Consider the following 72,089-nt stretch of genomic DNA (forward strand, 5'->3'; position numbering starts at 1 on the left):
TAAATGGATGTGAATGTGAATCAGGAATGATTTTGATCGAAATAAAGAATTGCTTGCAATAAATATATTTATTTGTTGTCTCTTTGCAAAACTCTTATTCAGGCAGTGAAGATAACAGGAAAGGAGGAAATCTGTACCAGGCAGTATACAGTGAAGCACTAATAAACAGTTCTGTAGAAAGAAAGAAAGAACATATAACCATTTGCAACCCAGTCCAGCTGGTGTTCTTTGACTTGACTTCAATGATTTTCTGTTAGACAACCATTTTTATTTTGGATAGTCTATGACATGAATTTTCTTCCTTCTTGATTTGATTATTTTGAAAGGTACACATCCCAAATAATGCATTGTCTTCTTTTTTTTAGTCAGACTTGTCAATTTTTGTTCTAATTTCAGCTCTACGACAAGGAATAGTTGAAGAGAAACTAGCAAGAATCATTTAGTAGGAAGTTAGATAAGAGAGGAAGGAATAGAAGGTTAGGCTAATACATTCAATTGAAATAAAACAGTAAGAGGGGTATGTGACAAATACAGGGATGGAATAGTCACAAACAAACATCCAACGTAAGAGCAGGAGTAACCCATTTTGGCCCAGCCTTTAACCCCCCCCCCGTTTATTGAACATTTATCCATCTCTTCCTGAAATATATTCAAGGAGTCTGCTTCCGGTATCTTTTGAGGAAAAGAGTTTCAAAGTTTCACTGTGAGATTAAAACAAAACAACTCCTATCAAGACCCCTCTGACATGTTTCAATCAAATTGCCTCTTATTCTTCTAAACTCTAAGATACAAGCCTGGTCTGACACAAACACCCTCAGAAGACAAGCCACCCATTCTAGGCATTAATTTGCTCAAATTTCCCTAAACTGTTTCCAATACATTTTACATTTTTCTTTAAATAAAGAGACCAGTGCTGTACACATTACTCCAAGTGTCTTCACATTACTGTCCTGCATAACAGAAGAAGTCACATGACATTGGATTATTGTCCAACAGGTTTATTTAAAATCTCAAGTTTTCGGAGTGTGCTCCTTCATCAGACAGAATCTTACCTAATGAAGGAGCTACCCTCCAAAAGCTTGTGATTTTAACTAAACCTGTTGGATTATAACCTGGGGTCTTGTGACATGCGCCTTTGTCCATCCTAGTCCAACATCAACATGTCCCCATCATGCCCGATATAACTGTGGCTAAAATGGCAGGAACAAAGCACAGGGAGGGAAGTCAGACATGTTCCCACCTCCACAGGATATTACCAAAAATGTGTGAATAGCAGCTCCTCAGCCTCCTTTTGGCCAGAGATAGGCAGCTAATTAGAGTGGTGGTAGAAAAGCACAGCAGGTCAGGCAGCATCCGAAGAGCAGGAAAATCGACATTTCGGGCAAAAGTCCTTCATCAGGAATCTAATTCTGCCCGAAACGTCGATTTTCCTGCTCCTTGGATGCTGCCAGACCTGCTGTACTTTTCCAGAACCGATCTAATCTTGACTCTAATCTCCAGCATTTGCAGTTCCCACTTCCATCTAAGGTCATTAATTAGCCCATTCATGGTGATTTTATGACCCTAACCAACAGTGTCAGAATGCCCCACCTGCTTGGCACGAGGAGCACATCAGCCTTCCCAGAGGCTTCTTGGTTTTTTTAAAAAAACATTTTGCATGGATTTTGGGCATTGCTGTCAAAGTCCAGTATTTGTTGCTTGTCATTAACTGATTGGCTTCTGAGGCCACTTATGATGCAGTTAAAAGGTGATCAATATCCTATATACCTGGAGTCCTCTATATGTCCCCAGTCCATGTGGGAGAACAGCAAGCCCCTGGCAGTAGTTTCATTGGCAGCAGCCAACACTAAGGCTGTTGTCAAATTAAGGAGCTCTGAATTGCTGGCCCAATCAGATGGCTGACAGCTATGTAGCTGTCATGAAGTTGAAGGCATGTATTGTACTTTTAAGAGAGAGAGAATGCTGTTCTGAACTGAGAGATTACAAGCATCTGAGTAATGACTAGATAGCAGTCTCAGAGGGTACTGGAAAATTGAAAATATATAACATTTGGCTGTGAAATGGATACCTGAGTTTTGGTTGCTGTTTTAACAATAATTTGAATTTAACCAGTTTAAATTTTGCCCCAGGACACTAAAACCCAATCGATTTTGAATTTATTGTTTAGCCAACATGAAACCAACGAGACAATCCAATGTTGGGGATATAAAAATGCAGGCACTTTGAAAATTGCAGAGAGAGCAACTGCTATCAAGACTCATGCAAGAAATTCAGAAACCCTCTCTATCAAAGGTACTTTTTCATATGAAAATTATTTGCAGTAAGAAAGAAAGATGACAACTCTGGGAGATCTACAGCCAGAAGAAGAAAGATACCAAAGACGACATCCATTGTGTGGTTTTAAAATTATGTTGATGCAATTTTAATAAGTGTCTTATTGGAACAGCATATTGTTATCGAGTTGGAGGCAGATAATAAGGAGTTAGGAGAAAGGGAGACTTAGAGTTGTAAATAGTTGCTGTTTAACGTTCACTTTTAGAGTTAAAAATTAAATTGGTATTACTTTTTTTAAATAGTGGAACTTGGGAGTTCTCTGTCACTCATATTTTAACAGATTACGAGGTGAGGTGAGCTTTTCCAGGTTTTAATTAACAGAAGGGTCCACCTCCCTGTTGTAACACAGCCTGAGCAGGGCCATTGATAGAAATGGCTGCTGCTGAAGTTACAAAGGCAGATGAGAGAATCTCCATGATTGCAGTGCTCTTTGAAGGGCTGGCAGATATACCATAGTCAAGTAGGCCCACATGAGTGGAGAGAGAGAAAAGAAGTGCCAACCCCACCTGGTTCATCAATGTGCTTTAGTGAAGGAAATTTGCCATCCTTATCTGGCTTACATACATCTTTGTTTTTTTATTCATGGGACATGGGCATCACTGACTAGGCCAACATTTAGTGACCATTTGGCATTGTTATTAAGACTCAACCATGTGGCTGGTAAAAGTGGCACATTTCTTTCCCTTTAGTGAACCTGCTGAGTATTTACAACAATTTAATCCAATCTTTAAGTCCAGACTTTTCATTGATTTGCATTGTCATTCCAAGGTACACCATGCCTGAAGGATTATTCAACAGTTAGAGATGGTTCTGAAATTTCATGGCCCTTGTCCTGGGCTGAATATCTTACTCCTGCTCCAAAAGTGACTTCTGTTATGCAGTCTTCCACTCTTTATTAACTGTTCATTATTCCATTTACCTCTGTGGTGCATGTCTTCACTGCTGCTGGGACTTTGCAAGATTTTGCCCTTGACACATGTTTAAACCTAAGCTCCAAATGCTATAGACAATGCAAGGCAGAATGGCCCCTTCCAGTGTAATCTTGTAGCATTATTCTGAAAGAAATGGCTGTCAAATGCAAGTTCTCTTTTCAGTTTGCTGGCAGGGACCAGGAGGTACTGGTGATGGAAAGGAAAGGGAGTGCTGTATCCTGCTGACAAACCAAGAGGGCCATCCAGCTTTGCACCAAGACAATAGGCCAGGTCAATGTCTGCCCCAGATGAAACCCATATACAGCAAGCAGGCAGAATGGTAAGTATCTTCTGAACTCCAGAAGGTTAATTCCTTCATCTTCTCTCCTCACACTCATAGGGCCACCACTCAGTCTAATTCTGCCACAGCAGCACACATCTCTTACCAGTGCTTGTTCACTACAGCGCTCATCATTGCATGTCCATTCAGCAGTTCCTGCCCACCTTAACCTGCCAAACTTTTACCCTTCCTGCTATCTGTACTTCCAACTCACACTGGAGACACCTCACCACGAACTAGTCTTCCATCCACTTCCATCCACTTCCATCATATTCAGTCCCTCCCTTTAACTCACTATAGGAACGATTGGCTCACGGAAGCCTGAAATCTTGACAGTACCGTGATTGGTTGACCTGTAATCTCAGGGTCGCATACATATGACCTAGAGGACAGACCATGTTCCAATCCCCCAACAAGGCCATGGAACCCTGGACTCTGGTAGGCTCAAGTGCTTGCCTGAGTGACCATGGGAAACCCTCCCTCTGGAATGAAATTAGGCATGCCTGTTGACTGATTAATCAAAGTCTTGAACTCACTAAGGACTGGTCTCTTTTCACATTTGGATATGCCCCTACGATTGAAGTACTTACAATGTTTAAGCCATGTAAATGGCTGACCTTTGTAAATGCAACCTGGGCATAGCATGGAGCTGCACAGTGAGGTGCCCAACTCTTTAACCATTCAGTGTCAACCTCGTCAAGCTGCCTGACTCTCCCTCTATACTGAAAAGCAACGTGGGCCACTGAGGCTAACAGCCTCCAAGCGAACAGTAAGAAAAGAAGCCAAGAGCCATACAATGCAAACTGCATGAATGAGATGCCCGTGTGTCCTCGCACACAAAGTGACCTGGCAAAAGCCTGGAAGTTGTGGGTGTCTCTGAGCTCCAAGGTGAAGTCCTGAAGGACTGAAATGGTTTGTGGGTTGATCCAAAAGCAAATATGATGAGCTGCTGAGGCTGGTGTTTTAGCAATATTGATATGTAGCGATAAAGGAAAGAGCTGGTGTTGGGATCTTATAGTAAAGACAGAGCTGGATAATTACCTGGAGAAACAAGCAATGAATTGCTGTCACTGGTTAACTTCTCCACCTTTCATGTTGGGGACTGGCACTGTCTACTTTTCCATGGAAGGAGAGGAGAATTGGAAGCCACAAAGTAATGAGGTGAGTTGGGCGAATAATGAGATGCAAATACTTAGAAATAACATAGTTTGTGGTTATTAGTGAGAGTCTGAACTCACCTCGTAACCTCAATGGGAAAATGAGAAATCATTTTCTCCAAAATTCTGATATTTTTCATTTCCTTCAAGTTTTCTCACATTTCTCACCATTGCCCCCACAACTCAGTGGAATCAAAATTCTACTCATGATGTTCTTTTGGATTTATAAGTCTTTTATTGCAACTTTTAGACTAATATGGCTTGGATATTTCACCAGCTAGCTTGTGAATATATTACACAGTATGAGTGCTTAACTAGACACACTGGGCATGGACCCAGGTTCTATGTTGATTTGGAGATGGGAGCAGGGAAATCTACTAACTTCAGAGGCCCTAAGTTAGACAGGAGAAATTTTACCTTGACTTTTCCTCCAACCACTACCATATAATATGAGCAGCGTCATTTGGGGTGGCATGGTGGCTCAGTGGTTAGCACTGCTGCCTCATAGCACTAGGGACCTGCGTTCAATTTCAGTCTCAGGTGACTCTCTGTGTGGAGTTTACATATTCTCCCTGTGTCTGTGTGGGTTTGCTCTGGTTTCCTCTCACAGTCCAAAAGTGTCATGTTTAGGTGAATTGAACATGCTAAATTGCCTGTAGTATTCAGGGATGTGTAGGATAGGTGCATTAGACAGGGATAAATATAGGACAATAAGGTAGGGAAATGGATCTGGGTGGGTTACTCTTAAGAGGGTCGATGTGGACTTGTTGGATTGAAAGGCCTGTTTCTACACAGTAGGGATTCTTTTCTATCAAAAATGAGAAAAAGAGATTAATTGACATGCTTCCTAAATTCAAATATCTCACTAAATTTATAAGCTAGCCTTAACACACAAACAATGGCTGCTTGAACAAGATAATGGTGCAGTAAAACCAGTATGAACCTGTGCCTACAGCCAAACATTTCCATTATTCAACTTTTTACTATTTGTTATTTTACTGGGACAAATTGACCAACTGACCATTAGCAACACTGTGATAAGTCATCAAAATAAATGACTTGGACTGCAGTCAGAATATCCTGATATTATCTGAGCCTGTCACAATAAGAGAGGTACGTGAGTGACAATTACATGTCAAAACTGAATACTTCACTTATCATTAAAAGTGGTTTCTACAGTTCCATTTGGACAAAACAGAGGGATTTACAGTGAGAATATCCTGTGTTCACCAGTGATTTATAGGAGCATAATGCAGTGTCATCTAAACACATAAAAACTGAAGAAGCAGAGCAGGATCAGAGCATACTTTAGGGAGGTCATTGATGTAAGCTTAAAATAACAGAATCTTACTATAGAGCCTTAGGGAATCACCAAAGATCCACAGCTACTAACAAAGACATCAATAACATTCAGAGCTGCATATTGAATCAGAAAATAGTCCTAGAGGTCTCCTTCTCCCTGGCAAGAGTTTCCTCCTTATCTAGTCATATATTGTAGGTATTAGGAACAGCATATCAGTAGCAGTTGGATTAAATTACCTGTTGCAGTGTTGCAAATATTTTATATTTTTATTAATGCAATGTTTTAAAAAATAGGAAGCATGGCTTGTAAAAATGTAAATGCAATTTCCTTCCAATAGCCAGGCTCAATGTTTTTTGAACCATCTAATGTGGCAATTAGAGTCTCTCATGTTGAAACTTGTCATTGCTTGGCACTTGTGTGGTGTGAATGTCACTTGATAATTATCAACCCAAGCATCAATGCTGTCTGGGTGTGGCTGCATGTATGGAAACACTTTGTACATTCACGGGATGAGGGCATTGCTGACTAGGCCATGATTTGCTAAGGGCCATCCCTGATTTCCCAGAAGGCAACCACATTGCTGTGGGTCTGGAGTCACATGTAGGCCAGACCAGGTAAGGATGGCAGTTTCCCTCCCAAAAGGACACTAGTGGACAAGATGGATTTTTTCAACAATCAACAATGGATTCATAGACATTGTTAGACTCTTAATTTCAGTTATTCTTTTCATGAATTCAAATTTCACCATCTGCCAAGGCAGGATTGGAACCCCGGTCCCCAGAAACTTATCTGGGCTTTTGGATGAACAGTCCAGCAATAATGCCACTAAGCCATTGCTTCCCCCTAAGAGACTGCTTCAGTGTCAGAGAACTCTATATGATGCTATACTGCATTGTATCACTGAATTAGTGCTATAACCCCACTTCTGAGATGATGGTCATAGCGAGGTCATTGATGAAGAAGCTGAAGATGGCACAGCTGAGGAGCCTGCCCTGAAGAACTGTTACATCCAGGATCTGGGGCTGGATTGTTTGGTCTCCAACAATCACAAACATTTTCTTTTGCACTCAGCAAGTCACAAGCCAGCAGGAGATTTTAATCCTGATCTCCATTGACTTGAATAGTGTCACCCTCAGTTTAACACCGTCTTTATGCAATCTGGGGCCCTCCCTGAACAAGGTTGCCACTTTACTGCAAGTCAAAAATGATTCGGCCTCTAATTCCATGTCTATGAACAGCTAAGTCGTGAATGTATAAACTCATTTCAAAATAACATGCTTGCAGCATTGAACTGTCAAGTGACATTCACACCAGAATCTAACCACCACACTACAGGGTGAAAGCAGGCTATTTGGTCTATCAAGTCCACACTGACCCTTTGAAGAGCATTCCATCCATACCAGCCCCTGCCCTATCACACCCTGCATTTTCCAAAGTTAATCTACCCAGCCACCCTGCACGTCCCTGGACACAATGGGCAATTTGGTCTGGCCAATTCACCTAACCTGCACATCTTTGGACTGTGGGAAGAAACCGGAGCACCCAGAGGAAACCCACACAGACAGGGAAAGAATGTGCAAACTCTGCATTGATAGTCATTCAAAGCTAGAATCAAGGCCAGGTCCCTGGCACTGTGGGGGAGCTGTGCTAACCATTGAGCACCATGTCACTCTGACCTTTATTTTCAAAGGAACCTTTAGGCAATTGGATTTCCTCTCTGGGGTAGGGCAGGTTTTCCTTCATGATTTCCTTCTCAGCTCATTACTCATGTGCAGGTAAAGTACCAAATTCTATGGGCAGGCAGGTACAAAAAGTATCTGGATGACCTTCACTCTTTTCAATCTAAGCGTATCACTCAATCTCCACTCATCATCCCTCACTCATCCCTTTTGGTATCAGAGACTTGCCAAAATTCAGCTATGTTCTTCACTGATGCATCCTTAGAGATTGTCCTCCAAGTCATCTGAGAAAGAAGAGATGTATTATTTCCAAGGGATCGCAACAAGAGATGGCCCTGAGTGACCAAGGTGCCTGAGACCAGCATCTGTGGTGGACCCATCAGACAGACTGAGCACAGTACCACAAATGGATGAATGATCTGCTGCCCAACAACATGTTAAGTGCCACTGCCTGCTCAATGCTTCATAGCCCAAAGTGTAGAAGTTAACATTGCGTATTTGCTAACGCACAAGACTTCTGCACACAACATTAGGATGACAGGGATATCTGTGAAATGCTTCATGTGTAATAAATGTCTGTAACTTTGATGCAGCTTATCAAACAGTGCTACTGTCTTTCACACACTTGCCAAATGGAACATGAGTGACAACGCTCTGCAGGTGATGCACCACAACTCACTGTCTTCTCATAACTGAGAGAACTGACCCAGTACTTCACCAAAGGCTTGCCTGGGACAAGGACAAATCCACAAGGTAAATCCAGAGTACTACACATACCAGAGTTTGGAAATAAAACCAGAGACTGCTGGAGAAACTCAGCAGGTCTGGCAGCAACTGTGGAGAGAGAAACAAATCTGGTGGCCCATATTTTTCGAAGTTCACTTATTTTCCTCATGGTCTGGGAGCCATGCACATGGATACTGCAGAATCCTCATTGCAGCAGACTCCAAAGGAATAGCCTGGGAAACTGAATTTTCCGCTGGGCTTCAAACCCCATGAAAGTCTCCATTTAAGTCAGAGATGTCAGAGGCTTCTACTGAAATGAAGTGAAATAGTTACTCAGGAAAAGTTAAACCATTAAATACACAGTTTAACTCCTGTGTAAGTGTTTAACAGACTCCACAGCCACCTCACACACTCACAATGATATGTCCCCCAGACCATTTACACCCTCCAGACCCATCAATGTGGCCAGGGAGCTGACACCCTCACCCACCACTGGACCAGAACCCTAACAGCATTCCGTCAGAATTGCTGGATCCAGCTTCTGATCTCTGCCGGTCCTGTTGTCCCAGCCAAACCTGCCTACTCTGACTGACCCAAACACTGCATTACTGAGGATGGATGGCAGGTCATTGCTGAAGCAGCTGAAGATGCTTGGGTCGAACTCACTACTCTGAGAAACTCCTGCAGAGATGTCCTGGAGCTGAGTTGACTGACCTCCAAAAAACACCACCTTCCTCTATGAATCAGGTATAACTCCAACCAGCAGAGAGTTTGCCCTCGATACCCATTGATTCCAGTATTATCCTGGCTCCTTGATGCTAGACTCGATCAAATGCAACCTTGATCTCTAGGGCTGTCACTCTCACCTCACCTCTGGAACTCAGCTCTTTTGACCAGGTTTCTCCCACTGCACCCCCCACCCTGATTCATCCTAAACACTGCATATCTGCTACTCAGCTGCACTCTATCCTCTTTCTCTCAGTTATCATAGCCCCTGGCAACCTATCACTACCCAGTTGTCAAGCTACTTACTTGGCTTTCTACCACCTGGCACCATACTTTACTTGGCACCATACCACATATCGATAAGACCATAAGATTTAGGAGCAGAGTAGGCCATTTGGCCCATCAAGTCTGCTTGACCATTTAATGAGATCATGGCTGTTGGCATAATCCTCAACTCCACTTTTCTGTCTTTGTCCTCAAACCCTTGCTTTGTTTATGATTTATTTTGATGCACGACCTCACATGTTCCCACATTGCATTCCATCTGCTTTTTTTGGGCCACTTACTTAATCTGCCTACATCATTTCTATTCACTCACTTGTGGGACATGGCTGTCACTTACTCACCAGCATTAATGTTCGGCCCTGGCTGTTCTTGAGAAGGCGGCGGTGGTGAATGCCTTGTTGAACTGTTCCAGTCCCTGTACTGTAGCTTGACCAACAATGCCCTTAGTGAAGGAATCCAGAATTTTTACTCAAAGAAAATGGAGGAGCAGCAATATATTTCCAAGTCAGGATGGTGAGTGGCTTGGAGGGAAAATTGCAGGTGGTGGGGTACCCATGTATCTGCTGCCCTTGTCCTTCTAGATGGACGTGGGTGTGGGCTTGGAAGGTACTGTTTAAGGATCTTTGGTGAATTTCTGCAATGTATCTTGTAGACAGTACACATTGCTGCTACTGGGCGCTGGTTACTGGGCGCAAAGAAGCGGGCTGCTTTGTCCTGGATGGTGTCAAACTTCTTGAGTGTTGCTGGATCTGCACCCATCTAGGCAAGTGGAAAGTATTTCATCACACTCCTGACGTTGGCCTTGTAGATGATGGATAGGCATTGGGGAGTCAGAAAATGAGTTACTCGCTGCAGGACTCCTCGCCTCTGACCTATTCTTATTGCCATGAATTTATATGGTGAGTCCAGTTAGTTTTCTGATCAATGGTAATCCTCCTGAATGTTGATAGTCAGGTATTCAGTGATGGTAACACCACCGAAAGTCAAGGAGCAGTGGTTAGATTCTCTCTTATTGGAGATGGCTATTGCCTGGCATTTGTATGAGACATGAATGCTACTTGCCACTTGTCAGCCAAGCTTGGACATTATCCAGGTTTAGTTGCATTTGAATATGAACTTCTTCAGTATCTGAGGAGTCATAAATGACGCTGAACATTGTGCAATCATTGGCAAACATCCCCACTTCTGACTCATGCTGGAGAGGGGGTCATTGATGAAGCAGTTGAAGATGGTTGGGCCTAGGACACTACCCTGAGGAAGTCCTGCAGAGGTGTCCTGGAGTTGAGTTGACTGACCTCCAACAATCACAACCATCTTCCTGTGTGCCAGGTCTGACTTCAACTAGCAGAGAGTTTGCCCTGGATACCCATTAATTCCAGTTTTGCGAGGGGTCCTTGATGCCACACTTTGTCAAATGCAACCTTGATGTCAAGGGCTGTTCACCAGAGTATTGAAGATGCTGTCTTTACTGCCAGGTGCCCACACATATGTAAAATGGATATTATATGCATGTGTGTGTATGTGTATGTGTGTGTATATAATATATATAATATCATTCATTATATATATAAAATCCTCACATAAACACGTGCTTCCAAATTTGGCAAACAGTTTGGTGCCTGTGAAATAATTCCAGTTAGCTAGGATGTACTGTCATGACATCTTACTGAACGCAGAATCTGACCTGGCATCTCTACAGTGTGGAAAGAGGCCATTTAGCTCACGAAGTCTACAGTAACCCTTCAAAGAGCATCCTACAAGACTCAGCTCACTACCCTATCGCCATAACCCCACATTTACTTTGACTAATCCATTCAGCCTACACAACCCTGAACACTACAGGAAATATAGCATATACAATCCACCCGAACTGCACATCTTTGGACTGTGGGAGGAAACGGAGCACCCAGTGGAAACCCACGCAGACACGGGGCGAATGTGTAAACTCCACACAGACAGTCACCAAATGCTGGAATCGAACCTAGGTCTCTGACTGTGAAGGAGCAGTGCTAACCACCAAGCCACCATGTCCCCTGTCCTGCCTGAACTTACTGGCGAAAGTTTAAACCATCATCAGCAAGTTGAGCTTTTTCCTTTCCACCAAACCGAGTTCTCCCATTGTCCCAACCATTTTTCTAAAAGCTCCGAGTGGGCCCAGAAAATTCTGCCCTTTGACTGTACAGAGTGATGTGTGGCAGTCAAGTCAGCACTTTTCCATTGTGTCATGGTTTCATTGAAGGGAAAATGCACTCTTTTCCAGTCACGCAGAGTGGTCTTACTCTCAGTTGGGAAGCATCATTTTAACAAAGGCAAAAACCTCCTCTTGTTCTAGATGACATTTCATATACTTTTAAGATGCAGTTTTAATCCAAACGTTTGGACCGATGACACTGCAGGCTCTTGTTGGCTACACACTGGGTTATACAGGAAAAGACAGACTCAGTGATCGAGGCAACAAATGAAAAACAAACAGGAAAGAAATGCAGCAATGTTGGGAAAAGCTGAGGGCAGGATAAGCCATTGGGGACACAGCTTATATTTCCAAGTTTCAAACCAGAAGGAAAAAACTCAACTAACATAGTTTTGGCAAATTAATTCCACACTTAAAGCTTGGAATTACTTTTTAAAAATTATTTTGTAATACTGAGCCAATATCAGGAACAATCAAAGTGCGGCAGCAATGTGCAGCTAGGAAATCGTGGTAAACCAAATTATTGTCTTATACACTTTCATATACAGATCTAATGTTTCAGTTTCTTTCTTTATTCCATTTTGTGAAAAGCATTTCACTTCCTTCCTAATCTGTCATCTTTTATTAATCAGTGTATCTACTACTCAAAGTTACCAAGTGTGGAAAAAAAAAATGCTTGCAGTGGATAAAGGTCCATTTCTAAAGTTTCATGCAAAGACAGTGAGTCATATTTAAATAGAAAAACAGCTCCTTAAAGGATCTATGAAAAGCATGATTAATTTTCTACAAATCTGTATAAAAAGGCAGACATGTTACTGATATAAAAGAAACCATTTCTTTTTAATTGCCCTATTTAGGCTGTATTTCAAAACTAACAAAAATCAAACCTGCTTAACATCCTTTCCTTTAATATACTTTGGCACAAAATTCATCGGAACTCCTTTAAAAGTCCCGTTTTAAAGATGGAAAGGAATTTTCATGGACCTGTAAATGAAGGTAATTGCCAGTGTTGGCTGTGCAGTCCCACTTCTGTTAAGTGTATGGTTTTCCGTTAACTTTTTAATGCACTAATCCATGGGTATAGAATTAATAAGAGTCTGCATAAGATATGCAACAGTGCAAGGTTCTAAAAGACTCCATTGTTGGGGGTTTCAATCTGATTTTTGGGAAGGGTACAGAATGTAACATTTGTGCTGTCTGATATTTAGTAGGCTGTCGAACTGATGTAATTTTTAGGCAAACAAGAAAAGAATTTGAGTTTGCAGATATGAAAATAAAAGGTTGTTAATTGACTGACAAAGTGTGCCCTGTGTGTTTGGAAGTTGGCTGCTCTATAAATGCAAATCATTCCTACGAAACATTTACAATGTTATTGTGTCAGGTTGAAGCTGCAATGGCAATTTTCATTAATTGTGGAGAAACGGGATGAAGAGTCAGTTCTGTGGTGCAGGATATCATTAAGTCAGATGAAAACTTGGACTGATGGCAAGGTAAATTAGAGAATACCAGTTTATGGTTCCAGGCTTTGGAACAGAACCATTTCATTTTCAAGGTGACAGTTGATCTGCCATCACTTCTTTCTTGGTGCAATCAATCCATTATTGCAGAATTTAAACATTGTTAGATTGCTATCTGACAGTGGTAAGTTGAGCATTCTATTGATTTTTTTCCAGTACTGTCATGCTTTCTGCTGAATGCAGTCTGTGCAAACAAGTTCAATGTCCAAATTACATTCCTTAGTCTAATGAAAAGTATTCACCTGTACCACCAAACTTTGCTCCTCCATGTCCCCTACAAATACCATCACAATCCATGCACTGCTAATGTTGAAGCATAATCAGGGAAAGGACAGGATCAAAATATTGGTTATAACATCTTCAGGAAGTTAGACATTTATAGTTACAGTTTTAACTAGCATACAGGCTTAATACAAACTCACAAAGTAGATTGTCCAATGATATCCTCTTTCATTTTCCAATTAGAATGAGTGGAATGAGTGGAACAATAATTAAATCTTTTAAAGGTAATTTAGTTGTAGTATATACTTTGTGGGCATTTCAACTTTGTATGACAATGTAATATTGATGAGATTGGATCAGTTGTCCTGACTTGCTTCCCTCAAATTTCATTCTTCTAGCCATTCACATGAAAGTTGGGATTCTCATGCAAGGGCGAAATATGCTTTTTCTTTGAGGAGTTTGTAAAGCACTCCTGCTCCTCTGGTTCAATAAGGAAACAGTGACTAAATACTGTACTACTAAATACTCCTGTTGCTGTATTCTTAAAACCAGTAACTTTTTTGATGTCTTCTGGAGCTGAACATCTTTGAACAAATTAATTAAAGTTGAAGTTAGGCCTTGATTTTATTATTGAGCATTAATTTCTCTAATTAATATTAGAGAAAGACTGGTCAGTTTAGTATAGTGTCTTTACTGTCTGCCCAGGATGGTCATGAATAACTAGGATGTGAGGAAGTAAGCAATTTGGAACATTTTAATTTCCTACTATCTTCCATCTGTGAAGTTAATATCAACACCATAATTTCATACAGATATTGATGGTGTACCAACATAGCTGTTTGGAATGTTGACAGCAATGAATCTCAGAAATGATAAGTTATACAATTACCTCAGTCTGCAATTCTGATCTTTGATGGTATTCTGCAATTGGATTGATTTCTCTTTGTTTTCTTTCATTTCTTGGGTATGATGACTTACTTAATTATGCTTAATTAACCTCTCGAGTCCATGTAGATGATAACTTTTGTAGTTTTGATGAGGTGGTAGATCATTTCAGAGGTCAATTTTGTGGGTCTAGAATCACATGTCATCCACACCACATAACAATGGCACATTTCCTTCTGTAAAGGCCTTAATGAATGAGTTGGAGTTATCTTTTAGTGACCATTACTAATATGAGCTTTTTGCTTGATATACCTCAGTGGGGCAGCATGCTTCCTGGAGTTATCACAAAAGTTAAAGATTCCATAAAAGTACACAGAATTCTCCAATTCACCTGTCTTTTAGATCCAGGTTGAAAGAGGCATGGACCAAGTTTCTGTACTTGACAAGAATCACTATGTCTCCTGAAGAATTTGATTCTAGCTATAGATAAACAATAATGAACCATTGACAAATAACTCAACTGGTTAAAACTTTAACCTCCTTATGAAACTCACCCAATACTTGCATTTGGAAGACACAAAAAAATGTGGGAGTTATGGGCAGAGGGAAAGTCTGTGAAGTTAGTTCAATTGTCCCTGCACAGTGTTTACCAAGCTAGTCCTTGTCACTTGTCAGGACTTGTAGTTCCTTGATCATCCTTCTCCAGGTATTTTCATTTGCTTTCAGGAGGCACAGGACAACTGGTTCACACTCAGAACATTTCTGACTTACTGGTTCAATGCCACAGTTTACAGCAACTGATGAGGGGAAATAAATTGTCTTTCTTCAGGCTTGAGATGATTTTTAAACATAGTGAAAAGATAGTTCCTTCCTTTTCAGAGGTTCTGTCCAAACATTTGCACCCACATGTTATTCAGCTACCTGACAGCAAATCACATTGTTGTTGGCAAGCAGAAAATCTTTCTCATTGACAACTGATCACTAGTCCACAGACCAATCATTTACTTGTTGCTGGTTGAATCTCCCTTCATAGAAACCCCGTGGCTCCAGCTTGACTGTAGTACTTTCCCCTGCTGCTTAACTAAACAGCAGTGTAAACAGTACTTGCAATGAGTGTCAGTTAAATTGTTTTTTAAAAGTGCAGTGATCTTTTCTACAATTCTTGTTTTTTTCATAGAATCCCTTGTGTGACAGCAGGCCATTTGGCTCATCAAGTCCACATTGACCCTCCAAAGATCATCCCACCCAATCCCAACCCCTACCCTATCACCCTGCATTTCCCATGGCTAGCCTGCACATCCCTGGACACCATGGGTAATTTAGCACTGCCTATCAAACTAACCTGCACATCATTGGACTGTGGGAGGAAACTGGACCAACAGGAGGAAACTCACACAAACACAAGCAATATGCAAACTCCACATAGACAGTTGCCCAATGGTGGAATAAAACTCGGGTCCCTGGCGCTATGAGGCAGCAGTGCCAATCACTGAGCCACCCTGATCAGATCAGATTCCCTACTGTGTGGAAACAGGCCCTTCAGCCCAACCAGTCCACACCAACCCTCCAAAGAGTAACCCACCCAGACCCATTTTCCTCTGACTAATGCACCTAACACTATGGGCAATTTAGCATGGCCAATTCACTTGACCTGCACTTATTTGGACTGTGGGAGGAAACCAGAGCACCTGGAGGAAACCCATGCAGACACAGGGAGAATGTGCACATTCCACACAGACAGTCGCCCAAGGCTGGAATTGAACCTGGGACGCTGGTGCTGTGAGGCAGCAGTGCTAACCACTGAGCTACCATGCACCATTTTAAGCAGTTCTTTTTCCAATTCAGTTCACAATTAAAAAGACAAAGAAAAATTACAGATTGTGTATGTTCCAAACAAATAATAAGTTGAATTTCAATTTCCAAATTACCATAGCTGGATTTGAACTGAATATTAGTCCAGACCTTGAAACTATTTGGGCATTTTAGGTCCAAATTGTTCCATTTGTACTGCAGAAACTTTCAAAATAAGTGGCCTTTTCTGTAACGAGGCTTCAAGTACCTTAGCTTTATATCTGTCCAATAAATGGGAGATAATTGCTGAAAGTTAGGAAAAATATTAAACATTAGAAATGCACAACACATCAAATGATATATGAAAGGGAACAAGAGATTCAGTGGTTTGTTTGGCACCCTCCCTTATTAGATGGTTGAATTTTCAAGATCTACACTAGAGAATTGATAATCCAAACAGAGAATTCAGTGGTGCAACTGAGCTAAGGCTGTATTGGCACACCTCCTGAATTACCGACTTACAAATGGGTTCTGGGAGGGCAGCTCAAAGATTCTTTCTTTGGTGGATCTCTTGTTGTTATTGTCAATTCATTTTTTGACTAAGGTATAATCTATTAATGTCAAACTCTTGTACAGTCCAGTGCTGTGACAATGAAACTTTCTTCCAGGATTGAGATAAATATTGCTTTATAGTCAGTTCTGCTATAAAACGTGTTTCTTCAGCGCGAATTAGCTATGAAATGATTGAAGAATTTTGACCATTGTCTGTAGAATGTGAACTTTCCTTACCTATACTGGCTGTCATGCAATTCTGGTGCTGCTATTACACCATTTTTTAATAATGCGGGATTTCACAGGAAGGGAACTATCGCGTTAGATTAGAACAGACTGTACTAGAAATAATTGTAGTTAAGATTAATTATCTAGTTTCATAATGCTATAATTGATATAGTGAAGTAACCTAAGTATTTGCCAAAGATTTATAACAAAAGTGTTGAAACTTGAGTTACTTTTCTATAGGCCATCATTCTAAACTATTTGGTGTATTAGTTTATTTTCGATTTTGATAGTTGTAGGAAAACAAACAAAACTTCCCACTAAAGACATGGCTTTGCATAATAGAGTCAGATGAGATCTGTAAGAAAGCAATGTATAATGGGAGATTTATATCCAGAGACAACGATAACTGTGTTGTAAACATGGTGAACTAAGTACAATGTGTGCTTTGTAACCTATTTAAAGGTAAATTTACACTCAGAATATAAAGTAATGAGAGACTTGTATTGACAGTGTGTTCAACACGAGGATTGTAACAACTGATGTTTGTGAATTTAGGATAGCTATACTTTGTCCAAATTGTAGAATCATAGAATGGTTCCAGCATAGAAGCAGGATATTCATCCATTGAACCCAAACAGATCTGTGCAACAGCAATTGAATTAGTCTTGCTCCTCCAACCTAATGAGAGCTCTACATTAAAAGATTGTTTTCATTAGAGATAAGCAGTTACCTAATTTATCATAACGGCAGTCTTTCTAGTGTTAGTTTATATTTATAATCCTTGGTTTTTGACAATTAATTTTGACATTAAAAAATATTGATAATCCACACTGATTTTTATAATCGGGGCTTGTAATAAAAATGTCACAATGAAAGTTTTGCGAAGTTTCAGCTGAAAAGATTTGTTTTGAATCAAATATCAGTAACATTCTGCAATCTAAGTGTTTAATAATTAGGATTGCTATAATGAGGGCTGTTCAATAAATAGCTTTGCTTTGACATGACTGAGCTGTTTAATATAATACTGATCACCTTCAGCTGCTTTCACGCTCTGCACTCATTCACATACAAAGCCCTTTACCCTTCATTGCTCCCAAAATAAATGATGACTTTAAGCTAATTTGAACCATTAGCAAAGTAAGTATGTTGCATTGGCTCAGATGCAAAATAAAAGTCAAAGTAAACCAGTCTAATCCAAGTCAATGTTTTGTCCCTGAGTATTTCAAAACTCTGACCCCTTCAGATTTTCAGTGACATTGGACTTCTGATGACAAGCTTATGTTTTTATATGAGCCAGATCCTGAGAGAGACTAAGAATATGCTGAAAGTGTGTGTTGGAAGGTATCCAGTGTCCACAAACAGGTTTTGATTGTACTTTGATGTCAGTTACATTTGGAGAGCGGAAGATCTGTTGAGAAATCAGCTTGACTCTTCAATCATTTCTTCCTTTTCCAAGGAAGAAAGAAAGGTCTGTTTAAATCAACTTGCAATCTGAAAAGCTGTAGGTGTATGACTGTACCCTGGTGTACAGTAATCTGTTATTGCAGGTGGCCACACTCATAACACTTCCGTATTTTGAGAAAAAAAGATCATGCTACATCAAATTAAGTTTGTGAATAACAGCAGAATCCCTTTATTTAAAACACATTTTGTTTTACATCAGACCAGATAAGAATGTTGTGTCACTTGTGAGTTCATACCACGTGTTAACAGGATAAGTAGAACAAACCACAAATGGTCTTACTGTAATGGAGTCAATGTGGCCCAAAATAGATATTGAACTGTATGTGGTAACCACAGGTCAATTGATTTAGAAGGCTTGAGCATCCTGTGATTGCCTGAAGTATTTTCAGTCCATTTAAAGCTAAGTGAAGAAATAGTAATTTCGAAGAAAGGCAGCAATTAAGCAAAACTTGAAAATGTTCAGAGAGTTTGTGAAAACGCCCATTTGCTGTAAATCAGCTTGTGTTTTGCTGTTTAATGTGCATTTTTCCTTACATCTGAGTATCTAAATACCCACAAAAATACAAAATAAATGAGGTCAGGAAATACTGCAAAAGCCACACAGCATTCTTCTCCCATGCCAATCTCCTCTAAGAGGATTCATTGCGCAAATCCTCCCACACGATAACTCAGTAAGTACAGCACCCCCTGTCTTTTCTTTCTGGGGAGTCGAATATGAATCGGGCCCAGACCAATGAGATGAAAATCTCTTTCCTTCTTTACAGGATCATTTGAGATTTGACCATGGCCTTTTTTAATGGGGTTTCATAACTTCTGAGATTAATGTAAGTAGGAGATCCTTGATGGAATGATTGGAATGAGGTCAGTCAGGTGGACCACATAGAATATGAGTTCCCTAATTGGGGCTGTTAATCTCATCCAATCAGGAAGCCCTGGCTGACAAAATATGAGCAGGAGTGTCAGAGATTCGGTTCACTGTGAGAGGTGGCTCTGTGGTCAGTGTCATGTACTATGTGTAAATAAAGGGTGGCTTGGTGATGGGATGCCGGCCTTTGTGGAATTGCTTCAGTGGTGACAAGAGGAAATCATGCCCCTGAAGAGAATCACTCGCAACAGTTGACTTTAAGTTAGGAAGCTTGATTTGATCCTGCCAATGAAGACTGGCCCCAGTATGGAGAAAGAATGCATTATCTCTTATGGGCAAGTGACATTGGGACAGATGAAAAGCAATGAGCAATTCTCCTGACAGCTTCTGAACCAAAGCTTTTTCAGTTATTAGGATTCAACCTTTCCCTGAGGCACAAGATCCTAAAACCTTTCAAGAGTTGATATTTAGTTAAGGAATATTACGACCCTAGTTTTACCCAGCAGTTCAAAACAACCAGGGGAATCTGTATTAGGATTTTTGACTAGGTTGGCATATTATTTGGCATGTGGGATGATGTGACCAGGCAGAAGTGTCTATTAGCTGAAGCCTAACTGGATTTTAAACAGGCACTACAACTGGCTTTATCATGAGAAAATGTGGCCAGTGGAGCTAATGACTTATAGGATATTCTGATGGAAGTGGACACCCTCGCCAGTCCAACTGAATGTGGGGAACACCACTTGAGTGAAGGTAATTGCATAGCCTCACTCAGGACCTCTCCTGATCAGAGGAAGTCTAGGTCGGCCCACAGCAAAACACCAAAACAAAGCCAAACCTCGGCCAAACGGTTAAAAGTTCCTTCAGGATCTGGACTTGCAGACCATTGTAGTTGCTGCTGGTACGCAGACTCGAGACAGCAAAAGAGTCCCACTAGGACTTGAACTGAGTCAGAGAACTCATAGGCCATTATCCAGATGAATGCACATCCTGGAAGCCCACCTATACCTGGTTTGTAACAATTATATTGCTCAGCAACATCCAAATCAGAACCAATCAGAATAGATATCTGATTAGATGGTCACCCAGTTCTAGAGGTCAATACCAGAGCAGCTCTATCAATGATTGTGGAACCAGTTTTTATCAAAATTCTCTCTGGAATCCTACCCTTAGGTTTGTGTATGACCTTGGCTTAGTTGAGAACCTATACCAAGGAACCGCTACCAGTTAAGGGTACAACTTCAGTTCCAGTCTTTTATGATCAGCAGCTTTGCATGTTGACCAGGAAGTATTTCTACAAATCTGTTATTCCCACCCAGTGCCATCTGCCTTCCGTGCAAAAATGGAGTCCAAAATCAGAAGGCAGGAAAACGAAGGAATCATCAAACCATTACTGTTTGTGGAATGGGCAGCACCAGTCACACCAATTGTGAAGTCGATTCACTTTCATGGGGATCTCAAGCAAATGATAAGCCATTTTTCGCAGCTGGATAAATGCCCAATCCCTCCCATAGAGCAAAGCTGACTCCAAGGTCCAGGACTACGTGTTGAGGGACGCGCTGAAGCTTGGAGCAGCTGTCGCCAAGGCATGGTGGGGAAAGACCACCGTGTAACATCTGCCTGTCAAAGAAGAACAGGGGTTGAAAAGTGTGGTGCTAGAAAAGCGCAGCAGGCCAGGTAGCATCCGAGGGGCAGGAGAATCGATGTTTTGGGCATAAGCCCTCTGCAGTCCTCACTTTCTCCTAAGAAGAACAGAGGGCCTACCCAATCATTTGGGCTCCGCTGACGCCTCAGCAGAAGAGCTGGATAGTAAATGTACAGACTTGTATATAGGAAAAATAAATGTTGATGTCTGTACGTAAAGCAATGTAATGTGTGCATAAGAATGGCATTGTATAAAGATCCAAATAATTTTATGAATAAAGTATATTTTTGAAATAAAAAAAAGCTGATGGGGGGGGAGTGTCCTTCACAAAGCTGGAGATGAAGCATAAATACCTGGAACTGTGATTATATAAGGATCCTCAGAGGTATGCTACAATTAATAGCTCAGGATGTGGGTGAGGTAGCTGGTTAGTTCGCCAAGCTGTTGGGTTATCATGCAGATGACTTGTTACCATGCTGGGTAACACTGTCAGGGTTCTGCCCCATTTGGTTTTTATGTGGGTCCGGTCTGTTGGAGTGAGTGTCACTTCTTGGTCTTCTCTGCAGCGGTTTGTACACTGCATCTATCTCCATGTGTTTGATGGTGCCTTTCTGGTTGAAAACCAGGCTTACAAGAACTCTCTGGTGTGTCTCCGGTTAGCTTGTCCTCAAATGGTTACTTTGTCAAAGTGGAATTGATGGCCTTCTTGGTCTGTGTGTTCTGAGATGAGGGAGAGTGAATCATGTTGTTTAATTGCCAGATGGTGTTCGTGAAGTCAGATGGTTGATTTTCTTCCTGTTGTCCAGGGTAGTGCTTGTTGCAGTTGTTGCAAGGACCACGTTGGTCCTACATGTTGTGGGTGTGGGGTCCTTTGACCTGGTAAGTAGTTGGCATTGTGTGGCTGTTGGTTGGTGTGCTATCATAATACCTAGTGGTCTTAACAGTCTGGTAGTGAAATCTGATACATTCTGCACGTAGGGTAGGGTGTTATGATAATACCACTAGGTATTATGGTAGCATACCAAACAACAGCCACACTACGCCAACTACCTTTTGGACCCAGGGAGACCAGATCACAGGAGAGGATGACATATTATTATGGGGAACAGAAATGATTGTCACAAGCAAAGGTTGCTGCAAGATTCTAGCTGAAATCCAACAGGGTCATTCAGGGGTTTCCAAAATGAAGATATTAGCAAGAGGTTATGTCCAGTGGCCAATAATGGATGCTGACAGAGTCACATTGGTTGGGCAGTGCCCAGAGTGCCAATAAGGACAGAAATTACCACCAGCAGCTCCCCCACATTCGAGGGAATGTCTTGGGTAAATCCTGGACTTAGTTCCACGTCATCTATGCTGGTCCTTTCATGGGATGTGTGTTCTTAGTCATTGTGGCCACAAAGTGTTTGAACATGCATTCAGATCATTCATCAAATATGGGGACATTGATTGGAAAGCTACGAGTATCTTTTGCAATGATCGGACTCCCCGAGGTGTTGGTTACAGACAATGGTCTGATGGAAAGAGCAGTCCAAACATTGAAGGCAGGCTTAAACAACAGCTTCACTCAATACCAAACTGTCCCAGTCCCTGTTTGATTGTAGGAACATCCCTCAAACACGACACCTCTCTGCTGAACAACACCAGGAGAGATGCTAATGGGGAGAAGACTCTGCACCAGGTTAAACCTGATCTTCTGGACCTGGAGAGGAGGGCGAAATGGCATCAGGAATGCCAATGCCAAAAACAAGATTCCTGTAAGCGAGAGAGGCAGTTTACTTCAAGGGATGAAGTTTAGTGTCAAAATCACAGGACTAGCCCTGCATGGGTAAGAGATATGGTCAACGTGAGGTCAGGAAAGTTGGGGTAGGTGAGGCGGTCCTGAACAAGTGCATGGCCCACATGAAAACTGCAACCTCGCAAACGGGGCAGGAGCGAAACATACCCAGCCCCTCAGAACATCCCGCAAGGCTGTCAGAGCCTGTGGGTTCTCCCCCTCCACCTAGCATTGAAGAAACCTCTGAGGATAAGATGGACATGGCAGATATCACAGCCTCAATGCCATTAACGTCTGAAGAAGATGAATTTCTTCCAAGATGCTCTGAGTGCAAGAGGTGGGCTATGATCTGCCATCAGTATCTGAGGCAGAGTCAGGGGGACCAGACCTGCTGTGAAAACGCCCCAGAAGAAGCTACAGGAGAAAGAACAAGCCTACATCCTAGGATTTTGAAGAAGAGAGATGTACTGCTGTTAATCTTGTCCATTCAGGGAGCCGTGACTGACAGATATAAACAGGGGTGTAGGGGTTCTATTCACTCTGGGATCCAGCTCTGTGCTAGCTGGGTCAGTATCATGTATTAAGTACTTGTAAATAAAGGGTGACTTGGTGACGGGATACCAGCCTTTGTGAAATTATTTCACTTGCTAGGCAGTGTCTCCTATTCAGAATAAGCATTGAAGCCACACTCAGACAAACATTTGCTGCAGCAGCTCGAATGGCCAAAAGATCTACTCCTGCTGCTAATTCATGTTTTCTGATGTTATCTTAACTCTCTAAAAATATAAAATTATGCACCACTTTTAACATTGTAACTAGTCCCATAGTGCTACATAGTATCATAACTTTTAAAAAATAACATTGAGTCAAATATAGATAATTGGTGAAGTGATCAAATATTTAGTTCTCAATGAGCATCTTGACAATGGAGGGAGAAGTGGTAAGGGTTTGGTTAGAGTGCCCTGGACAGCACCTTTGACTGTCAATGACAGAGTGTAGGAAGAGGACAGAAATGGAGGAAAATGGAGTTCTTGGAGAGGCTGAAGGGCTGAGAGAGGTTGCAGAGATAGTGATGATGCTGGATGCAAGGGTAAGAACTGTAAATTTGATGCATTTCTTGAGCAGAAGCCACTGTTGGCCAGTGAACACAATAACGAAGTGTAAAAGAAATTTAGTGCAACTTAGATGGACAGCAGAAGTTTGAATCAGATTGTTCGATGCCCCATGAGGTCAATAAATCTTAACTTAATGCCATAATAAATAGAAATCACATTCAAAGTCTAATCAATGACAAATCTTTATATAAATGGTATCATTATAAGTAATAATAAAAACTGAAAATGCTTGAAATAGTCAGCAGGTCAGGCAGCATCTTTTACATTTCAAGTATGTGATCTTTTGGTGCCTTGAAATGTGAAGTCTGTTTTCTTTTCCACACATGCTGGTCGACCTGCTGGATGTTTCCTGTATTTTCTGTTTTTGTTTCAGATTTCCAGCAGTTGCAGTATTTTGCATTTGCCTTCATAAGCAATTTTGCCTGAGCCATGAACTGTGAAAGAAAAATATAGCTCCGCTTGCTCTATTATTCAAAGCAAATGCGTTGAAGTGTCAAAAATGCAACAAGTCTCACATTTTGATTTATATGTAATGAGTAGAATGAACAACGTGTCCAACCCTTGCTAATCTATTAGCAAAAAAGAAAAGTCCAATACCTGGGAGATCAGTGGTATTAAATGAGAGTTCAAGCAAAACAGATTTCAAGGGGCTCTGCAAGTTACAGAACATCACAGCTCTGGAAATTCAATGAACTCTCACCATTTAAAATTAATCCATTTGCTTTGGATGCCTTTCATTCCATGCTGAAGTCAATAAAACAAAATCACATGTAACATAGCAAAGGAATTCTAAATGAGGTCTAAATTTGAATAGCTAATTTCTTTATTGGTCATAATGTAAATTAGGAACTCTTGAAAATTCCCATTTTGTATTGGCCGACATTCAATCTTACAGAAATTTTAAAAGTGGGAGATCCAAGATGGTGGCAATCCAGTAGGTCTGCCCTGCTTGCTCTGCCCAAAATCCAGCCAAAATAGTGCATTCACCCTCCCTTTCTTACCCATTGTGGTAAAAATTGGTAGTTTTTGATCCCCGGAATTGTTGTATGTCCATTTAACTGAGTAAGGAAAATGATGAAGGGAAGAGGATCACGAGGATCGCAGCCAGCAGGGCACTGTCCTGCAGTAATGGACACGCCCGTGGATGGGGCGTCGGTCTCTGTGAACACCCCAGGGGACTTACCTGTGGAGCACAGGCTGGTCTTGGAGTTCGTAAAACTCCAAGCGAAAATCGATTCAGTGATGGAGGAGACCTGGACCAGGCTGGAACCGATCGCGGTCATGCTACAGAAGTACAACCAGATGATCCAGCATCTCGGGCAGGTGCTTCGTGGAGGTGGAGCAGCGGACCGTGGCCTCCGAAACCGTGGTGGAATCCTCAGCGGGCCTGGTCCAGGCCTTGGACGGCCTTGAAGGAACAGGTCCGCGAACTCAAAACTCAAGGCCATCGGAAGTACATCCATTTGGTGAGGCTTCCTGAACGGGAGGAAGAAGGCCAGCTCGTCAGCTTCTTGGAGCAATGGATCCCACAGTTTCTGAAGCTGGAAGTTGAGGTAGGCTGAGTGCAGGTTGAGGGGACCCACTGGATCACAGTGCGCGGCCCCGGATTGGACCAGCACCCCCACCCGCTCCTAGTGTGACTCCAGCATTATAGAGAGAAACAAATGATGCTGGAAGCCTGGAGAGCACTGGGGAAGGATCCTCAGGCTCAAATATATAAAGGATGATGAATTATGCTTTACCAAGACTTCTCTGCAGCCGTGATCCACAAAGGAAGGCCTTTGATGAAGTAAAAAGGAGGCTGAAGGACTTGAATATTCAGCAGTCCATAGGATATCTGGCAATATTACCTTTCAGCCAAGGAGGGTTGGTGTTTACTTTTGACTCACTGGAAAAGGCAAAGGATTTCCTAGACAACTTAAAATAAACTGGCTGGCTCAAATAAAATGGGCGATAGTGTTCACTTTGCTTTCTCTGGAGTTTGCCTGGTTCTCCTAGTTTGGTTTTTTTTTCATATGTGGGGTCCCTTTCTCTTGTTCTCTTTCCCTCTCTTCTCCCTTCTTCCTCCCCTCCCATTATCCTTTGTTTTTCTATCATTTCCTTTTCATTTCTGTCTCTTAATACGGAGTGGGGATGGGTGGGATTGGGGAGGTGGGGGGGGTTACATATTTTTACCAGGATTGCCTGGGGTCAAAATATGGATGGGGATGGGTTGAATGCCCGCTTTGAATTTTCTTGTTGTAAGATGCGTGTAACCTTTTTGTACTTCGTTTTGTCTGGGATTGGGCATGGCTCCAGCTAGCAGGAGTCATGGAGGAGTTAGTGGGTAGTATGAGTGCCCCCTGTGGGCAAGGGGGAAAGTCTCCTCTTATTTGTGCTCTATGTTGATCTATTGTAGAAGTAGTTGTTAGAAGTTTTGATTTGGTAGCTTTTGTAGTTATATTTTCAGGTTTGTACAAACTGTTTACTGCTTTCACTCAGTGCACTATAAATGAGGCTCTTCCTCCCGGGGGATCATGGGCTGCTTCGGATGGTTATGGCTAACCGTTCGTATAAATGGTGTACCTGGAACATCAAGGGAGGTCATTCATCGATTAAGAGAAAAAGGACACTTTCAAACCTTAAAAATGAAAGGGTCGATGTAGCCTTGCTGCAAGAAACGCATCTGACCGATAAGAACAATTAAGGTTACAGCAGGGAGGGTTTGGCTGGGTGTTCTTTTCATCCTTTAATTCAAAAAGTGGAGGAGTGGCTATATTCATTCAGAAGAACCTTCCATTTCAGTTGTTAGACCAAATTAAGGATGAAGGTGGGCAGTTTCTGATCTTTAAAGCTTTAATACATGGAGAGGAATATGGGATCTCTTGAATGCATATTGCCCCCCAGCACACCCCCTCAAATTTTTAACAGATGCTCTCTGCAGGCTAATGACCCTTGGGATGTGTCATACAATAATAGGGGAAACTTTACCTGACTTGTGGACCCTGAAATGGATAGGACGCATTGGGATCTCACGGTTATTTCCTCACAATCCAGGCAGCCAGTGGACCTGAACAGGGAGCTGAGGTTGGTGGATGTATGGAGGTGTCTTCATCCTGAGGGTAGGGACTTCACCTTTTTCTCTAACCTACATAAGTGCTACACTAGGATTGACATGGTTTTTGCCCCATTGACCTTTTTCAATTCAGTGCTGTCCTGTAGAATTGGGAACAAAGCCATTTCTGATCATGCAGCAGTGTACATGGACATTAAGGCCAGTGATGATGTGACAGGCTGAGGCACTGGCACATGGATCTTTTCCTCCTAAAAGATAACAAGTTCATTGAATATTTTTGACGGGAATTTAAAATTTTTTGGAACATCAATTCGGGTATGGCCAGTAATCCATCAGTGCTCAGGGAGACTGCCAAGGCTGATGCAAGGAATTTGATTATTTCTTATTCGGAGACCCGGAAGGAGCAGAGCAGAGAGCAGCAGTGTGTGCTGGAGGCCTGGCTAAAGGCAGCTGAGACAGTATACTTTGACAGACTGTCTGTAACCATGTTGCAGTGGATTACAGCCCTCAGGGCTACTCTGAATGCTATTCTCACCCAGACAGCAAAGAGGGAGATTTCCTTTGTGAAACAGAGGTTATTTGAGTGTGGTGAGAAACCGGGTAGGTATCTGGTATACTTGGCCAGAAGGAAGAGTGTCTCCCAATCTACGCCATCCCAAAAAAAGATTAATGCAGCATTCAGGAAGTTCTACTCTGGGTTGTACTGGTCGGAGGACTGTGAGGACAGATTGGCGAAGTTGGAGTCCTTTTTTAAGACCTTGGACTTGCCAGTTGTAACTTCAGAGCAGGCATCTCTTTTGAATGCCCCTCTGACAATCCAAAAGATACAGGAGGCAGTGGGGCAGCTTCAGAGCAGTAAGGCACCTGGCCCAGATGGATTTCAGAGTGAGTTTTACAAGGAGTTCATAGACTTGCTGGACAGGCCAATGTTGGATATGTATAATTAGTGGTACAGTCAGGACTGCCTCCCATCCTCTCTGGGAGAAGCAATTATTTTTCTTATTCTCAAGAGAGGGAAAGTCCCAGAGGATTGCACTTTGTACAGGCCCATATCGTTATTAAACGTGGACTTTAAAATTTTGTTGAAAATGCTAGAGAAGGTCTTGCCTTTCATTGTAAAGGAGGACCAGACAGGTTTTATTAGGGGTCGCAGGTCCTCAAATAATATTAGGAGAGAGCTGATATGGTTCAGGTGTGCCAGCAAGGGTCATTTCCGGGCTTGGTAGTCTCCCTGGATGCAGAGAAAGCTTTTAATGGGTGGAGTGGCCATACCTGTTTTATGTCCTGGAAAGGTTCAAACTTGGAGGGGTCTTTGCCAAGTGATGGCAATGATATATAGCAACCCTAAAGCAGTGGTTCTCACTAATGGTATAGAACATAGAACATAGAACATAGAACAGTACAGCACAGAACAGGCCCTTCAGCCCACAATGTTGTGCCGACCACTGATCCTCATGTATGCACCCTCAAATTTCTGTGACCATATGCATGTCGAGGAGTCTCTTAAATGTCCCCAGTGACCCTGCCTCCACAACTGCTGCTAGCAACGCATTCCATGCTCTCACAACTCTCTGTGTAAAGAACCCGCCTCTGACATCCCCTCTATACTTTCCTCCAACCAGCTTAAAACTATGACCCCTCGTGTTAGTCATTTCTGCCCTGGGAAATAGTCTCTGGCTATCGACTCTATCTATGCCTCTCATTATCTTGTATACCTCAATTAAGTCCCTTCTTCTTCTTTTCTCCAATGAAAAACGTCCGAGCTCAGTCAACCTTTCCTTATAAGATAAGCCCTCCAGCCCAGGCAACATCCTGGTAAACCTCCTCTGAACCCGCTCCAAAGCATCCACATCTTTCTTATAATAGGGTGAACAGAACTGGACGCAGTATTCCAAGTGCGGTCTAACCAAAGTTTTATAGAACTGCAACAAGATCTCACGACTCTTAAACTCAATACCCCTGTTAATGAAAGCCAAAGCACCATATGCTTTCTTAACAACCCTGTCCATTTGGGTGGCCATTTTAAGGGATCTACGTACCTGCACCCCAAGATCCCTCTGTTCCTCCACACTGCCAAGAATCCTATCCTTAATCCTGTACTCAACTTTCAAATTCGACCTTCCAAAATGCATCACCTCGCATTTATCCAGGTTGAACTCCATCTGCCACCTCTCAGCCCATCTCTGCATCCTGTCAATGTCCCGCTGCAGCCTACAACAGTCCTCTATACTGTTAACGACACCTCCAACCTTTGTGTCATCTGCAAACTTGCTGACCCATCCTTCAATCCCCTCATCCAAGTCATTAATAAAAATTACATACAATAGAGGCCCAAGGACAGAGCCCTGTGGAACACCACTCACCACAGACTTCCAGGCAGAATATTTTCCTTCTACTACCACTCTCTGTCTTCTGTTGGCCAGCCAATTCTGTATCCAGACAGCTATGTTCCCCTGAATCCCATTCCTCCTGACCTTCTGAATGAGCCTACCATGGGGAACCTTATCAAATGCCTTGCTGAAGTCCATATACACAACATCCACAGCTCGACCCTCATCAACTTTTCTAGTCACATCCTCAAAGAACTTGATAAGGTTTGTGAGGCATGACCTGCCCCTCACAAATCTGTACTGACTGCATTTAATCAAGCCATGCTCTTCCAGATGGTCATAAATCCTATCCCTCAGAATTCTTTCTGACACCTTGCAGACGACAGACGTGAGACTTATAAGGTCTGACAGTTTTAGTATTGGTAGAGGCAGCTAACAAGGGTGCCCCCTCTCACTGTTGCTATTTACATTGGTGATTGAGCCGTTGGCAGAGGCCATCCCGAAGGACCCCAATATAATTGCCCCAGAAGTAGGATCAGGAGGGCATGAGATCACCCTTTACGCAGATGATGTTCTTCTCTTTCTAACTAACATGATGATATCTGTGCCCCGTTTAATACAAGTGATTAATTTATTCGGCTCTTTCTCAGGGTATAAAATCAATTTTATGAAGTTGGAGGCCATGCCTGTTGGGGATCTTATTAGAGTACCTGACCGTGGGGGTGGAATCCAATTCCCTTTCAGGTGGTCACAGGGACATTTCTTGTATTTGGGCATTCTTATCACCCTGGTCTTCGACAAATTATATAAAGCCAACTATGTGCAGTTGCTAGAGAAGGTAAGGCAGGACCTTCCATGCTGGGAGGATCTTCCGATATCCTGGTTGTAGAATAGCTCTGATCAAAATGACTGTTCTTCCTCGTTTATTATATCCCATGTGAATGCTCCCTTTGATGCTGCCCAGGCAGGTGCTATGGAGGCTTTACAGTTAGCTCAGCTCTTTTATCTGGCCTCACAGGTGGCCTCTTACGAAGCTTGCCAAACTGCAGCTTCTGCCAGGGGATGGGGTTGGGGTTTGGAGTTTCCAGACTTTAAGAAATGCCAGCTAAGTTCCCATTTATCTTATGTGGCTGATAGGGCTTGCCAGGACCCGTGGTCAATCTGGCTGGACATCGAGGCCTCCCAGGCAGAATGTCCCCTCATTAATCTGTTGTTCATGGACAAGATGAAGACTGTTATAGACCATTGCAAAACTCCAATTGTCCTTAACATGGTTAAAGCATAGAGAATGATGCGACAAGGTGAGGGAAATTTCCAAAAAAAAACTTCCCTTTTTACTCCCATGGTAGGATTGGGAGGATTCCGGCTGGGATCGATGATTTCTGGCTTGATGCTATGGGAATCCAGAAGAGTTTCCTCTTTGGGAGACTTATGTGACGGGGAGATCATGATGCATTTAAACAGCTGAGCCAGAAATATGAGCTATCTAGGAGAGACCTCTTTCGTTACTTTCAGGTTAGGGACTTTATATAGAAAAAGACTGCACTGGTGGTTAGTCCCTATAAGTCGGATGTGGAGAGGAGATTGCTTCGGTCCAAGGACAGTCTCTTGGTCAGCACCCTCTATCATTTATTAGGAGGTAGTGTCTCAAAGGACATTGAGTGGCTGTGCGGAATCTGGGCTCAGGAATTGGAGGTAGGAGATCTCACAAGAGGAGTGGGAGAATATTGGAGAGAACATAAGGAAGATTTCGATTTGCAATAAGACTCAGGCTATGCAACTGAAGGTACTCCACAGGGTTTATTTGGCACTAGAGCAGCTTGTGAAATTTAAGACAGGAGCGCCTCCAATATGCCCCAAATGTAAAATAGATGTAGGCACTCTTCCTCATTGCTTGTGGTCATGCCACAAGCTTCATGGGTATTGGGGTGTTATAGCGAGTGTTTTGGAAGAGGTCTTGGGAACTGAAGTCAAAGTAGATCCGCTGTCCCTCCTCTTGGGTTCTTTCATTTTGTACAAGGAAGAATGTTCTGATGAGCTGGGCAGCGGAAAATCCCCCAGGACTCTCAGGGGTGTGTAGGTTAGTTATGGCGCACATCCCCCTGGACTTCTTTACAAGTATGGTGCACCAGAAAATGGAAATCTTTTGTAGGATGCAGAGGCCCTTTTTGAACCATATAGATCCGGACTTGTCAGCTATATTGGTTCGGGCCTTTGTGTAGCCACGAGAACTGTGTCTGGCGTCCTGGGGTACCCTGGGAGAAAGAATTCTGAACAAACACAGGTATGCCAACTAACGTTCCCGATGATGGGGAGCTTTAGTGGGATTGCGCTGAGTGTTGTAACTTAATATAATTTAATTTAATTTGCCTTGGTTCAACTTGGATTAATTTATTTTTTTATTTTGATTTAGTTATTTATTGAATTGTAGTTTGTGTAGAGTTTTTTTTTCTAAATTGTTTGTAGAGTAGAGTAGTAGTTTGCTTACTGTTACTGTTGTTGTATTGCAGCATTGTACTATTATTTTTGTAAAAAATTCAAAATCTTCTTCCCAATAAAAATATTTATAAAAAACAAGCGATTGGTGGATATTTTATTTCATGCATCAACTGTTTTCTTAATTGTGGATACTTCAGCAATGTGGAGAGTAATTGTCCAAAAAACACCACAATATGTTCAATATATTTACCAAATTGATAGATATATTTAGTTTTGAAAACACAGCTTTATTCTGTACAATGCTTTCAAGTGGATACAACTATAATTCATAACATGGTTGGCAGAAATTGAAGCTAGAGAGGGACACTTTACAAACTTGGCATGTAAAGAAAACATCAAGATGGCATTGCATCTATGTTTGGATTTTTTGCTCCATTAATTACATACATTTTTTATTATATAGAACAAAAGTTATTTGCATCAAGCATGGTCAGTGTCCAGGAAGATTTGTGGATTCAGTGTTGAATCCCATATACAAATCTTACACTTGTAAATAAAGGACAAATTGATTTTATTTTCAAGAGTAGAAAGATAGGATTGCAATATTATGCATGGGAGAAGATCCCGATAGATTTATAGATCTCAATGAGTAGGTTAGGAGATCTATTTTATCTCAGATTTAGAAGGTGCTCACACAAGTAAGTCTATGGGGTGAAATTGTAATTGCGGAATTGTGTTTGAGATATATTCTATTTTGTTCAAAAAGCACATAGTCTATAGGCAGTCAGTCCATGTGACATTTTATAAATTCTTACTTTGGAAATAGAATCAGTCTGACTCAAGACTGGGATACAGATAGACTCTAACCTCACACCTTTAATGCATTGTCTGAGCAGAGATGTCACCTTTTTTAAAAAACCTTAAGTCATCTCAGGAATGTGACTTGAAAGAAGTTCTGGGATTGACATGTTAATGAACTGAAACTTGCAACCCATTCTAAACAATGAAAGACTTAACAATAATCTAGGTTTGTTCAATATATTGAATCAGTTGCATGACATATGATCTTGGGCTATAAAGTCTGTGCACTGTGATCCTGCCCCACTAGCTACCTGACGAAGAAGCAGCGCTCTGAAAGTTAGTGCTTCCAAATAAACCTGTTGGACTATAACTTGATGTTGTGTGATTTTTAGCTTTATTTGAACTCAAACAGCTTTAATGTATTTTGCATCAGAGAGTGGCGGCTTTTCGCATCAGAGAGCAGCGGGAGCGGGTGGAAGTGAAGGCAGAGCGCAAAGCCGGTCGGGAAGGTAAGTGATTGTTATTTAAGAACTTACCTCGACGCCAATGGTCTTTACACATCAGAGAGCGGCGGGAGCTGGGTAGAAGTGAAGACAGAGCACAAAGCCGGTCGGGAAGGTGAGTGATTGTTATTTGAGTGGGTGTTATTCAGTTCCTTGCACGGGGGGACCTAGAATCAGGGGATGTAGAGTCAGTGTGGATAGCTGAGAAATACTAAGGGTGAAAAGACCCTCTTGGGAGTTATCTACAGGCCCCCAAACATACGTCTGGACGTCGGATGTAAGTTGAATCAGGAGCTGAAATTGGCCTGACGCAAAGATGTTACTACAGTTGTTATGGGGGATTTCAACATGCAGGTAGACTGGGAGAATCAGGATGGTATTGGACCTCAAGAAAGAGACTTTGTGGAGTGCCTCAGAGGTGGATTCTTAGAACAGCTGGTGCTGGAGCCGACCAGGGAGAAGGCAATTCTGGATCTGGTATTGTGCAACGAACCAGAATTGGTCAGGGACCTTGAAGTGAAGGAGCCATTGGGAAGTAGTGACCATAATACATTAAGCTTCAATCTGCAATTTGAGAGGGAGAGGGTACAATCGGAAGTGACAATATTTCAGTTGAATAAAGGGAACTATGGAGCTATGAGGGAGCAGCTGGCCAAAGTTCAATGATGCAATACCTTAGCAGGGATAACAGTGGAGGAACAATGGTGGATATTTCTGTGTATAATGCAGAAGATGCAGGATCAGTTCATTCCAAAAAGGAAGAAAGATCCGAGGAGGAGGCATGGGTGGCCGTGGCTGATGAGGGAAGTTAAGAATCATATAAAGTTAAAAGAGAAAAAGTATAACATAGCAAAGATAAGTGGGAAAATGGAAGACTGGGAAGCTTTTAAAGAACAACAGAGGATTACTAAAAAGGAAATACACAGAGAAAAAATGAGGTACGAAGGTAAACTGGCCAAGAATATAAAGGAGGATAGTAAAAGCTTTTTTAGGTATGTGAAAGGCAAAAAAATGGTTTAGTCTAAAATTGGGCCCTTGAAGACAGAAACAGGGGAATATATTACGGGGAACAAAGAAATGGCAGAAGAATTGAATTGGTACTTCAGATCTGTGTTCACTGGGGAAGACACATGCAATCTCCCTGAGGTAACAGTGGCTGAACGACCTGAACTTAAGGGAATTTATATTTGCCAGGATTTGGTGTTGGAGAGACTGTTAGGTCTGAAGGTTGATAAGTCTTCGGGGCCTGATTGTCTACATCCCAGGGTACTGAAGGAGGTGACTCGAGAAATCGCGGATACGTTGGTGATTATTTTCCAGAGTTTGATAGATTCGGGATCAGTTCCTGCAGATTGGAGGATGGCTAATGTTGTACCACTTTTTAAGAAAGGTGAGAGAGAGAAAGCAGGAAATTATAGACCAGTTAGTCTGACCTCAGTGGTGGGAAAGATGCTGGAGTTTATTATAAAGGATGAAATCACGACACATCTGGATAGTAGAAACAGAATAGGTCAGAGTCAGCATGGATTTATGAAGGGGAAATCATACTTGACTAATCTTCTGGAATTGTTTGAGGATGTAGCTCTGAAGATGGACGAGGGAGATCCAGTAGACGTAGTGTACCTGGACTTTCAGAAAGCTTTTGATAAAGTCCCACACAGGAGGTTAGTGAGCAAAATTAGGGTGCATGGTATTGGGGGCAAAGTACTAACTTGGATTGAAAATTGGTTGGCTGATAGGAAACAAAGAGCAGTGATAAACGGCTCCATTTCGGAATGGCAGGCGGTGACCAGTGGGGCACCACAGGGATCAGTACTGGGACCGCAGCATTTTTTCGATATATGTTAATGATATAGAAGTTGGTATTAGTAATAACATTAGCAAATTTGCTGATGATACTAAGCTGGGTGGCAGGGTGAAATATGATGAGGATGTTAGGAGATTACAGGGTGACCTGGACAAGTTAGGTGAGTGGTCAGATGCATGGCAGATGCAGTTTAATATGGATAAATGTATGGCTATCCATTTTGGTGGCAAGAACAGGAAGGCAGATTACTACCTAAATGGAATCCATTTAGGTAAAGGGGCAGTACAGAGAGATCTGGGTGTTCTTGTACACCAGTCAATGAAGGTAAGCATGCAGGTACAGCAGGTTGTGAAGAAGGCTAATAGCCTTCATAACAAGAGGGATTGAGTATAGAAGCAAAGAGGTTCTTCTGCAGCTGTACAGGGCCCTGGTGAGACCACACCTAGAGTACTGTGTGCAGTTCTGGTCTCCAAATTTGAGGAAAGACATTCTGGCTATTGAGGGAATGCAGCGTAGGTTCACAAGGTCAATTCCTGGAATGGTGGGATTACCTTACACTGAAAGACTGGAGAGACTGGGCTTGTATACCTTTGAGTTTAGAAGACTGAGAGGTGATCTGATTGAGACATATAAGTTTATTAACGGATTGGACACTCCGCTGATGGGTGAGTGCTGAACCAGATGACACAGCTTAAAAATATGGGGTAGATGTCAACATGAATCAAAAAGAAAGTGAGTTATACCTTTGAGGGAGAAATGTGTGTGTTTGTGCATGTGTGTGTGTTTGTGCGTGTATGTGTGTCAGTGTGTGTGTTTGTGCACGTATGTGTGTCTGTGGGGATGGGTGTGTGTGTGCGTGTCTGTGGGTGTGTGGGTGTGTGTTTGGGGCTGGGTGTGTGTGTGGGGCTGGGTGTGTTTGGGTGTGTGAGTGGGTGTGTATGTGTGTATGTGGGGGGGGGGGGGTGTGTATATAAATGGGGGTGAAGGTCCTAAACTCAACATATTCATCTGCTTCATCACTCATCACGTGCTCATGTCTGACCAACCAAATTATGTATGTTGATGAGGGCAATGCAAGGATTTTGATAAGGTCCTGCAAATTAATTAGCTCCAGAATTGGCTGAGGGACAGAAAACAGAGGATGAAAGTTGGAGGTTGTTGTTGTGACTGTAAGTCTGTGTCCAGTGCACTTTCACAGGGATCAGTGTTGAGTCCTTGCTGGTATTGGTCTGCATAAATGACTTAGACTTGAATGTGGGAGGGTCGATCAGTATGTTTGCGGATGATATGAAAATTAGTGGATTAAATAGTGAGGATAGTATTAGATTACAGATGGGCTGCTCAATGCGAATTGGATTTCAATCTGGATAAATGTGAAGTGATACACATGAGCAAATAAACAAGGCAAGGGAATGTATGCTGAACAGTAGGAGCCTGGGAAGCACCAAGGATCAGAGGGACCTTGGTTGCTTAAGTTAGTGGAACAAGTAAATAGACTAATTAAGAAGACATACGGGATACTTCTCTTTATTAGCTGAGGCATAGAGTTCAAGAGCAGGGAGGTGATACTGAACTACAAAAATACTCATTAGGCCACATCTAGACTATGTGTGCAGTTCTGGAATTCACATTGTAGGAGGGATGTGATTGAACTAGAGAGAGTGCAGAGGGTATTTATCGGGGTGGTGCTTTGGGCTGGAGTGTTTCAATTATGCAGAGAAATTGGATAGACTGGAGTTGTTTTCCCTAGAAAAGAAGAGATTGAATGGGGGCTAATTTTAAAGAAGCATGGATAGGATAGGAAAGAAGGAACTTTTTCTCTTGCTGGAGAGACCAATGACTGGGGGCAGGGATTTTAGATAAGGACCAAGAGGTGTTGAATGGTTTGTGCAAGAATGTTTTCACTCAGATAGTGGTGGGAATCTGGAACTCATTACCTGTAAGAGTGTGGCGGTAGAAGCTCTCATAACATTGAAGAAATATTTTGATGTGCACTAGCAATATTAAAGCATACAAGGCTATGGACCAAGTGCTGGAAAATGGGATGAGAAGAGTTGGGTGTTTTGTTTTTGACTGGTGCAGACCTGGTGGATCAAAGGTCCTTTTTTTTCTCTGCTGTATACCTCCATGGCTCCATGAAGTTATGACTCTATGACCTTTTTCCAGCAGGGTGCCAGAAGTGATCATTTTCATTGATGAATTCAGTGTAGCATGCTATTCACAACAGCTCAGACACTGAAACATTGCATGTCTCAAACAAAGTCCTGAACAACAGTCACAGTTTGATCAGTAGGTGGCAGTCCGACTCATGCCACACAGATGTCATGCAATAAATGTCTTCAACAAGACAAAAAAACAACCATGCCTCCATAACATTAAATAGTATGAGCTGAATTCCCAATTATCAACACTGGTTCCTATTGACCAGGAAGTGAAGTGGACAAGCCATTTAAACACTTTGGTATAAAAGCTGGTCAGGTGCGGGAATTCTGGAGCAAGTCACTCATCTCCTGACTCCCCAAAGCCTGTTTGTCATCCACAAGCCATAAGTATGATGGAAGAATCCCCTCTGGCCTGGGAGAGTGCAGCTCCAAGAACATTCAAAGAAGCTCAAAACCATCCAGGACAGAGCAGCCCACTGGATCAATACCCCATGCACCACCTTAAACATGCCCTCTGGCCACCAGAGTGGCAAAAGCTGTGCGCACCATCTAAAATTACAGCAATTTATCCCCCCTCCTTACATGCCTGCATCATTTTCTGCAGTGAGCATTTTAGATCTCCTCCAGCTGAAGCACAGCATCCAATCCCCAGCTGTGGAGCTGCCGTCTCCCATCTTGCTGGTGGTTGGACACAGAATGTGTGATAGGAGTCTTGCAAAGTGAGTGGAATGGCTATACTGCTGCAATAATTGTGCTTCAGTGCTGCCTTAATCAGCATGATTGGGACTGCAGTGTCGCTCATTGTCAATGCATGCCTGCCTCAGAGGCAAACACAAGAAGGTGGCTGGGTGACTGATACTTTTCATACAATTCCTCCAGCCGCCTCACCTCCTAGGCCATCTTCGCAGGTCTGGGAAACTTCTCCCTGACATTACAGACCAATTGCAAAGAGCCTAATGGACATTAGCATGGTCCTAGAAATCAGAGTAAATGCAGCCCTGTTTCTCAGTTAAGTAATCCAAGGCAATGGCAGCATTTTCCCATGGCTAATTTAGGCATTATGAACTGATATTAACCATGTAGCTGATGTTCTCTACATACCCATATTAGTCGTTGAATCTTCAAAACACTGATCAAATATATCAGGGGCCAATGCAGTCTGTGATCTGCTTTCCCTTCTCTAATTTAACTCTTTCACCCATGCTCACAGCATCTCTGCCTGTATTGCCTTGCCTTGCCTTTTTTCACTTTCATGCTTTAACCAGAGACACCAGGTTCATATTGCTGCCATTTTGCCATGCCCTTTAGAGTAGGTACAAAGTCAGCAGGTCTGTCATAGTTTCAATAGGTCTCAGTCAAGCCAAGGAGGATAGCCTTCGTTCAGGGGTTCCCAGCACAGTAAGTTAAGAACAACCTCATGTACCAGTCCCGGAACTTGTTTGGAGTGGTCAGAGTGAGGGTCCTCTTCTCAAAAGGGATTAGAAGCAAATGTCAGGCAGCCTACCATCGGTCTTGACTTCTTCTGTGCTACTGTGGGCTGGAATGAAAGACAGACAGGTCTTATGGGAGATGAATGTGGATGGCACGCCCATAATGTTGGTGCAAGTAGGGAGTGAGCGAGTGAGAGGGCAATGCAGAGGGCTTACAGGGTGAGTGGTGTCAGGGGGTTTGGTATGGGTGACAGCAGATGGGGGTAGATGTTCCAGATGTAGAACATGAGCCTTTAGTGGGATTAAGGGTTATAAACAGAGATAGAGTGAGTGTGAGGATAAGAGGGTGGTACTTACTCTGGAAGAGAGGAGAAGGAATTTGAAATTTTTCCTACAGTTCTAGGCATTCCTCCAGCCCGCTGTGACTGTTTTAATCCAGCAACAGCCTCAGGCCTGGCTGAGAGAAAATTCAAATCAAATAGATAGCTAAGGGCACCCGCATAGGCCCCAGCTATGCCCACCTCTTTGTCAGATATGTGGAACAGTCCATCTTCCACAGCTACACCAGCACCACCCACCCCCCCATCGCCCCCAACCCCTCACCCCCCACCCCCAACCTGTTCCTCTGTTACATCGATGACTGTATCGGCGTCCTCTCATGCTCCCATGAGGAGGTTAAACAGTTCATCAACTTCACCAACACCTTCCACCCCAACCTCAAATTCACCTGGACCATCTTGGACATCTCCCTCCCCTTGCTGGACCTCTCCATCACCATCACCGGCAACTGACTAATCACAAACATCTACTACAAGCCCACCAACTCCCAGGGCTACCTAGACTACACCTCCTCCCACTCTACCTCCTGTAAAAATGCCATCCCTTATTGCCAACTCCTCTGCCTCCACTGCATCTGTTCCCAGGATGACCAATCCACCTCAGAAAGTCCCAGATGGCCTCCTTCTTCCATGATTGCAGCTTCCCTTCCACGTGGCTGACGATGCCCTCCACCGCATTTCCTGAACTTTACCCACCACTGCCCTTGAACCCCACTCCTCCCAATGCAACAAGGACCAAACCCCCTGGTGCTCACCTTCCACCCCACCAACTTCTGCATACATCGCATCATCCTCTGCCACTTCCACCACCTGCAAACGGACCCCACCACCAGAGATATATTTCCCTCCCCACCCCTATCAGCATTCCAGAGAGACCATTTCCTCTGTGACTCCCTCATCAGGTCCACACCCCCCCACCAGCCCACACCCCACGCCTGGCACCTCATCCTGCCACTGCAGGAAGTGCAAAACCTGCGCCCACACCACTCCTCTCACCTCTGTCCAAGGCCCCAAGCGATCCTTCCACATCTGTCAGAAAAGTACCAGTTCCTCTACCAATGGCATCTACTGCATCTGTTGCACCCAGTGTGGTCACCTCTACATCGGGGAGATAGGACGCCTTCTTGTAGATTATTTCAGAGAACACCTCTGGGACACCGCTAACCCCACCGCCCTGTGGCTGAACACTTCAACTCCGCCTCCCACTCCGTTAAGGACATGCAGGTCCTAGGCCTCCTCCACCCGAAGCCTGGAGGAAGAACACCTTATATTCCGCCTTGGGACCCTGCAACCACATGGGATAAATGTGGATTTCAACAGCTTCCTCATTTCCCCTCCCCCACATTATCCCAGTTCCAAGCCTCCAACTCGCCACTGGGCCTCCTGACCTGTCCATCACCTTTTCCATCTATCCCCTCCATCCCCCGCCCCCAACCTATCACCTTCTCCCTCACCTTCATCCACCTATCGCTTTCCCAGCTATCTTCCCCCCAACCCCACCCCACCCTACCATTAATGTCTCTGTCCCTGGCCTACAAGCCTCATTTCTGATGAAGGGCTTATGCCTGAAACATCGGCTCTCCTGCTCCTCGGATGCTGCCTGACCTGCTGTGCTTTTCCAGCACCACACTCTCAACTCAGGCCAGGCTGGTATGGTTTGATGCAGTGATCTCTAAGATTGGTTCCGGGGAAGAGGAGGTTCCATATTGGAACCACCTCACAACAGGATGCTGCCCACAAAGCAGGGCTCCAATTTTCCCGGTACCCTGTCCAAGTCAAAATCAGCAACTGAGCAGGCCACCTCTGGATTGAGTGCTTGTCCGGGTTCATAACAGACTTTAAAATGACACAGACGCACGGAATGCCTGGGAATTTCAGGATCGGCTGGGATGTGAGCTGTTCTGGGAATGTCACTGGGTAAGATGCGTCAGAATTCAGATGCGAGAGGTCCAATAGGAGGGTGATAGGTAATTAATGCAGTGAATTTGGCAAGAACGGTCAAGCCTCTGGGTGTAAAATCCTCCACAAAACCAAAGCAATTCAAGTTTAAGGACAAAATACAAGATGCATCTCAGTGGATACATTGGCAGTTATCATTCACATCTCTGTGGATTCTGGATAAACTCCTGCTGTTTGCAAAGTAAGAAATGAAGCCCGACTGCTTAAGAACAGAGTTAGACAGAAAAAGGAAACTACAGACATGTTGGTTTGTGGTCCGTGGTGGGCAAAATGTTACAAAATATTATAAAGATTGTGATAAATGGGCACTGAAAAATTAACAAGACAGAGTCACAATGGATCTATGGAGGGGATATCATGATTGACAAACCTGTTGGAGATTTTTAAGGATATTACTTGGAGCATAGGTAGGGGAAAAGCAGTGAATGTGGCGTTGTTGAATTTTCAGAAGGTTTTTGATAAGGTCCCAATCTGGGGGTTATTAAACAAAACTAGACAAACATTTGTTTGGGGGTTTTATAATGGTATGAATTGAAAATTGGTTAACAGGTAGCAAACTGAAAGTAGGGGCAAGTGGGTCATTCTGAGGTGGGCAGGCAGTCATTATTGGGATTAGTGCTTGATTCAAGTTGAACACAATCTATATCAAAGACTTGGATATGGACACCAAATGTAATATTTTCAAATTTGCTGATGACGCAAAACCAGCTGGATTGGAACTCACACAGAGAAAGCAAGCAGACTTGGACAGGCTTGATGAACAGGCAAGAATATGGCACGTGGCATACACTGTAAATAACTATGGAGTTCTTCACTTTGGTAAATTAAAACAGAGAGAGAAAAAAAGATGTAAAATGTTTGGAATTGTTGAGGTTCAAAGTCACCTAAATGTCCTTGTTCATGCGTCACAAAACCAAGGTGTAGTAAGCAAATAGGAAGGCAAATGGTATGGTGATTTTTATAACAAGTGCATTTGAGCACAGGAATTTTAAAAATCTTGCTGCAATTGTTCACAGCTATGGTTAGGTCACACTGGAATTGAATTGAATTCAATTCAATTCAAGTGCGGCCTAACCATAGCTGTATGCAATTACAGGGAGTTTTTTTTTAACTTCCTGTGTTCCAATGCACTTGTTGGTGTATTATGTGAAGTTTGGACCTCTAAGTCCAAGGCAGGAAACATTTACCAGAGAGGGAGACATTCAGCAGATTAATCCTTGGGATGGTAGGATTGTCTTATGAAGACAGATTGAACAAATTGAGTCTGCATTCATCAGAATTTCGAAGAATGAGAGATGATCTCATTACAACTTGAAATATGTTTACATAGTAGGACATGTAGGTGCGGGTCAAATGTTTTCTCTGGCTGGTGAGTTTTGAACCTGAAGTCAGAAACTATGGACAGGCAATATCTGAATGGAAAAATTAGAGGATATCTCCTGAAAGCATATAAATTTCTGACAGAGCCTGTGTCATGCAAACAGCTCAGAACCCTGAAGTACTGAGGACATTTTTAAAACTTATATTCCAAAATGTGCCTTTTTATTCTGAAGAAAGATTGTCATACCAAAATAAACACTTCAGATATAAATTCAGTCACTGTCTGGCAACATTTCTTAAAGAACTCATAGAATGTTACACCTGAAGAATGTCAGGGAAACCTCAAGCGGAGACAGAGATGTGCCAAGAAGAAATAAAAGGCACATCTTGCAGTCATTTTATGTTCAGCTTTTCTGGGCATACACAAATTTGTGTTAAAAACTGACTATAACCTGGTTTGTGTATGCTAGTGGTAAAGGGGATGTGCTAGTGGAAGGAGGTATGCTGGTGAACTGAGGTTCATGTGTTCTGGATTGGTTTGAGCCCGGGGGTAAATGAACTTCCTTGCTCTGAGTGTTTGACGTTAACCAGCCAATGAGCTCTTCAGAAGGAAATAGAAGAAGGACCCTTCCATTCTGAGTGCTACCACCAAACTTCCATCAAAAAGAAACAGGACACACAGATTTCAATTAGTTTGCAAAAGACAAGAATCCCGAACTCGAAATCATCATATCACTAGTCTCTGCTAATGACCCAGAGAGACTGATCCTTATAATATTGATCTATTCAATTATTGTCTTCTCTTTCATTTCTAATCTGTATATGTTTTGGTTGGATCATTATTTCTGCAACATGTCATAATTAATAAACATCTCCCTTTTGTCAACTCGAAAAAGCTGTTAAAATTGGCTCCTTTTAAATATATTTTTATCTGGGAGAAAGGCATCCAAAAGGGAGGGGACCCTTATAAATGAGCCATGTCACAGCCAACGGAGGCGACAGGTAGGGGAGCACGTTCATCCCTCTTCACATGAGAGTTTAATGACTCTGAGGTTTTTTTACCAGGACTCCAAAATAACTTAAGCAACTTCGCCTGGGCTCTGGTCAGAACAAAAAGGCAGACTGAATGCAGGGTTGATGTTTCCGCTACCTGGCGTAAGTCGACAGACTGGATGCAGGGTTGATGTTTCCCCTAGCTGGGGTAACTAGTCACACTGGAGGCAGGGTTGATGATTCCCGTAGCTGGGGTGACTAGACAGACTGGATGCACAGTTGATGTTCCCCTAGCTGGGATAACTAGACAGAGTGAATGCCGGGTTGATGTTCCCCCTAGCTGGGGTAATTAGACGGACTGGATGCAGGGTTGATGTTCCCCCTAGCTGGGGTAACTAGTCATACTGGATACAGGGTTGATGTTACCCCTAGCTGGGGTAACTAGTCTTATTGGATGCAGGGTTGCTGTTCCCCCTACCTGGGGTAATTAGACAGACTGGATGCAGGGTTCATGTGCCCCCCAGTAGGGGTAACTAGACAGACTGGATGCAGTATGGATATTCCCCTAGCTGGGGTAACTGGTCTTACTGGATGCATGGTTGATGTATCCCCTACCTGGGGCAACTAGACAGACTACATGCAGGGTTGTTATTACCTTAGCTGGGGTAATTGGGAGAGTGGATGTAGGGATGATGATTCCCCTAACTAGGGTAATTAGTAATACTGGATGCATGGTTGATGTTTCCCCTGGCTGGGGTAACTAGTCAAACTGGAAGAAGGGTTGATGTTTCCCCTAGTTGGGGTAAATAGTCATACTGGATGCAGGGTTGATGTTTCACTTAACTGGGGTAACTAGTCATACTGGAAGCAGGGTTGATGTTTCCCCTAGCTGGGGTAACGAGACAGACTGGATGCAGGGTTAATGTTTCCCCTAGCTGGGGTAACTAGTCATACTGGATGCAGGATTGATGATTCCCGTAACTGGGGTGACTAGACAGACTGGATGCAGTGTTGATGTTCCCTCTAGCTGGGGCAACTAGACAGACTGGATGCAGGGTTGATGATTCCCCTGGCTGCAGTAACTAGTCATACTGCATGCAGGGTTGATGTTTTCCCTAGCTAGGGTAACTAGTCATACTGGAAGCAGGGCTGATGTTTCCCCTAGCTGGGGTAACTAGTCATACTGGAAGCAGGGCTGATGTTTCCACTAGCTGGGGTAACTTGTCATATTGGATGCAGGGTTGATGTATCCCCTAGCTGCGGTAAATAGACAGACTGGATGAAGTGTTGATATTACCCTAGCTGGGGTAACTAGACAGATTGGAGGCAGGGTTGATAAATCCCCTGGCTGGGGTAACTAGACAGACTACATGCAGGGTTGTTATTACCTTAGCTGGGGTATTGGGAGAGTGGATGTAGGGATGATGATTCCCCTAACTGGGGTAATTAGTAATACTGGATGCATGGTTGATGTTTCCCCTGGCTGGGGTAACTAGTCAAACTGGAAGCAGGGTTGATGTTTCCCCTAGTTGGGGTAACTAGTCATACTGGAAGCAGTGCTGATGTTTCCCCTAGCTGGGGTAACAAGACAGACTGGAGGTAGGGTTGAAGTTTCCCCTTGCTGGGGTAATGAGACAGACTGGATTTGGTGTTGATGCTTCCCCTAGCTGGGGTAACTAGTCATACTGGATGCAGTGTTCACGTTTCCCCTACCTGGGGTAACTATACAGACTGAATGTAGGGTTGATGTTCCCTCTAGCTGGGGTAACTGGTCATACTGGATGCATGGTTGATGTTTCCCCTAGCTGGGGTAACTAGACAGCCTGGATGTAGGGTTGATATTACTCTATCTGGGGTAACTAGACAGAGTGGATGCAGGGTTGATGATTCCCTGAGCTGCGGTAACAAGACAGACTGGATGCAGGGTTGATGTTTCCCCTAGCTGGGGTAACTAGTTATACTGGATGTAGGGTTGATGTTTTCCCTAGCTGGGGTAAGTAGACATACTGGATGCGTGGTCGATGTTTCCCCTACCTGGGGTAACTAGACAGACTGGATGCAGGGTTGATGTTCCCCTAGCTGGGGTAACTAGTCTTACTGGATGCAGGGTTGATGTTTCCCCTACCTGGGGTAACTATACAGAGTGGATGCAGGGTTGATGATTCCCCTAGCTGGGGTGAAAAGACAGACTCGATGCAGGGTTGATGTTCCCTCTAGCTGGGGTAACTTGTCATACTGGATGCAGGGTTGATGATTCCCCTGGCTGCAGTAACTAGTCATACTGCATGCAGGGTTGATGTTTTCCCTAGCTAGGATAACTAGTCATACTGGAAGCAGGGCTGATGTTTCCCCTAGCTGGGGTAACTTGTCATATTGGATGCAGGGTTGATGTATCCCCTAGCTGCGGTAAATAGACAGACTGGATGCAGTGTTGATATTACCCTAGCTGGGGTAACTAGACAGATTGGAGGCAGGGTTGATAAATCCCCTGGCTGGGGTAACTAGACAGACTACATGCAGGGTTGTTATTACCTTAGCTGGGGTATTGGGAGAGTGGATGTAGATGATGATGATTCCCCTAACTAGGGTAATTAGTAATACTGGATGCATGGTTGATGTTTCCCCTGGCTGGGGTAACTAGACAGAGTGGATGCAGGGCTGATGTTTCCCCTAGCTGGGGTAACTAGTTATACTGGATGTAGGGTTGATGTTTCCCCTAGCTGGGGTAACTGGTCATACTGGATGTAGGGTTGATGTTTCCCCTAGCTGGGGTAACTAGACAGAGTGGATGCAGGGTTGATGATTCCCCTAGCTGGGGTGAAAAGACAGACTGGAGGCAGGGTTGATAAATCCCCTGGCTGGGGTAACTAGACAGACTACATGCAGGGTTGTTATTACCTTAGCTGGGGTATTGGGAGAGTGGATGTAGGGATGATGATTCCCCTAACTGGGGTAATTAGTAATACTGGATGCATGGTTGATGTTTCCCCTGGCTGGGGTAACTAGTCAAACTGGAAGCAGGGTTGATGTTTCCCCTAGTTGGGGTAACTAGTCATACTGGAAGCAGTGCTGATGTTTCCCCTAGCTGGGGTAACAAGACAGACTGGAGGTAGGGTTGAAGTTTCCCCTAGCTGGGGTAATGAGACAGACTGGATTTGGTGTTGATGCTTCCCCTAGCTGGGGTAACTAGTCATACTGGATGCAGTGTTCACGTTTCCCCTACCTGGGGTAACTATACAGACTGAATGTAGGGTTGATGTTCCCTCTAGCTGGGGTAACTGTTCATACTGGATGCATGGTTGATGCTTCCCCTAGCTGGGGTAACTAGTCATACTGGATGCAGTGTTCACGTTTCCCCTACCTGGGGTAACTATACAGACTGAATGTAGGGTTGATGTTCCCTCTAGCTGGGGTATTTGGTCATACTGGATGCATGGTTGATGTTTCCCCTAGCTGGGGTAACTAGACAGCCTGGATGTAGGGTTGATATTACTCTATCTGGGGTAACTAGACAGAGTGGATGCAGGGTTGATGATTCCCTGAGCTGGGGTAACTGGTCATACTGGATGCATGGTTGATGTTTCCCCTAGCTGGGGTAACTAGTTATACTGGATGTAGGGTTGATGTTTCCCCTAGCTGGGGTAACTAGTCTTACTGGATGCAGGGTTGATGTTTCCCCTAGCTGGGGTAACTAGTCTTACTGGATGCAGGGTTGATGTTTCCCCTAGCTGGGGTAACTAGTTATACTGGATGTAGGGTTGATGTTTCCCCTAGCTGGGGTAACTAGTCTTACTGGATGCAGGGTTGATTTTCCCCCTAGCTGGGGTAACTAGTCTTACTGGATGCATGGTTGATGTTTCCCCTAGCTGGGGTAACTAGACAGAGTGGATGCAGGGTTGATGATTCCCCTAGCTGGGGTGAAAAGACAGACTCGATGCAGGGTTGATGTTCCCTCTAGCTGGGGTGAAAAGACAGACTCGATGCAGGGTTGATGTTCCCTCTAGCTGGGGTAACTTGTCATACTGGATGCAGCGTTGATGTTTTCCCTAGCTAAGGTAACTAGTCATACTGGAAGCAGGGCTGATGTTTCCCCTAGCTGGGGTAACTTGTCATATTGGATGCAGGGTTGATGTATCCCCTAGCTGCGGTAAATAGACAGATTATAGGCAGGGTTGATAAATCCCCTGGCTGGGGTAACTAGACAGACTACATGCAGGGTTGTTATTACCTTAGCTGGGGTATTGGGAGAGTGGATGTAGGAATGATGATTCCCCTAACTAGGGTAATTAGTAATACTGGATGCATGGTTGATGTTTCCCCTGGCTGGGGTAACTAGTCAAACTGGAAGCAGGGTTGATGTTTCCCCTAGTTGGGGTAACTAGTCATACTGGAAGCAGTGCTGATGTTTCCCCTAGCTGGGGTAACAAGACAGACTGGAGGTAGGGTTGATGTTTCCCCTAGCTGGGGTAATGAGACAGACTGGATTTGGTGTTGATGCTTCCCCTAGCTGGGGTAACTAGTCATACTGGATGCAGTGTTCACGTTTCCCCTACCTGGGGTAACTATACAGACTGAATGTAGGGTTGATGTTCCCTCTAGCTGGGGTATTTGGTCATACTGGATGCATGGTTGATGTTTCCCCTAGCTGGGGTAACTAGACAGCCTGGATGTAGGGTTGATATTACTCTATCTGGGGTAACTAGACAGAGTGGATGCAGGGTTGATGATTCCCTGAGCTGGGGTAACTGGTCATACTGGATGCATGGTTGATGTTTCCCCTAGCTGGGGTAACTAGTTATACTGGATGTAGGGTTGATGTTTCCCCTAGCTGGGGTAACTAGTCTTACTGGATGCAGGGTTGATGTTTCCCCTAGCTGGGGTAACTAGTCTTACTGGATGCAGGGTTGATGTTTCCCCTAGCTGGGGTAACTAGTTATACTGGATGTAGGGTTGATGTTTCCCCTAGCTGGGGTAACTAGTCTTACTGGATGCAGGGTTGATTTTCCCCCTAGCTGGGGTAACTAGTCTTACTGGATGCATGGTTGATGTTTCCCCTAGCTGGGGTAACTAGACAGAGTGGATGCAGGGTTGATGATTCCCCTAGCTGGGGTGAAAAGACAGACTCGATGCAGGGTTGATGTTCCCTCTAGCTGGGGTGAAAAGACAGACTCGATGCAGGGTTGATGTTCCCTCTAGCTGGGGTAACTTGTCATACTGGATGCAGCGTTGATGTTTTCCCTAGCTAAGGTAACTAGTCATACTGGAAGCAGGGCTGATGTTTCCCCTAGCTGGGGTAACTTGTCATATTGGATGCAGGGTTGATGTATCCCCTAGCTGCGGTAAATAGACAGATTATAGGCAGGGTTGATAAATCCCCTGGCTGGGGTAACTAGACAGACTACATGCAGGGTTGTTATTACCTTAGCTGCGGTATTGGGAGAGTGGATGTAGGGATGATGATTTCCCTAACTAGGGTAATTAGTAATACTGGATGCATGGTTGATGTTTCCCCTGGCTGGGGTAACTAGTCAAACTGGAAGCAGGGTTGATGTTTCCCCTAGTTGGGGTAACTAGTCATACTGGAAGCAGTGCTGATGTTTCCCCTAGCTGGGGTAACAAGACAGACTGGAGGTAGGGTTGATGTTTCCCCTAGCTGGGGTAATGAGACAGACTGGATTTGGTGTTGATGCTTCCCCTAGCTGGGGTAACTAGTCATACTGGATGCAGTGTTCACGTTTCCCCTACCTGGGGTAACTATACAGACTGAATGTAGGGTTGATGTTCCCTCTAGCTGGGGTATTTGGTCATACTGGATGCATGGTTGATGTTTCCCCTAGCTGGGGTAACTAGACAGCCTGGATGTAGGGTTGATATTACTCTATCTGGGGTAACTAGACAGAGTGGATGCAGGGTTGATGATTCCCTGAGCTGGGGTAACTGGTCATACTGGATGCATGGTTGATGTTTCCCCTAGCTGGGGTAACTAGTTATACTGGATGTAGGGTTGATGTTTCCCCTAGCTGGGGTAACTAGTCTTACTGGATGCAGGGTTGATGTTTCCCCTAGCTGGGGTAACTAGTCTTACTGGATGCAGGGTTGATGTTTCCCCTAGCTGGGGTAACTAGTTATACTGGATGTAGGGTTGATGTTTCCCCTAGCTGGGGTAACTAGTCTTACTGGATGCAGGGTTGATTTTCCCCCTAGCTGGGGTAACTAGTCTTACTGGATGCATGGTTGATGTTTCCCCTAGCTGGGGTAACTAGACAGAGTGGATGCAGGGTTGATGATTCCCCTAGCTGGGGTGAAAAGACAGACTCGATGCAGGGTTGATGTTCCCTCTAGCTGGGGTGAAAAGACAGACTCGATGCAGGGTTGATGTTCCCTCTAGCTGGGGTAACTTGTCATACTGGATGCAGCGTTGATGTTTTCCCTAGCTAAGGTAACTAGTCATACTGGAAGCAGGGCTGATGTTTCCCCTAGCTGGGGTAACTTGTCATATTGGATGCAGGGTTGATGTATCCCCTAGCTGCGGTAAATAGACAGATTATAGGCAGGGTTGATAAATCCCCTGGCTGGGGTAACTAGACAGACTACATGCAGGGTTGTTATTACCTTAGCTGCGGTATTGGGAGAGTGGATGTAGGGATGATGATTCCCCTAACTAGGGTAATTAGTAATACTGGATGCATGGTTGATGTTTCCCCTGGCTGGGGTAACTAGTCAAACTGGAAGCAGGGTTGATGTTTCCCCTAGTTGGGGTAACTAGTCATACTGGAAGCAGTGCTGATGTTTCCCCTAGCTGGGGTAACAAGACAGACTGGAGGTAGGGTTGATGTTTCCCCTAGCTGGGGTAATGAGACAGACTGGATTTGGTGTTGATGCTTCCCCTAGCTGGGGTAACTAGTCATACTGGATGCAGTGTTCACGTTTCCCCTACCTGGGGTAACTATACAGACTGAATGTAGGGTTGATGTTCCCTCTAGCTGGGGTAACTGGTCATACTGGATGCATGGTTGATGTTTCCCCTAGCTGGGGTAACTAGACAGCCTGGATGTAGGGTTGATATTACTCTATCTGGGGTAACTAGACAGAGTGGATGCAGGGTTGATGATTCCCTGAGCTGGGGTAACTGGTCATACTGGATGTAGGGTTTATGTTTCCCTTAGCTGGGGTAAGTAGACATACTGGATGCGTGGTCGATGTTTCCCCTACCTGGGGTAACTAGACCGACTGGATGCAGGGTTGATGTTTCCCCTAGCTGGGGTAACTAGTCATACTGGATGCGTGGTCGATGTTTCACCTACCTGGGGTAACTAGACAGAGTGGATGCAGGGTTTATGATTCCCCTAGCTGGGGTGAAAAGACAGACTGGATGCAGGGTTGATATTCCCCTAGCTGGGGTAACTAGTCTTACTGGATGCATGGTTGATATTCCCCCTAGCTGGGGTAACTAGTTATACTGGATGTAGGGTTGATGTTTCCCCTAGCTGGGGTAACTGGTCATACTGGATGTAGGGTTGATGTTTCCCCTAGCTGGGCTAACAAGACAGACTGGATGCAGGTTTGTTATTACCTTAGCTGGGGTAATTAGGGAGAATGGATGTAGGGTTGATGATTCCCCTAGCTGGGGTAATTAGTCTTACTGGAAGCAGGTTTGATGTTTCCCCTTATTACCTTATTACCTTATTACCTTAGCTGGGGTAATTAGGGAGAATGGATGTAGGGTTGATGATTCCCCTAGCTGGGGTAATTAGTCTTACTGGAAGCAGGTTTGATGTTTCCCCTAGTTGTGTTAACTAGTCTTACTGGAAGCAAGGTTGATGTTTCCCCACCTCGGCTAACTAGTCATACTGGATGCAGGGTTGATGTTTCCCCTAGCTGGGGTAACAAGTCATATTGGATGCAGGGGTGATTTTTCCCCTAGCTGGGTTAACTGGACAGGTTGGATGCAGGATTGATGTTTCCCCTAGCTGGGGTAACTAATCATACTGGAAGCAGGGCTGATGTTTCCCCTAGCTTGGGGAACTAATCATACTGAATGCAGGGTTGATGTTCCCCCTAGCTGGGGTAACTAGTCATACTGGAAGCAGGGTTGATGTTTCCCCTAGCTGGGGTAACTAGCCATACTGGAAGCAGGGTTGATGTTTCCTCTGGCTGGGGTAACTAGTCATACGGGATTCAGGGTTGATACTTCCCCTTGCTGGGGTAACTAGTCATACTGGAAGCAGGGTTGATGTTTCCGCTAGCTGGGGTAACTAGTCATACTGGAACCAGGGCTGATGTTTCCCCTAGCTGGGGTAACTTGTCATACTGGATGCAGGGTTGATGTTTCCCCTAGCTGGGGTAACAAGACAGACTGGATGCAGGGTTGATGTTGCCCTAGCTGGGGTAACAAGTCTTACTGGATGCATGGTAGATGTTTCCCCTACCTGGGTAACTAGACAGACTGGAAGCAGGGCTGATGTTTCCCCTAGCTGGGGTAACAAGACAGACTGGATTCAGGGATGATGTTCCCCTAGCTGGGGTAACTAGTCATACTGAATGCAGCGTTGTTGATTCCCCTAGCAGGGTAACTAGTCATAATGCATGCAGGGTTGATGATTCCCCGAGCTGGGGTAAATAGTCCTATTGGAATCATGTCTGATGTTTCCCCTAGTTGGGTGAACTAGGCAGACTGGATGCAGTGTTGATGTTCCACCTAGCTGGGGTAACAAGACAGACTGGAATCAGGGTTGATATTACCCTAGCTGGGGTAACCAGACAGAGTGGATGCATGATTGATGTTTCCCCTGCCTGGGCTAACTAGACAGACTGGATGCAGGGTTTATATTACCCAGCTGGGGTAACTGGACAGAGTCGATGCAGGATTGATGATTCCCTTAGCTGGTGTACCAAAACAGACTGGATGCAGGGTTGATGTTCCCCTAGCTGGGGTTACTAGTCTTACTGAATGCATGGTTCATGTTTCCCCTAGCTGGGGAAACTAGACAGAGTGGAATTGGGGTTGATGATTCCCCTAGCTGGGGTAACTGGTCATACTCGATGCATGGTTGATGTTTCCACTGGCTGGGGTAACTAGACAGACTGGTCATAGGGTTGATGATTCCCCTAGCTGGGGCAACTAGACAGACTGGATGCAGGGTCGATGATTCCCCTAGCTGGGGTAACTAGTCATACTGGATGCAGGGTTGATGATTCCCCAAGCTTAGGTAACTAGTCATACTGACTGCAGGTTTGATGATTCCCCTAGCTGGGGTAACTAGTCATACTGGATGCAGGGTTGATGATTCCCCTAGCTGGGGTAAATAATCATACTGGAATCACGTCTGATGTTTCCCCTAGCTGGGGTAACAAGACAGTCTGGATGAGGGTTGATATTTCCCCTAGCTGGGTTAACTAGACAGACTGAATGCAGGGTTGATGTTTCCCCTAGCTGGGGCAACTAGTCATACTGGATGTAGGGCTGATGTTTCCCCTAGCTGGGGTAACTAGACAGACTGAATGCAGTGTTGATGTTTCCCCTAGCTGGGGTAACTAGACCAACTGTATGTAGGGTTGTCTTTCCTCCTAGCTGGGATAACTAGGGAGAGTGGATATAGAGTTGATGTTTCCCCTAGCTGGGGTAATTAGTTATACCGAATGTAGGGTTGATATTACCCCTAACTGGGGTAACTAGGGAGAGTGGATGTTCAGTTGTTTTCCTCTAGCTGGGGTAACTAGGGAGAGTGAATGTTGGGTTGATATTACCCCCTAGCTGGGGTAACTAGGGAGAGTGGATGTTGGGTTGATGTTACCCCTAGCTGGGGTAACTAGGGAGAGTGGATGTTGGGTTGATGTTACCCCTAGCTGGGGTAACTAGGGAGAGTGGATGTTGGGTTGATGTTACCCCTAGCTGGGGTAACTAGGGAGAGTGGATGTTGGGTTGATGTTACCCCTAGCTGGGGTAACTAGGGAGAGTGGATGTTGGGTTGATGTTACCCCTAGCTGGGGTAACTAGGGAGAGTGGATGTTGGGTTGATGTTACCCCTAGCTGGGGTAACTAGGGAGAGTGGATGTTGGGTTGATGTTACCCCTAGCTGGGGTAACTAGGGAGAGTGGATGTTGGGTTGATGTTACCCCTAGCTGGGGTAACTAGGGAGAGTGGATGTTGGGTTGATGTTACCCCTAGCTGGGGTGTGTAGAACAGGGGGCCTAGATCTCATGATAAGAAACAGACCACTTCAGATGTAGGTGAGGAGCAATCTCTTTTCTCAGAGGGTGGTGATCCTCTAGAATTCTTAACCGCAAAATATCTATGGAAACCCTGTCGTTGATAAGAAAACAATAGATTTCTGCAGATCAGAGATATCATTGGGAGAGATCGGGAGGATAATATTGAAATGGAGGATCAGCCACAAATATGTTTAATGGCATCATAAGCTTGATGGGCCAAATGCCCCATTTGCTGCTCTTACTTCTCATGTTCCTGTTTAAGTGCCTCACAATGGGTCAGCTTTGGACATTCCATTCATGAAGACCCCATTCGTGGAGGTGTCTCACCCCCTCAACTGTTATCTGGTAAGGGGCTGGCAACTCTCCATCGATACGGGCTGAAGCTCCATCATGTTCCGAGCAGTAACTAAGGTTACTGCTGGATCAGATCACTGTGCACCAGAAAGTGAGTAAGGTTCGGAATGGGCTGAGGGCTGTTGGATAGCGGGTCGGATGTATGAGCTGGTACCTAGCCCCAGACCAGTGCTGGCTCCCTCGATCAAGCACTCGGTGCCTGTGAATGAGACACACCCCCCCCCCAAAGTCTTTGGGTTACGTGGAAGACCCAGGCAAGTCCTGGTTAATCCCAAAACCACCACTAAATTTGGGTCAATTCAGGGAATACTAGCATCATGTGGATCACTAGTGAGCCAAATTAACACCCCACCCCTAGCTTGTTCTCCCAGAGCAACACCATCACATCCACTATAACTGGTGCAGTGAAAGTGCACTAACTCAGATAAATCTATCAGCCAGTTAGTTGTTTGGGAAGAATGCAAAGCAGATTGCATGTCGGAGTCCTGTGGAATCCCCAACGCAGCAGGTTCCATGGGATTGAACCAGGAAATTCATGATTTTAATGGGCAGTCCTGCTGCACCGTGAACTCACTGATCAATCCCCTCAAAGCAGAGGATTCGGAAGCCAGACCAAATTGCACCCTTTACCAGCAAACCCCCATCACCACCGCCTCCCCACCCCACCACCCTGACCAGATATTCCCTGTACCAAGGTGACTTAAGCCCAAGGCTTCCCCCACCCCAGCTGGAGGCTCGAATAGCCATGATATTCACTCCTTTCCATCCCTACCTCCCTGCACTGAAAAGCCCCTTCCCTGCCAGCCCTAAAATCTCTTCTGACACTACCCATAGCAGGACCCAATGTTTCCATGCTCTGATTGCCACCGTTTCTGATGTATCCACCCCCCACGTGATCTACCATCGCAATTCCATCACAAACCTGGCACTCTACTCACTTGACACTCCACTCAACTGGCACCCCAAACCCATAGCCAACTTCCACCCTAGCCTCCTATGTATTTTACATACCTAACCTTTCACAGCAACGATCAAAGTGACTGGCTATGCTGCTGGGCATTTAAATCACAGAACACGGTAGACTGACTGCTACAAAAGGGGGAGGGGAGATGATAGTCTCTGATTTTCCTGCATTACTAGAGAACTGCATTTACTTCAGCTATGTTCCATATTTCTGAAAGAAAGGTCAACATTCCTAGTTGGAAATGCAGAGCTCTGAACTAACCTAAGCCAAAAATGAGTGGGGTGTTGAACTGACTGTGATTGCCACTCCTCAGAATAGAGTTTAGATCAGTGTGGTGCTGGAAAAGCACAGCAGGTCAGGCAGCATCCGAGGAGCAGGAAAATCGACATTTCGGGCAGAAGTCCTTCCTCAGAATATTCTAGTCTTCACGTCTTGATTTGATTTCACCTAGGATTCACACAGAGGGGAATGGAGAGGCATACCAATAGCAGCTTGAGCAATCACTGTCGTCATTCTATAATTTCAACAATGTCAAGGAAGGTAGGAAATAAATGTTGCCATTTTAAATGGGCTTCATGGCTGTTGATTGAAGACTTACCTTTAGAGAGAGAGCCTATTGTGAGAATTGCGGTACAGAATCAAAGTTGTTTTAGCTAGTTTGTCTAAACACCAACCTAAACTCCACAAAGACATGAAACACAGAAGAAAGTCAATGTGATAAACTGCCAGTATAAAAGTAGATTAAGAGTGTCAGCCTCGGCTTACCTCTGAATCAATGGTTCCCAGCCCAGTCTATGACTTGACCTGACACTCCATTGCAGTACTGAGGTAGTGTTGCCTACTCGGAGGTGCCATCTTTTGGATAAAGTATAAAATCAATAGCTCGTCTGCTATCGCAAATGGATGGAAGAGACACTAGAATAATATTACAAAGAGAAGCAACAGATTTATCTCTGGTGCACTGATCAACACTTATCGCTCAATCAATATCAACAGGTTATTTGGCCATTACTACATTGTTTGTGGGAACTTGCAAAGCCAATGTATGTACAAGGCACTGTATCAGTGCATGTCTGGAAGGTATTACTCAGCGCTGGGTTATCAAAACGATGCCAGAAGTTAAAGGCTGGGTGGGTGGGTGGCATGGGATAAAGCTGGTGAAACATGTGAGTATTCTTTCATCGCCAAATCACAGTGAAGGAGAATTCCTTACCATAAGGCAATGAATTAATGTCAGTGGTCATCACTGTTTTCATTGCATCATTTTCTATCCTTTCCATGTCATGGTTATGCTGTTTTCTCATCTGTTTCTTATTTCATCAGTTAGAGCACTCTGTCCTGGTTTATTTAGGTCTCCCGAATTTCCATGACAACTGTTTTCTTTTTCCCTCTCCTGGTTAGAATTATGGATAAATTATATCATTGAAGATTCATATCTCCTGGGCTTCTCATTGTATAAATAAAAGATGTGCCTTGGGCATTAAGTGTAAATGAGGTTCAACTCACCTACTAAAACTCAGAAAAGCTCATGATTTCATCACTTAAGAGTTATCTGGCCAGTACAACCAGGTCATAAATGAGTATATTTCAAACCTAGCCATGTGGAGGCTAAATTCTTCAATGTGCAGCTCTCTCTATGTGTATATGCAGACATAACTTGTTTCAAATAAACACATTTTTATTCACACATGTAGAAAATTACTTCTGACTCCTATGTCAAGAAATCATAAACACGTTTTTATAAATGGGTATATGATTTCATTACACACAGAAAACAAAGGAAATTTTCCCCATACTGTGCGCTTAAAATGGAGAACAATATAAATTACTTTTTCCTAACATTTACTGACCTTTATATGGCCTTAATTACCATCAAAATAAAACGTTCGGGGCATTTTCTCTCATACATGATATCAACCATTACATGTCCACAAAATGCAGGTCAGAATGAAGCCACTCTATCAAGTTAGTATAATAAAATAAAAAATTGCAAATGCTGAAGATCTGAAACAATAACAGAAATTACTGGAGAAACTCAGCAGGTCTGGCAGCATCTGTGGAATGAAATCTGGATTAGTGGTACTGGAAGAGCACAGCAGTTCAGGCAGCATCCAAGGAGCTTCGAAATCGAAGTTTCGGGCAAAAGCCCTTCATCAGGAACAAAGGCAGTGAGCCTGAAGTGTGGAGAGTTAAGCTAGAGGAGGGTGGGGGTGGGGAGAAAGTAGAATAGAGTACAATGGGTGAGTGGGGGAGGGGATGAAGGTGATAGGTCAGGGAGGAGATGGTGGAGTGATAAGTGGAAAGGGAGATAGGCAGGTAGGACAAGTCCGGACAAGTCATGGGAACAGTGCTGAGCTGGAAGGTTAGAACTAGGGTGAGGTGGGGGAAGGGGAAATGGGGAAACTGTTGAAGTCCAAATTGATGCCCTGGGGTTGAAGTGTTCCAAGGCGGAAGATGAGGCGTTCTTCCTCCAGGCGTCTGGTGGTGAGGGAGCGGCGGTGAAGGAGGCCCAGGACCTCCAAGTCCTCGGCAGAGTGGGAGGGGGAGTTGAAATGTTGGGCCACGGGGTGGTGTGGTTAATTGGTGCGGGTGTCCCGGAGATGTTCCCTAAAGTGCTCTGCTAGGAGGTGCCCAGTCTCCCCAATGTAGAGGAGACTGCATTGGGAGCAACGGATACAATAAATATTAGTGGATGTGCAAGTAAAACTTTGATGGATGTGGAAGGCTCCTTTAGGGCCTTGGATAGAGGTGAGGGAGGAGGTGTGGCCGCAGGTTTTACAGTTCCTAGCGGTGACAGGGGTAAGTGCCAGGATGGGAGGGTGGGTTGTTTGGGGGCGTGGACCTGACCAGGTAGTCACGGAGGGAACGGTCTTTGCGGAAGGCGGAAAGGGGTGGGGAGGGGTGCGCCCACACCTCCTCCCTCACTCTGCGCCCACACCTCCTCCCTCACCTCTATCCAAGGCCTTAAAGGAGCCTTCCACATCCATCAAAGTTTTACTTGCACATCCACTAATATCATTTATTGTATCCGTTGCTCCCGATGAGGTCTCTTCTTCATTGGGGAGATTGGATGCCTCCTAGCAGAGCGCTTTAGGGAACATCTCCGGGACACACGCACCAATCAACCACACCGCCCCGTGGCCCAACATTTCAATTCCCCCTCCCACTCTGCCGAGGACACGGAGATCCTGGGCCTCCTTCACTGCCACTCCCTCACTACCAGACGCCTGGAGGAAGAATGCCTCACCTTCTGCCTTGGAACACTTCAACCCCAGGGCATCAATGTGGACTTCAACAGTTTCTTCATTTCCCCTTCCCCCACCTCACCATGGTTCTAAACTTCCAGCTCAGCACTGTTCCCATGACTTGTCCGGACTTGTCCTACCTGCCTATCTCCTTTTCCACCTATCCACTCCACCCTCTCCTCCCTGACCTATCACCTTCATCCCCTCCCCCACTCACCCATTGTACTCTATGCTACTTTCCCCCCACCCCCACCCTCCTCTAGCTTATCTCTCCACGCTTCAGGCTCACTGCCTTTATTCCTGATGAAGGTCTTTTGCCCGAAACTTCGATTTCGAAGCTCCTTGGATGCTGCCTGAACTGCTGTGCTCTTCCTGCACCACTAATCCAGAATCTGGTTTCCAGCATCTGCAGTCATTGTTTTTACATCTGTGGAATGAAAGCAGAGTTAACGCTTTGAATCCAATGACCCTTCTGAGGAATGGAGACAATAACTCTGCTTTCTCTCTGCAACCCTGGAAATCATGTCTCACAAACTTGATTGAGTTTTTTGAAGAAGTAACAAAGAGGATTGATGAGGGCAGAGCAGTAGATGCAATCTATATGGGCTTCAGTAAGGCGTTCAACAAGGTTCCCCATGGGAGAGTGGTTAGCAAGGTTAGATCTCATGGAATACAGGGAGAACTAGCCATTTAGATACAGAACTGGCTCAAAGGTAGAAGACAGAGGGTGGTGGTGGACGGTTGTTTTTCAGACTGGAGTACTGTGACCAGTGGAGTGCCACAAGGATCGGTGCTGGGTCCACTTCTTTTCATCATTTACATAAATCATTTGTTTGGGAGCATAAGAGGTATAGTTAATAAGTTTGCAAATGACACCAAAATTGAAGGTATAGCAGACAACAAAGAAGGTTACCTCAGAGTACAACAGGATCTTGATCAGATGGGCCAATGTGCTGAGAAGTGGCAGATGGAGTTTAATTCAGATAAATGCGAGGTGCTGCATTTTGGGAAAGCAAATCTTAGCAGGATTTATACACTTAATGGTAAGTTCTAGGGAGTGTTGCTGAACAAAGAGACCTTGGAGTGCAGGTTCATAGCTCCTTGAAAATTGAGTCACAGATCGATAGGATAGTGAAGAAGGTGTTTGGTGTGCTTTCCTTTATTGGTCAGAGTATTGAGTACAGGAGTTGGGAAGTCATGTTGCGGCTGTACAGGACATTGGTTAGGCCATTTCTGGAATATTGCGTGCAATTCTGGTCTCCTTCCTCTGGGAAGGATGTGAAATTTGAAAAGGTTCAGAAAAGATTTACAAGGATGTTGCCAGGGTTGGAGGATTTGAGCTGTAGGGAGAGGCTGAACAGGCTGGGGCTGTTTTCCCTGTAGCGTCGAAGGCTGACGGGTGACCTCATAGAGGTTTATAAAATTATGAGGGGCATGGATAGGATTAATAGACAAAATCTTTTCCCTGGGGTCAGGGATTCTAGATCTAGAGGGCATAGGTTTAGGGTGAGAGGGAAAAGATATAAAAGAAATCTAAGGGACAACTTTATCATGCAGAAGGTGGTGCATGTATGGCATGAGCTGCCAGAGGAAGTGGTGGAGGCTAGTACAATTGCAACATTTAAGAGGCATCCGGACGGGTATGTGAATAGGAAGGGTTTGGAGGGATATGGGCTGGGTGTTGGCAGGCAGGACTAGATGGGGTTGGGATATCTGGTTGGCATTGATGAGTTGGATAGGTAAAAACAAGAACTGCAGATGCTGGAAACCAGAGTCTAGATTAGAGTGGTGCTGGAAAAGCACAGCAGGTCAGGCAGCATCCGAGGAGCAGGAAAATCGACATTTCGGGCCAAAGGGTCTGTTTCTGTGCTGTACATCTCTATGAGTCTGTGACTCTAAGTGGTAAATTTATCAAATTATTACAATATGAGTCATCAAATACAATCCTACTGTGATGCTCACTTTGCCTTTCATTTAACATTTTTCTTTTACAAATAGGTATCAAATTTATTTTTAAATCACGTGGCAACTTCCTCAGCATTGATTTGTAGCAGAGTGTTCCACATCATAGACACCCTCTGTATACCTTTTTCTTTTGCACGAACACAATTCTTCCGATTCTCATTATTGTACATATACATTTCTGTACCATGGAAGACAAAAAGCAAGAAATAACTAGACGAGTAATCCCAACATCTTTCATTGAGAAATTGCTGAGACCCATTATTAAGGAAGGTATAATGGGCACTTAGAAAATCATAATGGGATCAGGCACTCCGCCCTGTGGCCCAACATTTCAACTCCCCCTCCCACTCTGCTGAGGACATGGAGGTCCTGCACCTCCTTCACCACCGCTCCCTCACCACCAGACGCCTGGAGGAAGAACGCCTTATCTTCTGCCTCAGAACACTTCAACCCCAGGGCATCAATGTGGACTTCAACAGTTTCCTCATTTCCCCTTCCCCCACCTCACCCTAGTTCTAAACTTCCAGCTCAGCACAATCCCCATGACTTGTCCTACCTGCCTATCTTCTTTTCCACCTATCCACTCCACCCTCCTCCCTGACCTATCACCTTCATCCCCTTCCCCACTCACCTATTGTACTCCATGCTACTTTCTCCCCACCCCCACCCTCCTCTAGCTTATCTCTCCACCCTTCAGGCTCTCTGCCTTTATTCCTGATGAAAGGCTTTTGCCCGAAACGTCGATTTTGCTGCTCCTCGGATGCTGCCTGAACTGCTGTGCTCTTCCAGCACCACTAATCCAAAATTAGTTTTCCAGCATCTGCAGTCATTGTTTTTGCCTTCTTTTTTATTACTTCATGGGATAAAGGCATTTCTGGCTCAACCAACATCTTTTTGTCCAGAGGGCAGGGTAACAGTCAACTCCATTGCAGTGGGTCTGGAATCAGATGTAGGCCAGATCAGGTAAGGATGGTAGTTTTCTTTCCAAATGGGACTTTTTTCCCCTCAATAATTGTCATTGGATTCATTGCCATCATTAGACTCGTAATTCCAGATTTTTATTGAATTCAAATTCTACAATCTGGCATGGTGGGACTCAAACCCAGATCCCCAGGCCATCACCTTGGTCTCTGTATTAACAGTCCAGTGATAATGCCTTACAGGGTTATGGTAACCTCTACCCCCAAAGGGAAGAAAGTGTACAGGGGCAGATGGCAGTGTTGACTAAGTTCGTGAAGTCAAATTTGTTATTGTTGATTTTTCTCTTTTGTGAATTTATTGTCTTCATAATGAAAATTGATCTTCCTGCACTTCACAGGCGTAACTTTATCAGATGCATGCCCAATTTGAACTGATGGGACCATTCCAGTCCTACGTACAATTGTGTTGACATTTAAGGAAGAGAGATGGAAGCTACCCTAACTCTGCCATTAGAATTTAACTAAGTGCCTATAAAAAAGGCAGAAACCCTATGGAAACTGGCACTGCCTAACATTCCCCTCAACCAAAGAATCCCATCCCCTGCTGAAAGTATGGTATCTACTTGCCCAAGACTGGCCAGAATTTCTAGGCTCTCATGTTTTAATGCATCCATAAAAGAGTGAAATAATAGCTTCTCTAAATGGGGTGGAATGCTTTACACCCTGCAAAAATTGTGAGAGCCAATAAAACTTTCATTAGGAACAGATTATATATTGTTTGCTCAGTTTCAGTGCACAGTCCACTGATACGTCTAAATGAAATGGGTATCCTTTTCTTGAACTAATAAATACCCCATACATTTGATTAATTAACACAGAATATATGAATGCCAAACTTGGTTCACTGACATATCCATAGTTGTGAGTACTTGTTAATTTTCTTTAAAGTGAGACATAACTGTCACTGTCAGCTTGATCCAATTAATTTTTTGCAGCCAATGGCTTTATACCATTTGGCCAGCTTATACTCCATTAGCTAAAAATAAAGTTCAGTGTTTTTCATTATATCATCAGCATAGCCACTATACTGCATAATGGAATCTGAAAAAAAAATCAAACAAGCCTATGTCCAAAGTGTTTAAAACTAAGTTAGTTCAAGTTTCGATCAAGAAGCATCTTGAACTGATGTCTGGACATACAACCAATATCAGGCTGGAAAGGACACTTGATTCCACCTTGCCTGCACCAAAATGTGAGCTCAAATGTTCCCAGTAGTAACTCCATCATCCTTCAGTTTTTTTAAAGCATACCTTTAAGAAGAGGGTGATAGGGCCTTAAGCTGAATTTCAGGCCTAAAGGATGTAATAACATTAAAAAAGGGAAATGATTCGCATTTATGTGGCCATCTCCATTGACCACAGCACACCTCAAATCACTTACTTTTAAAGAAGAGTTGTTGTGATTTTTGTAGAAAACCAGGCTAACCAACTTGCATATTATATAAACTTCCACAGGGAGATGATTCACCAGCTAACCTGGCTTGGTTGGTGTGAGGCGAATATTGGCTGGAATATCAGATCAGCGAGTTCTTCTTCAAAACAGTGGCATGGGATCTTTTGCATAGCTACTTGGTCACACAAGCAGTTTAACACCTCATCTACAAGATAATACCACCAATCACTCTGAAATCACCCCTTGCCCCCCACCCCCGTTACACTGAAGCGTTGGCTTTGACTATGTGCTCAAGATTTAGACTATAGCTTGAAATCACTTACCTCTGACTCAGACATAAAAACATTCCCAAGTGAGCCAAGATAAGTCAAATTGCCTGTTTCTGTTTTATAATTGTCAGATTATTTCTCTTACACTGAAGAATCAATTCAGGTTATGACTCCAAACCCACAGTCATCTGACCCAGTGCTCCCAACCAAGCCAAATTGGCAATGCAGCTGACACTACATAACAGATCACACTTCTGCAAGATCAAATCTGTCATTGATTTAGTACAACCTTGAAACAGCACTTAATCAAAACATTGGGGTGGAATGCTGTCTTTGTTAACAGCATTCCACCCCAATGTGTTAAATTAGTTTCAGTGCTATTGGGATAAGGAAGAGGAGACTCTGGTTTTCACTCCTAATCACCATTCAATGATGGTTTGTATGGCCATGAAAGTTAGGCTCACTTTGGATCCAAACAAAATTTTAAAAAGAGAAGACTTGAGTTATATAGTGCTTTTCATAATGATGCCCCAAATATTTAACAGAAAATTACATTATTGTTGTAACGCAGCTAATTTGCAAATGGAAAGGTCCCACAAAAGCAATGAGATGATCTATTTTCTCATCATCTTGGATGTAGGATACATATCTGCTTTATCATCATTACTAGTTCAGCTTTATTCAGATTTAAATGCTCCAAACAAGCAAGAGGACAATTATTGCATCCAACCTGAGCTCTGCCCTTCCCTTCTAGTTACAATACCAACATCAATCTGGGAATGGAAATAATGCCCAGTGAATATCATCTTCTTAAATCCCTCCCTCTCTTGTCTCCTCCCATTTGATATCCAATAAAAAATACGATGAGTTATTCCTGGATTTCTTTGTCACAAACATTGAAAGTGTTGCTCCGCTGCCTCTGTTGTTTCTCACTTTTCCGTTAACACCCTGGGAACTGACAGAACTTCATATCGTCCATCCAGATCTGATGGTGAAGGGAAAATCAATGGTCGATCATTTAGCATCCCCTCAGCCAAGGGGAGTCGAGATGGGGGATAAACTGGGCCAATGGTCAGAATGAGAGAGACTAATAGCTTGAATGGGGATAAAACCATCAGAGGTAGAGATGAAGGTGTGGTTGAGCAAAATGATAGCTGTAGAAATAGTGTGAATGGGAGCACAGAAGCTCAACAGTTAAGCCTTTGAAAGTGTCGGTATTAATGACTTGGATGAAAGCTCTTTCCATGGCTGGACGCAATTAACCTCATGAAGATGTGCGGTTAGTTCCTGGACTGCTCTGGAAGCAAACCCCATAACCCACTGGAGCTGTCTCCAGGATTGTGGTGTGTGTCAGAGAAGCCCAAGACAACTAAAAAGTGGCCAGATTTCAAACCGACTGACTTTTTGACAAATATATGTGGACACTCAAAGCTCGGAGTCAATTGTGGCTGAGACATATTCCCACCCTGAAAAAAAATTTGATTGCTCACATTTAGACTTCATGTTCCTTTGTTTGACATTCACTGAAAGTTGTTTTGTTAGATCAGCTGCAACATTTCCTAGCTCAGTTTCTGGGCCAAAACATCAGGAGGGAGTTATTTAGGAATACACAGGGAGTGTGCATAGATTCCTCAAACATCAGTAAGCAAGGAGCATTCATCTATTGCAGAGATATAGAAGTCCTGCACAATCCTGAATTTCCAAACCCTCACATCTATCTTAAGGTCATGTGATCTTGAATCCTGTTCCTTATGAGAGCACCTAAGACTGGCAGCGTCAGAGATCTGGGGCACATTCCAAACAATGCCCATGTCCTTGCCTAAAGTTATCTGAGTCCTTCAAGGTTGGCTATAAGAGAAACAGAATCAATCAGAAGCCTTAACGGATGGAAAGAGACCATATCAATTTAGTGCAATCTGCAATATTTGCAACAGTGCTTGGTTCTGCATAACATTGATACCTAAGCACCCAAAGTGATTTCAAGGTTCAGGTAATCTTTCTTTTCCTGCCACTACATCTGGATGCTACCTTGATAGCCACAGCTTAATAGACCCTGCAGAATGTGGGAAAACTGTTCAGTTCTTCTATCCAGACTACATATGATCTCTGGCACTTCTGATAGATCTTTCCCTGCTTGCCTATGCAATTCCATCATCTCATTAATGGCCAAGCCCAGAGATTGCAGCCAGTAATGGATTCAACAGCAATTTGTTCTGAAGGAGACCTCCTAGTGTCAGGGCCCTTGGTTACCTGACCTTACTGCAGGCCAGTGCCAGTGCCATGTTCACCAGAATGTGACCCTGTGTGAGCTGAATCAAGATAGAATAGCCATGAAAGTGAATATCCTCACAACTGGTAGAAAGTGAGGGGGAATGCCCTTTGATGCTGCTTTGACCCTTCCTTCTCAGAGGTAGTGCTTGAGCTAGTGCTATAGATAGCCCTAGGAGATAAGGCTTTCCTTGTCATTCTTCTGGATTGAGAGTGGCATTAGGAAGCTTCAGAGACAAACATAAGGATTTTCTGCTGCCACGAGATGCCACCATCACCCAAGATAGTTTAAGAATCTTGCTGCTTCTTGTGCAGCTGAGAATAGCAGAGTGGAAATTTTGTACAACATGCATGTATGTATCTAATTTATCATTCAGCACCGGGCTGATCACCTTCCTCTCCTGCTAACTCCACTGTCTGCTCCTTGAAGGAGTTCAGAAGCCTTATGCCAGGAAAACTCCCTTAGCCTGCCACCCCATCTCCCCATCAAAAACAAAATTGGGTACATTCATATTTCTTTTGCACATTCTTCTCCTGATGTCAATCCCCAGTGCTACGAACATAAGGACTAGGAGCAGGAGTAGGCCATCTGGCCCTGCCAGCCCCCTCCACCATTCAATAAGATCATGGCTGATCTTTTCATGGCCTCAGCTCCACTTACCCACCCTCTCACCATAACCCTTAATTCCTTTACTGTTCAAAAATTATCTATCTTAGCTTTAAAAACATTCAATGAGGAAGCCTCAATCACTTCACTTGGCAGTGAATTCCTCAGATTCACAGCCCGCTGAGTAAAGAAGTCCCTTCTCAATTCAGTCCTAAATCTGACCCCCACCCCCATCCCCGCCCACAAATTTTGAGGTTATGCCCTCTTGTTGTAGTTTCGCCTGCCAGAGGAAATAGCCTCCCTGCTTCTACCTTATCTATTTCCTTCATAATTTTGTCTTTTAATGTTCCCAGTAAGAGGAATGTAGCTTGGTGCATCTAAAGACTTAAGCCTCCTGAAAGAATGACGCTTCTTTTTGTCAGAATATTAAAGTAGGTGAAATACAATGCCCTTCATGATGTGTATATGTCTGAGGTATCTGTGAGATGCACTGATCTGCTCCTGGTTGAGTCCTTGTCTCATCTAACACTTTGGTGAGAAGGTATCAGATGTGCAAGTCCACCTTGTTCTGAGGAAATGTCAGTGAGTTGATAATGCATAAACTGTTGGGTGTTGTCCTTTTTTTCTTTTTACCCTGGCAGATACTGATGGTCTGTGGAGCATGTACAGGGACATTGTTAACTCTAGTTAAATGAAACATATTCAGTGGACACATGGCATTCTGACAGAGGAACTATCTCCTCACTTTGTGTTGCCAGTCTTCTGCAGTGGCAGTCCGACAATGCTACTACATGCTCATAGGGCAGGAATTACTGAGTAGTGAATGGCAGAGAGCAGAAGATCATTCACCCTCTTTCCAGAAATTTTCTTGAGCCACATACAGGCACTGACCTCTGTAACAACCTCAGGATGCTGTCCTGTTGCCATCCTCCAGCTGTAGACCTCCCTGACCCCTCCCTTCCCTTCCCTCCCAGACAGTGTGCAGGACAACATTAAGGGAGGTATTGTTGAAGGTTGGAGCTGCTTTGTCTGGTGTCAGACACCTCTGGGGTGAGGGTGTTGGCGGACGTTGTTGGAGGGGGGGGGTTGTTGGGCTGACCAAAACAGGTTGAAAGGTGCCCCTGAATGCAGAGAATGATGCATAATTGGGGTCCTTTACGTATGGAAATTGGAGCCTGGATGGTCACGACAGGTTTCAGAACTGCTTGCCCAAAAGATTTGGTCTTCTACTTGCACATGGATTAGCATCCATCTAAGAAGTCCAGAAGAAGTGTGAATGACTGAAAATAAAAAAAGAGTAAAACAAGAATTTGACTGAAATCCATTGATGAAAAAGAAATGTTAGAGATGACAGTGTGAACAGCTGAACTCAAAGTTGAATATGGAAAGCTATAAATGCACTAAACCTTTTGTCATTAAATTTCTTTTGTCTTCCAGCTAATCTTAGACCTTCCCTTCTGCTCTTTTTCCAACTTCTTTGCTTGGATAAAATCTGTTAGATTTTTACATTTCCCTGAATTGTTAACTTTGTTCCACTTTCTGCAGGTGATGCGAGACCTGCGAAGCATTTCAAACATTTGCTGATTTTACTTAAAGCCTGACCCACGTTTGGTCCAATGATTGATTGTTTGATTTATTATTATCACATGAAATGAGATGCAGTTAAAAGTGTTGTTTTACATGCTATACTGGCACAAAGTGCACCAGGGTAGCAAAAGAGGGTGCAGGACACAGTGTTACAGCCACAGAGTAGGTGCAGAGAGAGAGATCAGAATGAACATTTCAGAGGTCTGTTCTGGGCTGTGTTCATGACTCTGTATAGCCTTGGGAACAGCAGTTGCCGTACCATGCTGTGATGCATCCAGATAGGGTGCTTTCTATGGAGCATCAATAAAAACTGCTAAGACTCCTTATGGACATGCCAAATTTCTTTAGCCTCCTGAGGAACTAGAGACGTTGCTGTGCTTTCTTGCTGTTCGCATCGATGTGGACGAACAAGGATAGATTACTGGTAGTCATCTCTCCCAGGAACTTGATGCTCTTGACTATCACCACCTCAGCTCCTTTGGTACAGTCAGGGGTGTGCCCTCCACTCCCTTTCCGAAAGTCAATGACCAGCTCCTTTGTTTTTCTGACACTGATGGAGACATTGTTGTGTTTTAACCACATCGCTCAGCGCTCAATTCTTTTGTTGTATTCTGTCTCGTCATTATTTGAGGTCTGACCTACAAATGGTTGATGTCATCAACAAACTTGTTAATGCAGTTGGGGTGGAATTTACCCACACAGTTGTGAGTATATAAGGAGTATAGTACAGAGCTGAGTACACAGCTTTGTGGGACACCGGTGTTGAGGATTATGATGGAGGAGGTGTTGTTGTCTGTCTTGCTGGTTGAGGTCTGCAGATTCCAGTTTCTGAGGGACATGAGCCGAGATGTAATCTCAGAGTTTAGAGATTAGTTTGTTTGGACTTAAGGTGTTGAAGGCTGAACTGTGGTCAATAGGTAGGATCCTGACGTAGGTATCCTTGTTTCTGGATTAGTGGCACTGGAAGAGCACAGCAGTTCAGGCAGCATCTGAGTAGCAGTAAAATCGATGTTTTGGGCAAAAGCCCTTCATCAGGAATAAAGGCAGAGAGCCTGAAGCATGGAGAGATAAGCTAGAGGAGGGTGGGGGTGGGGAGAAAATAGCAGAGAGTACAATAGGTGAGTGGGGGAGGGGATGAAGGTGATAGGTCGAGGGTGGGGGGAGGGTGGAGTGGTTAGGTGGAAAAGAAGATAGGCAGGTAGGACAAGTCATGGGGACAGTGCTGAGCTGGAAGTTTGGAACTAGGGTGAGGTGGGGGGAGGGGAAATGAGGAAACTGTTGAAGTCATGCCCTGGGGTTGAAGTGTTCCAAGGCAGGTGCCTGGTGGTGAGGGAGGCCCAGGACCTCCATGTCCTCGGCAGAGTGGGAGGGGGAGTTTCCAGCAGTCATTGTTTTTACCTCGTAGGTATCCTTGTTATTCAGGCGTTCTAGGGATGAATGTAGGGCCAGCGAGATGGCATCTGACATGGACCTATTGCGCCAGTAAGCATCAAGGCAATTTGGTAGGCTGGAGTCAATTTGAGCCATTACTGACCTCTTGAAGCACGTCATAATTCTGGACACAGAGCCACCAGGCAGTAGTCATTGAGGCACACTGCATGGTTTTTCATTGGTATCGGGTGATGCAGCAGGTGGAGACTTGAAGCAGATGGAAGCAGCAAGATGAGGTGAGATGACATTGTCAAGGATGAGAATACTCGCTGAAGAATTTATATTGAGGGAGTGAATAAAGACAGATAGAAGAGATGCAAACTCAGGGAAAGGGTGTGATGAATTAAGATGAAACTATTTGGCAGAAGTTAAGGGAGGAAATTAGAGAACAATACCTCAGTGAAAAATCTTTGCAGTATTTGAATGCATAGTAAATGGTCGTGTGTTGAGAGAGTATGATGGGGTAGCTAAGGTTGCTGTGCCTAAGGAGGCAGCAATGTGCCTTAATGGTGCCTTCAGAAGATGCTCAGAGAAACACAGAAGGAAGTGGGAGATTCATCTAAGAGAAAGTCAAGCCTGAGGAGGGAAGGAAGGTGACAAGTTACCAAAGCTTAATATTTGAGAAGACAAAGTACCTGTGAGGGGTGAAGTGAGAAAAGGCATGATGTCAGGAGAGGGGCCTTCAGAAAATCGAAGACAAAAGAGCAGTAGGAGTAAAAATGAAATGCTCAGCCCCTGAGCAGCAGCCCAGAGAGCCCATGTGAATAAACAGGTCAAATTCAATCACTTCTGTTAAGAGGAGGTGAAAATTAGAAGGAAGGAAAATAAAATGACTCACACTTCAAAATTAAAAGACTTACTTTCTCCTTTACCTTGAAACAGATAGGCAAATGCTCACTATAAGCTTGAATTGCTCACTGGAAAGCAAGAAAATTGAATGAAGTTGTGATTGTCTCAGCCCAGTCTCTTTTGGCCCTGGGTTCATTATGTTTCAGTATCTGCATTCAATCCCACTCTGTTTGCAGCGTTGGCAAGGGAAATAGAGCAGAAAGGTTTTAATAGGCACTTGTTGTTTTATGCTGATTAGTAGCAGGAGTCCAATGTTATATGCCTCCCCCCACCCCCTTGTTTTCACTGCCAGGTTTGGCTCCTTTTTCTCAGCAGCAGAAACATCCAGCCATAAAGTACTGGGCCTATAGTTCTGCCATTGGAATAAATCAGTTGATTCAGTGCTGTCAGAATGGGCAGCTGGCACACAAGTTATCATCTCCTGCAATCCAAATAAAACATTGGAGCAGCAATAGGTTATAGAGTCCCTTGAGCCTGTCATTACATTCTGCATCTCTACAGTGAATAAAATATTCCCCTATCCAATTTCCCTTTGAAGCAAACTCTGTGGGATTTAAATATTGACTGAGAATATATTCCTGTAGACAGATGTTTCTATATGTTTATTTAAAGGGTAGCATCATGGTGCAGGTAATTCTCTCCTGTGGTTTTCCACCCAGGAAGTTCAGACAAAATCTAATCCATTTGGTGGCTTTGCAGACAGAAATCAATATATCTCAGTTATGTTTCCAGCTCCTACATCACAGTCTACATCACACCATCTGAGCTTTGTCCATACACAGGGCCTCACTGCTAGTTTACATTTTAGACAGCAACTTGCACAGAACCTGGGTTGACAAATGACAGGAATGGGCTTAGTGCTTGTTCTACGCCTTGCTCAGCTTTGCTCTCTGTTTTGTGGAATGACATCTCCGTCACGGACACCTTCTCCACCAAGGCTTCCATGGCACTGTTCAGGAAACAGGGCCTCGTGGAACAGATATTCTGCTTGCAGCAACAGTTCTATCATTCACCACTTACCCCAAGTTGCTTACCCCAAATACACTGTATTGGTGTTCAGCCTTCATCTTCTCAGTTCTAATGTCTTGTATCGCTGATTTTATCAAAATTACTTGATTTATTATTAAGCATTGGATTTTCAAACATCTGGACCTGGAGCTCTCAAAATTGCGATGTTTTAAAAATTCAAAATCCTGAAAGTATTAAGGGTAGGGGAAGGGCTGACCTGCTAGGCTCTAATTAATAACCTAATAATCCTCTTTCGAGCTTGTCAGAGGGACCAGAGTGTTCAGGGACACATTCTCTAGCATTCACTTTGGTGTGTCTAATGCTCAGTAAGTTTGCCACAAAGAAAAGCTTTTCATTTGACAGAATAAGTTTTGACTGCCCTCAGATAGACATTTTAAAGCAACCTATTCAGATATGTTATGTCACATAAAAATAAAACAAAATAAAACTGTGGATGCCTCGTTCTGGAGAAAGCTCGTTGAATTCAAAATATTAACTCCACTTTCACTCCACAGACTTTAATTAGCTTTTCCAACAATTTCTGGTTTGGAAGATTGTTGTAGTTGTTGGAAGTCAGTCACCTCATTTCCAATTCATCTCTCTCTGCAGGAGTTCTTTAGGGTAGTGTCCTAGGCCCAAACATCTTCAACTGCTCCATCAAAAGGTCAGGAATGGGGATGTTCACTGATGATTGCCCGAAGTTCAGCACCATTCACAACTCCTCATGTACTGAACCAGTCCATGTTCAAATGCAACAAGATATGGATAACATCAAGGCTTGGGCTGACAGGGTTATGATTATGTCACACAAGGACCATCTCCAATAGGAGACAACTTAACCACTTCCCCATGGCATTCAATGGTATTATCATCACTGAATCCCCCTCTATCAAATCTTGGAGCTTACCATTGATCCAAAACTCAACTGGACTCGTTTGTAAACACACTGGTTACAAGAGCTGGCCAGAGGCTAGGAATACTATGGTGAATCGTTCACTTCCTGACTCCCCAAATCCTGTCCCATTTACAAAGCACAATTCAGGAGTGTGATGGAATACTCCCCAATTGCCAGGATGAGTGCAGCTCTAGCAACACTCAAGAAGCTTGACACCATCCAGGACAAAGCAGTCAGCTTGATTGACACCACATCCACAAGCATCCATTCCTTCCACCACCAATGCTCAGATGCATCAATGTATAATATCTACAAGATGTACTTCAGAAATTCACCCAAGACCCTTAGCAGCTCCTTCCAAACACATAACCACTTCCACCTCAAAGTACACAGGAGGCAGATAGATGGGGACATCACCACCTGCAAGTTCTCCTCCAAGCCACTCTCCATCCTGACAGAAATATGTTGCCATTCCTTCACTGTTGCTAGGTCAAAATCCTGCAATTCCCTCCCTAAAGCATTGTGAGTCAACCTATAGGACAATAGTGGTTCAGAAAGGCAGCTCATCACGACCTTCTCAAGGACAATTATGGACAGGCAATAAATGCTGGCCGGCCAGTTCCAACCATATCCCCCACAAATGAATAATTCAAAAAACATGTTATGGCTCATGTCTAGGACAAGTGGGATTTGAACATAGATCTTCTGGCCCAGAGGCAGATGCACTAATAAAGTATTGCAAGGGCCCTCTCTTGTTGGTCACCTTGGACATCCTGTGCCAGAATCAATGCATGACTTTGATTTGGCTTGCTCACCCTCATTTCAAACATTCTATCTTCCTGGGCATTAGCTGCCTGCTCTATTTGACAAAGCAGTGACGATTTCAGCCTCCTGGAGATGTTCAGTACCATTAACTGGGTATTGAGTTTGCCTCCTGCTCAGTTAAGGCACTTGCATTTGAAATTGATGTCAGTGACACAGTTAAGAAGTGGCCCAAGACTGGGAATTCATCCTACTGTCAGTTACCAACCCTGCCTGGGAAATCCAGCCAAAGTTGGCCCTGTTTCAGTCACTAAATCCCGTCATTCCATAATTTTGCAACCTTCATGTTCCAAGTTATTCCCTGTTTTCTGACCTAGATCTAATTTATTTATTTTTACAAATCATGAAGATGTTCTGAATTTAAAGTAGCCTTTTACTTGCAAGAGTTCTT

The sequence above is a fragment of the Chiloscyllium punctatum genome, chromosome 3, assembly GCF_047496795.1.
Source record: "Chiloscyllium punctatum isolate Juve2018m chromosome 3, sChiPun1.3, whole genome shotgun sequence".
NCBI lineage: Eukaryota > Metazoa > Chordata > Chondrichthyes > Orectolobiformes > Hemiscylliidae > Chiloscyllium > Chiloscyllium punctatum.